This window comes from Anopheles funestus, unplaced genomic scaffold (assembly GCF_943734845.2).
Source record: "Anopheles funestus unplaced genomic scaffold, idAnoFuneDA-416_04 scaffold_13_ctg1, whole genome shotgun sequence".
NCBI lineage: Eukaryota > Metazoa > Arthropoda > Insecta > Diptera > Culicidae > Anopheles > Anopheles funestus.
The window spans coordinates 155,357-227,445 of NW_026045353.1; the positions used below are offsets into that span (position 1 = coordinate 155,357).

Genomic DNA, 72,089 nt, shown 5'->3' on the forward strand with positions numbered 1-72,089 from the left:
CCTTAGCCAAGACACCTTAGCCAAGACACATTAGCCGAGACACATAAGCCAAGACACCTTAGCCAAGACACCTTAGCCAAGACACATTAGCCAAGACACATTAGCCAAGACACATTAGCCAAGACACATTAGCCAAGACACCTTAGCCAAGACACATTAGCCGAGACACATTAGCCAAAACACCTTAGCCAAGACACCTTAGCCAAGACACATTAGCCAAGACACATTAGCCAAGACACTTTAGCCAAGATACCTTAGCCTTACACCTAAGACACCTTAGACAAGACACCTTAGCCAAGACACATTAGCCGAGACACATAAGCCAAGACACCTTAGCCAAGACACCTTAGCCAAGACACATTAGCCAAGACACCTTAGCCAAGACACCTTAGCCAAGACACCTTAGCCAAGATACATTAGCCAAGACACCTTAGCCAAGACACCTTAGCCAAGACACATTAGCCGAGACACATTAGCCAAAACACCTTAGCCAAGACACCTTAGCCAAGACACATTAGCCAAGACACCTTAGCCAAGACACCTTAGCCAAGACACTTTAGCCAAGACACCTTAGCCAAGACACATTAGCCAAGACACATTAGCCGAGACACATAAGCCAAGACACCTTAGCCAAGACACCTTAGCCAAGACACATTAGCCGAGACACATTAGCCAAGACACCTTAGCCAAGACACATTAGCCAAGACACATTAGCCAAGACACCTTAGCCAAGACACATTAGCCTAGACACCTTAGCCAAGACACAATAGCCAAGTTACCTTAGCCAAGACACATTAGCCAAGACACCTTAGCCAAGACACCTTAGCCAAGACACCTTAGCCAAGACACCTTAGCCAAGACACCTTAGCCAAGACACTTTAGCCAAGACACCTTAGTTAAGACACATTAGCCGAGACACATTAGCCAAGACACCTTAGCCAAGACACATTAGCCAAGACACATTAGCCAAGACACCTTAGCCAAGACACATTAGCCTAGACACCTTAGCCAAGACACAATAGCCAAGACACATTAGCCAAGATACATTAGCCTAGACACCTTAGCCAAGACACATTAGCCAAGACACATTAGCCAAGACACATTAGCCAAGACACCTTAGCCAAGACACATTAGCCGAGACACATTAGCCAAAACACCTTAGCCAAGACACCTTAGCCAAGACACATTAGCCAAGACACATTAGCCAAGACACTTTAGCCAAGATACCTTAGCCAAGACACCTTAGACAAGACACCTTAGCCAAGACACATTAGCCGAGACACATAAGCCAAGACACCTTAGCCAAGACACCTTAGCCAAGACACATTAGCCAAGACACATTAGCCAAGACACATTAGCCAAGACACATTAGCCAAGACACCTTAGCCAAGATACATTAGCCAAGACACCTTAGCCAAGACACCTTAGCCAAGACACATTAGCCGAGACACATTAGCCAAAACACCTTAGCCAAGACACCTTAGCCAAGACACATTAGCCAAGACACCTTAGCCAAGACAGCTTAGCCAAGACACTTTAGCCAAGACACCTTAGCCAAGACACATTAGCCAAGACACATTAGCCGAGACACATAAGCCAAGACACCTTAGCCAAGACACCTTAGCCAAGACACATTAGCCGAGACACATTAGCCAAGACACCTTAGCCAAGACACATTAGCCAAGACACATTAGCCAAGACACCTTAGCCAAGACACATTAGCCTAGACACCTTAGCCAAGACACAATAGCCAAGTTACCTTAGCCAAGACACATTAGCCAAGACACCTTAGCCAAGACACCTTAGCCAAGACACCTTAGCCAAGACACCTTAGCCAAGACACCTTAGCCAAGACACTTTAGCCAAGACACCTTAGTTAAGACACATTAGCCGAGACACATTAGCCAAGACACCTTAGCCAAGACACCTTAGCCAAGACACCTTAGCCAAGACACCTTAGCCAAGACACTTTAGCCAAGACACATTAGCCAAGACACCTTAGCCAAGACACATTAGCCAAGACACATTAGCCAAGATACATTAGCCTAGACACCTTAGCCAAGACACATTAGCCAAGACACCTTAGCCAAGACACATTAGCCAAGACACCTTAGCCAAGACACCTTAGCCAAGACACATTAGCCGAGACACATAAGCCAAGACACCTTAGCCAAGACACCTTAGCCAAGACACATTAGCCTAGACACCTTAGCCAAGACACAATAGCCAAGACACCTTAGCCAAGACACTTTAGCCAAGACACATTAGCCAAGACACATTAGCCAAGACACCTTAGCCAAGACACCTTAGCCAAGACACCTTAGCCAAGACACCTTAGCCAAGACACTTTAGCCAAGACACATTAGCCAAGACACATTAGCCAAGACACCTTAGCCAAGACACCTTAGCCAAGACACCTTAGCCAAGACACCTTAGCCAAGACACTTTAGCCAAGACACATTAGCCAAGACACCTTAGCCAAGACACCTTAGCCAAGACACCTTAGCCAAGACACCTTAGCCAAGACACTTTAGCCAAGACACATTAGCCAAGACACCTTAGCCAAGACACCTTAGCCAAGACACCTTAGCCAAGACACCTTAGCCAAGACACTTTAGCCAAGACACATTAGCCAAGACACCTTAGCCAAGACACCTTAGCCAAGACACTTTAGCCAAGACACCTTAGCCAAGACACATTAGCCAAGACACATTAGCCGAGACACATAAGCCAAGACACCTTAGCCAAGACACATTAGCCAAGACACCTTAGCCAAGACACCTTAGCCAAGACACATTAGCCGAGACACATAAGCCAAGACACCTTAGCCAAGACACCTTAGCCAAGACACATTAGCCGAGACACATTAGCCAAAACACCTTAGCCAAGACACCTTAGCCAAGACACCTTAGCCAAGACACTTTAGCCAAGACACCTTAGCCAAGACACATTGGCCGAGACACATAAGCCAAGACACCTTAGCCAAGACACCTTAGCCAAGACACATTAGCCGAGACACATTAGCCAAGACACCTTAGCCAAGACACATTAGCCAAGACACATTAGCCAAGACACCTTAGCCAAGACACATTAGCCAAGACACATTAGCCAAGACACCTTAGCCAAGACACATTAGCCAAGACACCTTAGCCAAGACACCTTAGCCAAGACACATTAGCCGAGACACATAAGCCAAGACACCTTAGCCAAGACACCTTAGCCAAGACACATTAGCCAAGACACATTAGCCAAGACACTTTAGCCAAGACACATTAGCCAAGACACCTTAGCCAAGACACATTAGCCAAGACACATTAGCCAAGATACATTAGCCTAGACACCTTAGCCAAGACACATTAGCCAAGACACCTTAGCCAAGACACATTAGCCAAGACACCTTAGCCAAGACACCTTAGCCAAGACACATTAGCCGAGACACATAAGCCAAGACACCTTAGCCAAGACACCTTAGCCAAGACACATTAGCCTAGACACCTTAGCCAAGACACAATAGCCAAGACACCTTAGCCAAGACACTTTAGCCAAGACACATTAGCCAAGACACATTAGCCAAGACACCTTAGCCAAGACACCTTAGCCAAGACACCTTAGCCAAGACACCTTAGCCAAGACACCTTAGCCAAGACACTTTAGCCAAGACACATTAGCCAAGACACATTAGCCAAGACACCTTAGCCAAGACACCTTAGCCAAGACACCTTAGCCAAGACACCTTAGCCAAGACACTTTAGCCAAGACACATTAGCCAAGACACCTTAGCCAAGACACCTTAGCCAAGACACCTTAGCCAAGACACCTTAGCCAAGACACCTTAGCCAAGACACATTAGCCAAGACACATTAGCCAAGACACATTAGCCAAGACACCTTAGCCAAGACACCTTAGCCAAGACACCTTAGCCAAGACACCTTAGCCAAGACACTTTAGCCAAGACACATTAGCCAAGACACCTTAGCCAAGACACCTTAGCCAAGACACTTTAGCCAAGACACCTTAGCCAAGACACATTAGCCAAGACACATTAGCCAAGATACATTAGCCTAGACACCTTAGCCAAGACACATTAGCCAAGACACCTTAGCCAAGACACATTAGCCAAGACACCTTAGCCAAGACACCTTGACCAAGACACATTAGCCGAGACACATAAGCCAAGACACCTTAACCAAGACACCTTAGCCAAGACACATTAGCCTAGACACCTTAGCCAAGACACAATAGCCAAGACACCTTAGCCAAGACACTTTAGCCAAGACACATTAGCCAAGACACATTAGCCAAGACACCTTAGCCAAGACACCTTAGCCAAGACACCTTAGCCAAGACACCTTAGCCAAGACACCTTAGCCAAGACACTTTAGCCAAGACACATTAGCCAAGACACATTAGCCAAGACACCTTAGCCAAGACACCTTAGCCAAGACACCTTAGCCAAGACACCTTAGCCAAGACACTTTAGCCAAGACACATTAGCCAAGACACCTTAGCCAAGACACCTTAGCCAAGACACCTTAGCCAAGACACCTTAGCCAAGACACCTTAGCCAAGACACTTTAGCCAAGACACATTGGCCGAGACACATAAGCCAAGACACCTTAGCCAAGACACCTTAGCCAAGACACATTAGCCGAGACACATTAGCCAAGACACCTTAGCCAAGACACATTAGCCAAGACACATTAGCCAAGACACCTTAGCCAAGACACTTTAGCCAAGACACATTAGCCAAGACACATTATCCAAGACACCTTAGCCAAGACACTTTAGCCAAGACACATTGGCCGAGACACATAAGCCAAGACACCTTAGCCAAGACACCTTCGCCAAGACACATTAGCCGAGACACATTAGCCAAGACACCTTAGCCAAGACACCTTAGCCAAGACACCTTAGCCAAGACACCTTAGCCAAGACACTTTAGCCAAGACACATTAGCCAAGACACATTAGCCAAGACACCTTAGCCAAGACACCTTAGCCAAGACACCTTAGCCAAGACACCTTAGCCAAGACACTTTAGCCAAGACACATTAGCCAAGACACCTTAGCCAAGACACCTTAGCCAAGACACCTTAGCCAAGACACCTTAGCCAAGACACTTTAGCCAAGACACCTTAGCCAAGACACATTGGCCGAGACACATAAGCCAAGACACCTTAGCCAAGACACCTTAGCCAAGACACATTAGCCGAGACACATTAGCCAAGACACCTTAGCCAAGACACATTAGCCAAGACACATTAGCCAAGACACCTTAGCCAAGACACATTAGCCAAGACACATTAGCCAAGACACCTTAGCCAAGACACATTAGCCAAGACACCTTAGCCAAGACACATTAGCCAAGACACATTAGCCAAGACACCTTAGCCAAGACACATTATCCAAGACACCTTAGCCAAGACACCTTAGCCAAGACACCTTAGCCAAGACACATTAGCCAAGACACATTAGCCAAGACACATTAGCCAAGACACCTTAGCCAAGACACCTTAGCCAAGACACCTTAGCCAAGACACCTTAGCCAAGACACTTTAGCCAAGACACATTAGCCAAGACACCTTAGCCAAGACACCTTAGCCAAGACACTTTAGCCAAGACACCTTAGCCAAGACACATTAGCCAAGACACCTTAGCCAAGACACCTTAGCCAAGACACATTAGCCAAGACACATTAGCCAAGACACCTTAGCCAAGACACCTTAGCCAAGACACCTTAGCCAAGACACCTTAGCCAAGACACTTTAGCCAAGACACCTTAGCCAAGACACATTGGCCGAGACACATAAGCCAAGACACCTTAGCCAAGACACCTTAGCCAAGACACATTAGCCGAGACACATTAGCCAAGACACCTTAGCCAAGACACATTAGCCAAGACACATTAGCCAAGACACCTTAGCCAAGACACATTAGCCAAGACACATTAGCCAAGACACCTTAGCCAAGACACATTAGCCAAGACACCTTAGCCAAGACACATTAGCCAAGACACATTAGCCAAGACACCTTAGCCAAGACACCTTAGCCAAGACACCTTAGCCAAGACACCTTAGCCAAGACACCTTAGCCAAGACACATTAGCCAAGACACATTAGCCAAGACACATTAGCCAAGACACCTTAGCCAAGACACCTTAGCCAAGACACCTTAGCCAAGACACCTTAGCCAAGACACATTAGCCAAGACACCTTAGCCAAGACACCTTAGCCAAGACACATTAGCCGAGACACATAAGCCAAGACACCTTAGCCAAGACACCTTAGCCAAGACACATTAGCCTAGACACCTTAGCCAAGACACAATAGCCAAGACACCTTAGCCAAGACACATTAGCCAAGACACATTAGCCAAGACACATTAGCCAAGACACCTTAGCCAAGACACCTTAGCCAAGACACCTTAGCCAAGACACCTTAGCCAAGACACCTTAGCCAAGACACTTTAGCCAAGACACATTAGCCAAGACACATTAGCCAAGACACCTTAGCCAAGACACCTTAGCCAAGACACCTTAGCCAAGACACCTTAGCCAAGACACTTTAGCCAAGACACATTAGCCAAGACACCTTAGCCAAGACACCTTAGCCAAGACACCTTAGCCAAGACACCTTAGCCAAGACACCTTAGCCAAGACACATTAGCCAAGACACATTAGCCAAGACACATTAGCCAAGACACCTTAGCCAAGACACCTTAGCCAAGACACCTTAGCCAAGACACCTTAGCCAAGACACATTAGCCAAGACACCTTAGCCAAGACACCTTAGCCAAGACACTTTAGCCAAGACACCTTAGCCAAGACACATTAGCCAAGACACATTAGCCGAGACACATAAGCCAAGACACCTTAGCCAAGACACATTAGCCAAGACACCTTAGCCAAGACACATTAGCCAAGACACCTTAGCCAAGACACATTAGCCAAGACACATTAGCCAAGATACATTAGCCTAGACACCTTAGCCAAGACACATTAGCCAAGACACCTTAGCCAAGACACATTAGCCAAGACACCTTAGCCAAGACACCTTGACCAAGACACATTAGCCGAGACACATAAGCCAAGACACCTTAGCCAAGACACCTTAGCCAAGACACATTAGCCTAGACACCTTAGCCAAGACACAATAGCCAAGACACCTTAGCCAAGACACTTTAGCCAAGACACATTAGCCAAGACACATTAGCCAAGACACATTAGCCAAGACACCTTAGCCAAGACACCTTAGCCAAGACACCTTAGCCAAGACACCTTAGCCAAGACACTTTAGCCAAGACACATTAGCCAAGACACATTAGCCAAGACACCTTAGCCAAGACACCTTAGCCAAGACACCTTAGCCAAGACACCTTAGCCAAGACACTTTAGCCAAGACACATTAGCCAAGACACCTTAGCCAAGACACCTTAGCCAAGACACCTTAGCCAAGACACCTTAGCCAAGACACCTTAGCCAAGACACTTTAGCCAAGACACATTGGCCGAGACACATAAGCCAAGACACCTTAGCCAAGACACCTTAGCCAAGACACATTAGCCGAGACACATTAGCCAAGACACCTTAGCCAAGACACATTAGCCAAGACACCTTAGCCAAGACACCTTAGCCAAGACACCTTAGCCAAGACACCTTAGCCAAGACACTTTAGCCAAGACACATTAGCCAAGACACATTAGCCAAGACACCTTAGCCAAGACACCTTAGCCAAGACACCTTAGCCAAGACACCTTAGCCAAGACACTTTAGCCAAGACACATTAGCCAAGACACCTTAGCCAAGACACCTTAGCCAAGACACCTTAGCCAAGACACCTTAGCCAAGACACTTTAGCCAAGACACCTTAGCCAAGACACATTGGCCGAGACACATAAGCCAAGACACCTTAGCCAAGACACCTTAGCCAAGACACATTAGCCGAGACACATTAGCCAAGACACCTTAGCCAAGACACATTAGCCAAGACACATTAGCCAAGACACCTTAGCCAAGACACATTAGCCAAGACACATTAGCCAAGACACCTTAGCCAAGACACATTAGCCAAGACACCTTAGCCAAGACACCTTAGCCAAGACACATTAGCCGAGACACATAAGCCAAGACACCTTAGCCAAGACACCTTAGCCAAGACACATTAGCCAAGACACATTAGCCAAGACACTTTAGCCAAGACACCTTAGCCAAGACACCTTAGCCAAGACACCTTAGCCAAGACACTTTAGCCAAGACACATTAGCCAAGACACCTTAGCCAAGACACCTTAGCCAAGACACAATAGCCAAGACACCTTAGCCAAGACACTTTAGCCAAGACACATTAGCCAAGACACATTAGCCAAGACACCTTAGCCAAGACACCTTAGCCAAGACACCTAAGCCAAGACACCTTAGCCAAGACACCTTAGCCAAGACACTTTAGCCAAGACACATTAGCCAAGACACATTAGCCAAGACACCTTAGCCAAGACACCTTAGCCAAGACACCTTAGCCAAGACACCTTAGCCAAGACACTTTAGCCAAGACACATTAGCCAAGACACCTTAGCCAAGACACCTTAGCCAAGACACCTTAGCCAAGACACCTTAGCCAAGACACTTTAGCCAAGACACATTAGCCAAGACACATTAGCCAAGACACCTTAGCCAAGACACCTTAGCCAAGACACCTTAGCCAAGACACCTTAGCCAAGACACTTTAGCCAAGACACATTAGCCAAGACACCTTAGCCAAGACACCTTAGCCAAGACACTTTAGCCAAGACACCTTAGCCAAGACACATTAGCCAAGACACATTAGCCGAGACACATAAGCCAAGACACCTTAGCCAAGACACATTAGCCAAGACACCTTAGCCAAGACACCTTAACCAAGACACATTAGCCGAGACACATAAGCCAAGACACCTTAGCCAAGACACCTTAGCCAAGACACATTAGCCGAGACACATTAGCCAAAACACCTTAGCCAAGACACCTTAGCCAAGACACCTTAGCCAAGACACTTTAGCCAAGACACCTTAGCCAAGACACATTGGCCGAGACACATAAGCCAAGACACCTTAGCCAAGACACCTTAGCCAAGACACATTGGCCGAGACACATTAGCCAAGACACCTTAGCCAAGACACATTAGCCAAGACACATTAGCCAAGACACCTTAGCCAAGACACATTAGCCAAGACACATTAGCCAAGACACCTTAGCCAAGACACATTAGCCAAGACACCTTAGCCAAGACACCTTAGCCAAGACACATTAGCCGAGACACATAAGCCAAGACACCTTAGCCAAGACACCTTAGCCAAGACACATTAGCCGAGACACATTAGCCAAAACACCTTAGCCAAGACACCTTAGCCAAGACACCTTAGCCAAGACACTTTAGCCAAGACACCTTAGCCAAGACACATTGGCCGAGACACATAAGCCAAGACACCTTAGCCAAGACACCTTAGCCAAGACACATTGGCCGAGACACATTAGCCAAGACACCTTAGCCAAGACACATTAGCCAAGACACATTAGCCAAGACACCTTAGCCAAGACACATTAGCCAAGACACCTTAGCCAAGACACCTTAGCCAAGACACCTTAGCCGAGACACATTAGCCAAGACACCTTAGCCAAGACACCTTAGCCAAGACACATTAGCCAAGACACTTTAGCCAAGACACCTTAGCCAAGACACATTAGCCGAGACACATAAGCCAAGACACCTTAGCCAAGACACCTTAGCCAAGACACATTAGCCGAGACACATTAGCCAAAACACCTTAGCCAAGACACCTTAGCCAAGACACCTTAGCCAAGACACTTTAGCCAAGACACCTTAGCCAAGACACATTGGCCGAGACACATAAGCCAAGACACCTTAGCCAAGACACATTAGCCAAGACACCTTAGCCAAGACACCTTAACCAAGACACATTAGCCGAGACACATAAGCCAAGACACCTTAGCCAAGACACCTTAGCCAAGACACATTAGCCGAGACACATTAGCCAAAACACCTTAGCCAAGACACCTTAGCCAAGACACCTTAGCCAAGACACTTTAGCCAAGACACCTTAGCCAAGACACATTGGCCGAGACACATGAGCCAAGACACCTTAGCCAAGACACATTAGCCAAGACACATTAGCCAAGACACCTTAGCCAAGACACATTAGCCAAGACACATTAGCCAAGACACCTTAGCCAAGACACATTAGCCAAGACACCTTAGCCAAGACACCTTAGCCAAGACACATTAGCCGAGACACATAAGCCAAGACACCTTAGCCAAGACACCTTAGCCAAGACACATTAGCCAAGACACATTAGCCAAGACACTTTAGCCAAGACACCTTAGCCAAGACACCTTAGCCAAGACACCTTAGCCAAGACACTTTAGCCAAGACACATTAGCCAAGACACCTTAGCCAAGACACCTTAGCCAAGACACCTTAGCCAAGACACATTAGCCAAGACACCTTAGCCAAGACACATTAGCCAAGACACATTAGCCAAGACACCTTAGCCAAGACACATTAGCCAAGACACCTTAGCCAAGACACATTAGCCGAGACACATAAGCCAAGACACCTTAGCCAAGACACCTTAGCCAAGACACATTAGCCAAAACACCTTAGCCAAGACACATTAGCCAAGACACCTTAGCCAAGACACCTTAGCCAAGACACATTAGCCAAGACACCTTAGCCAAGACACATTAGCCAAGACACATTAGCCAAGACACCTTTGCGAAGACACATTAGCCAAGACACATTAGCAGAGACACATAAGCCGAGACACATTAGCCAAGACACATTAGCCAAGACACATTAGCCAAGACACATTAGCCAAGACACCTTAGCCAAGACACATTAGCCAAGACACCTTAGCCAAGACACATTAGCCAAGACACCTTAGCCAAGACACATTATCCAAGACACATTAGCCAAGACACATTAGCCAAGATACATTAGCCAAGACACATTAGCCAAGACACATTAGCCAAGACACCTTAGCCAAGACACCTTTACCAAGACAGGTTAGCCAAGACACCTTAGCCAAGACACATTAGCCAAGACACATTAGCCAAGACACCTTAGCCAAGACACATTAGCCAAGACGCATTAGCCAAGACACATTGGCCAAGCCACATTAGCCAAGACACCTTAGCCAAGACACCTTAGCCAAGACACATTAGCCAAGACACCTTTACCAAGACACCTTAGCCAAGACACCTTAGCCAAGACACCTTAGCAAAGACACCTTAGCCAAGACACAATAGCCAAGACACCTTAGCAAAGACACCTTAGCCAAGACACATTAGCCAAGACACATTAGCCAAGACACCTTAGCCAAGACACCTTAGCCAAGACACCTTAGCCAAGACACATTAGCCAAGACACCTTAGCCAAGACACATTAGCCAAGTCGCATTAGCCAAGACACATTAGCCAAGACACATTAGCCAAGACACATTAGCCAAGACACCTTATCGAAGACACATTAGCCAAGACACATTAGCCGAGACACATTTGCCAAGACACATTAGCCAAGACACATTAGCCAAGACACATTAGCCAAGACACATTTGCCAAGACACATTAGCCAAGACACATTAGCCAAGACACATTGGCCAAGACACATTAGCCAAGACACATTAGCCAAGACACCTTAGCAAAGACACCTTAGCCAAGACACATTAGCCAAGACACCTTAGCCAAGACACATTAGCCAAGACACATTAGCCAAGACACCTTAGCAAAGACACCTTAGCCAAGACACATTAGCCAAGACACATTAGCCAAGACTCCTTAGCCAAGACACCTTAGCCAAGACACCTTAGCCAATACACTTTAGCCAAGACACCTTAGCCAAGACACATTAGCCGAGACACATTAGCCAAGACACCTTAGCCAAGACACCTTAGCCAAGACACATTAGCCAAGACACCTTAGCCAAGACACCTTAGCCAAGACACATTAGCCAAGACACATTAGCCAAGACACCGTAGCCAAGACACATTAGCCAAGACACCTTAGCCAAGACACTTTAGCCAAGACACCTTAGCCAAGACACCTTAGCCAAGACACTTTAGCCGAGACACATTAGCCAAGACACCTTAGCCAAGACACTTTAGCCAAAACACATTAGCCAAGACACCTTAGCCAAGACACCTTAGCCGAGACACATTAGCCAAGACACCTTAGCCAAGACACTTTAGCCAAGACACATTAGCCAAGACACCTTAGCCAAGACACCTTAGCCGAGACACATTAGCCAAGACACCTTAGCCAAGACACATTAGCCAAGACACATTAGCCAAGACACCTTAGCCAAGACACCTTAGCCAAGACACATTAGCCGAGACACATAAGCCAAGACACCTTAGCCAAGACACCTTAGCCAAGACACATTAGCCAAGACACATTAGCCAAGACACCTTAGCCAAGACACCTTAGCCAAGACACCTTAGCCAAGACACATTAGCCAAGACACCTTAGCCAAGACACATTAGCCAAGACACCTTAGCCAAGACACATTAGCCAAGACACCTTAGCCAAGACACATTAGCCAAGACACCTTAGCAAAGACACCTTAGCCAAGACACATTAGCCAAGACACATTAGCCAAGACACCTTAGCCAAGACACATTAGCCAAGACACATTAGCCAAGACACATTAGCCGAGACACATTAGCCAAGACACATTAGCCAAGGCACATTAGCCAAGACACCTTAGCAAAGACACCTTAGCCAAGACACATTAGCCAAGACACATTAGCCAAGACACATTAGCCAAGACACATTAGCCAAGACACCTTAGCCAAGACACATTAGCCAAGACACATTAGCCAAGACACCTTATCGAAGACACATTAGCCAAGACACATTAGCCGAGACACATTTGCCAAGACACATTAGCCAAGACACATTAGCCAAGACACATTAGCCAAGACACATTTGCCAAGACACATTAGCCAAGACACATTAGCCAAGACACATTAGCCAAGACACATTAGCCAAGACACATTAGCCAAGACACCTTAGCCAAGACACTTTAGCCAAGACACCTTAGCCAAGACACATTAGCCGAGACACATTAGCCAAGACACCTTAGCCAAGACACCTTAGCCAAGACACCTTAGCCAAGACACCTTAGCCAAGACACCTTAGCCAAGACACATTAGCCAAGACACATTAGCCAAGACACCGTAGCCAAGACACATTAGCCAAGACACCTTAGCCAAGACACTTTAGCCAAGACACCTTAGCCAAGACACCTTAGCCAAGACACTTTAGCCGAGACACATTAGCCAAGACACCTTAGCCAAGACACTTTAGCCAAGACACATTAGCCAAGACACCTTAGCCAAGACACCTTAGCCGAGACACATTAGCCAAGACACCTTAGCCAAGACACTTTAGCCAAGACACATTAGCCAAGACACCTTAGCCAAGACACCTTAGCCGAGACACATTAGCCAAGACACCTTAGCCAAGACACATTAGCCAAGACACATTAGCCAAGACACCTTAGCCAAGACACCTTAGCCAAGACACATTAGCCGAGACACATAAGCCAAGACACCTTAGCCAAGACACCTTAGCCAAGACACATTAGCCAAGACACATTAGCCAAGACACCTTAGCCAAGACACCTTAGCCAAGACACCTTAGCCAAGACACATTAGCCAAGACACCTTAGCCAAGACACATTAGCCAAGACACCTTAGCCAAGACACATTAGCCAAGACACCTTAGCCAAGACACATTAGCCAAGACACCTTAGCAAAGACACCTTAGCCAAGACACATTAGCCAAGACACATTAGCCAAGACACCTTAGCCAAGACACATTAGCCAAGACACATTAGCCAAGACACATTAGCCGAGACACATTAGCCAAGACACATTAGCCAAGGCACATTAGCCAAGACACCTTAGCAAAGACACCTTAGCCAAGACACATTAGCCAAGACACATTAGCCAAGACACATTAGCCAAGACACATTAGCCAAGACACCTTAGCAAAGACACCTTAGCCAAGACACATTAGCCAAGACACATTAGCCAAGACACCTTAGCCAAGACACATTAGCCAAGACACATTAGCCAAGACACATTAGCCGAGACACATTAGCCAAGACACATTAGCCAAGACACCTTAGCCAAGACACCTTAGCCAAGACACCTTAGCCAAGACACCTTAGCCAAGACACATTAGCCAAGACACCTTAGCCAAGACACATTAGCCAAGACACATTAAACAAGACACCTTAGCCAAGACATATTAGCCAAGACACATTAGCCAAGACACCTTAGCCAAGACACATTAGCCAAGACACATTAGCCAAGACACCTTAGCCAAGACACATTAGCCAAGACACATTAGCCAAGACACATTAGCCAAGACACATTAGCCAAGACACCTTAGCAAAGACACCTTAGCCAAGACACCTTAGCCAAGACACTTTAGCCAAGACACCTTAGCCAAGACACCTTAGCCAAGACACATTAGCCAAGACACCTTAGCCAAGACACATTAGCCAAGACACATTAGCCAAGACACCTTAGCCAAGACACATTAGCCAAGACACATTAGCCAAGACACATTAGCCAAGACACCTTAGCAAAGACACCTTAGCCAAGACACATTAGCCAAGACACATTAGCCAAGACACATTAGCCAAGACACATTAGCCAAGACACCTTAGCAAAGACACCTTAGCCAAGACACATTAGCCAAGACACATTAGCCAAGACACCTTAGCCAAGACACCTTATCGAAGACACCTTAGCCAAGACACTTTAGCCAAGACACCTTAGCAAAGACACCTTAGCCAAGACACATTAGCCAAGACACATTAGCCAAGACACCTTAGCCAAGACACCTTATCGAAGACACCTTAGCCAAGACACATTAGCCAAGACACATTAGCCAAGACACATTAGCCAAGACACCTTAGCCAAGACACCTTAGCCAAGACACCTTAGCAAAGACACCTTAGCCAAGACACATTAGCCAAGACACATTAGCCGAGACACATTTGCCAAGACACATTAGCCAAGACACCTTAGCCAAGACACATTAGCCAAGTCGCATTAGCCAAGACACATTAGCCAAGACACATTAGCCAAGACACATTAGCCAAGACACCTTATCGAAGACACATTAGCCAAGACACATTAGCCAAGACACATTAGCCAAGACACATTAGCCGAGACACATTAGCCAAGACACATTAGCCAAGACACCTTAGCCAAGACACCTTAGCCAAGACACCTTAGCCAAGACACCTTAGCCAAGACACATTAGCCAAGACACCTTAGCCAAGACACATTAGCCAAGACACATTAGCCAAGACACCTTAGCCAAGACACATTAGCCAAGACACATTAGCCAAGACACATTAGCCAAGACACCTTAGCAAAGACACCTTAGCCAAGACACATTAGCCAAGACACATTAGCCAAGACACATTAGCTAAGACACATTAGCCAAGACACCTTAGCAAAGACACCTTAGCCAAGACACATTAGCCAAGACACATTAGCCAAGACACCTTAGCCAAGACACCTTAGCCAAGACACCTTAGCCAAGACACATTAGCCAAGACACCTTAGCCAAGACACATTAGCCAAGTCGCATTAGCCAAGACACATTAGCCAAGACACATTAGCCAAGACACATTAGCCAAGACACCTTATCGAAGACACATTAGCCAAGACACATTAGCCGAGACACATTTGCCAAGACACATTAGCCAAGACACATTAGCCAAGACACATTAGCCAAGACACATTTGCCAAGACACATTAGCCAAGACACATTAGCCAAGACACATTAGCCAAGACACATTAGCCAAGACACATTAGCCAAGACACCTTAGCAAAGACACCTTAGCCAAGACACATTAGCCAAGACACATTAGCCAAGACACATTAGCCAAGACACATTAGCCAAGACACCTTAGCAAAGACACCTTAGCCAAGACACATTAGCCAAGACACATTAGCCAAGACACCTTAGCCAAGACACCTTAGCCAAGACACCTTAGCCAAGACACTTTAGCCAAGACACCTTAGCCAAGACACATTCGCCGAGACACATTAGCCAAGACACCTTAGCCAAGACACCTTAGCCAAAACACCTTAGCCAAGACACCTTAGCCAAGACACCTTAGCCAAGACACATTAGCCAAGACACCTTAGCCAAGACACCGTAGCCAAGACACATTAGCCAAGACACCTTAGCCGAGACACATTAGCCAAGACACCTTAGCCAAGACACTTTAGCCAAGACACCTTAGCCAAGACACCTTAGCCAAGACACTTTAGCCGAGACACATTAGCCAAGACACCTTAGCCAAGACACTTTAGCCAAGACACATTAGCCAAGACACCTTAGCCAAGACACCTTAGCCGAGACACATTAGCCAAGACACCTTAGCCAAGACACTTTAGCCAAGACACATTAGCCAAGACACCTTAGCCAAGACACCTTAGCCGAGACACATTAGCCAAGACACCTTAGCCAAGACACATTAGCCAAGACACATTAGCCAAGACACCTTAGCCAAGACACCTTAGCCAAGACACATTAGCCGAGACACATAAGCCAAGACACCTTAGCCAAGACACCTTAGCCAAGACACATTAGCCAAGACACATTAGCCAAGACACCTTAGCCAAGACACCTTAGCCAAGACACCTTAGCCAAGACACCTTAGCCAAGACACATTAGCCAAGACACCTTAGCCAAGACACATTAGCCAAGACACCTTAGCCAAGACACATTAGCAAAGACACCTTAGCCAAGACACATTAGCCAAGACACCTTAGCAAAGACACCTTAGCCAAGACACATTAGCCAAGACACATTAGCCAAGACACCTTAGCCAAGACACATTAGCCAAGACACATTAGCCAAGACACATTAGCCGAGACACATTAGCCAAGACACATTAGCCAAGACACATTAGCCAAGACACCTTAGCAAAGACACCTTAGCCAAGACACATTAGCCAAGACACATTAGCCAAGACACATTAGCCAAGACACATTAGCCAAGACACCTTAGCAAAGACACCTTAGCCAAGACACATTAGCCAAGACACATTAGCCAAGACACCTTAGCCAAGACACATTAGCCAAGACACATTAGCCAAGACACATTAGCCGAGACACATTAGCCAAGACACATTAGCCAAGACACCTTAGCCAAGACACCTTAGCCAAGACACCTTAGCCAAGACACCTTAGCCAAGACACATTAGCCAAGACACCTTAGCCAAGACACATTAGCCAAGACACATTAGCCAAGACACCTTAGCCAAGACACATTAGCCAAGACACATTAGCCAAGACACATTAGCCAAGACACCTTAGCAAAGACACCTTAGCCAAGACACATTAGCCAAGACACATTAGCCAAGACACATTAGCCAAGACACATTAGCCAAGACACCTTAGCAAAGACACCTTAGCCAAGACACATTAGCCAAGACACATTAGCCAAGACACCTTAGCCAAGACACATAAGCCAAGACACCTTAGCCAAGACACCTTAGCCAAGACACATTAGCCAAGACACATTAGCCAAGACACATTAGCCAAGACACCTTAGCCAAGACACATTAGCCAAGACACATTAGCCAAAACACCTTAGCCAAGACACCTTAGCCAAGACACCTTAGCCAAGACACTTTAGCCAAGACACCTTAGCCAAGACACATTAGCCGAGACACATAAGCCAAGACACCTTAGCCAAGACACCTTAGCCAAGACACATTAGCCGAGACACATTACCAAGACACCTTAGCCAAGACACATTAGCCAAGACACATTAGCCAAGACACCTTAGCCAAGACACATTAGCCAAGACACATTAGCCAAGACACCTTAGCCAAGACACATTAGCCAAGACACCTTAGCCAAGACACCTTAGCCAAGACACATTAGCCGAGACACATAAGCCAAGACACCTTAGCCAAGACACCTTAGCCAAGACACATTAGCCAAGACACATTAGCAAAGACACATTAGCCAAGACACATTAGCCAAGACACCTTAGCCAAGACACCTTAGCCAAGACACATTAGCCGAGACACATTAGCCAAGACACATTAGCCAAGACACCTTAGCCAAGACACCTTAGCCAAGACACATTAGCCGAGACACATTAGCCAAGACACATTAGCCAAGACACCTTAGCCAAGACACATTAGCCAAGACACCTTAGCCAAGACACCTTAGCCAAGACACATTAGCCAAGACACATTAGCCAAGACACATTAGCCAAGACACATTAGCCAAGACACCTTAGCAAAGACACCTTAGCCAAGACACATTAGCCAAGACACATTAGCCAAGACACCTTAGCCAAGACACATTAGCCAAGACACATTAGCCAAGACACATTAGCCAAGACACATTAGCCAAGACACCTTAGCAAAGACACCTTAGCCAAGACACATTAGCCAAGACACATTAGCCAAGACACCTTAGCCAAGACACATTAGCCGAGACACATAAGCCAAGACACCTTAGCCAAGACACCTTAGCCAAGACACATTAACCGAGACACATTAGCCAAGACACCTTAGCCAAGACACATTAGCCAAGACACATTAGCCAAGACACCTTAGCCAAGACACCTTAGCCAAGACACCTTAGCCAAGACACATTAGCCAAGACACCTTAGCCAAGACACATTAGCCAAGTCGCATTAGCCAAGACACATTAGCCAAGACACATTAGCCAAGACACATTAGCCAAGACACCTTATCGAAGACACATTAGCCAAGACACATTAGCCGAGACACATTTGCCAAGACACATTAGCCAAGACACATTAGCCAAGACACATTAGCCAAGACACATTTGCCAAGACACATTAGCCAAGACACATTAGCCAAGACACATTAGCCAAGACACATTAGCCAAGACACCTTAGCAAAGACACCTTAGCCAAGACACATTAGCCAAGACACATTAGCCAAGACACATTAGCCAAGACACATTAGCCAAGACACCTTAGCAAAGACACCTTAGTCAAGACACATTAGCCAAGACACATTAGCCAAGACACCTTAGCCAAGACACCTTAGCCAAGACACCTTAGCCAAGACACTTTAGCCAAGACACCTTAGCCAAGACACATTAGCCGAGACACATTAGCCAAGACACCTTAGCCAAGACACCTTAGCCGAGACACATTAGCCAAGACACCTTAGCCAAGACACATTAGCCAAGACACATTAGCCAAGACACCTTAGCCAAGACACATTAGCCAAGACACATTAGCCAAGACACATTAGCCGAGACACATTAGCCAAGACACATTAGCCAAGACACCTTAGCCAAGACACCTTAGCCAAGACACCTTAGCCAAGACACCTTAGCAAAGACACCTTAGCCAAGACACATTAGCCAAGTCGCATTAGCCAAGACACATTAGCCAAGACACATTAGCCAAGACACATTAGCCAAGACACCTTATCGAAGACACATTAGCCAAGACACATTAGCCGAGACACATTTGCCAAGACACATTAGCCAAGACACATTAGCCAAGACACATTAGCCAAGACACATTTGCCAAGACACATTAGCCAAGACACATTAGCCAAGACACATTAGCCAAGACACATTTGCCAAGACACATTAGCCAAGACACCTTAGCAAAGACACCTTAGCCAAGACACATTAGCCAAGACACATTAGCCAAGACACATTAGCCAAGACACATTAGCCAAGACACCTTAGCAAAGACACCTTAGCCAAGACACATTAGCCAAGACACATTAGCCAAGACACCTTAGCCAAGACACATTAGCCGAGACACATAAGCCAAGACACCTTAGCCAAGACACCTTAGCCAAGACACATTAACCGAGACACATTAGCCAAGACACCTTAGCCAAGACACATTAGCCAAGACACATTAGCCAAGACACCTTAGCAAAGACACCTTAGCCAAGACACATTAGCCAAGACACCTTAGCCAAGACACCTTGGACAAGACACCTTAGCCAAGACACCTTAGCCAAGACACATTAGCCGAGACACATTAGCCAAGACACCTTAGCCAAGACACCTTAGCCAAGACACCTTAGCCAAGACACCTTAGCCAAGACACCTTAGCCAAGACACATTAGCCAAGTCGCATTAGCCAAGACACCTTAGCCAAGACACCTTAGCCAAGACACATTAGCCAAGACACATTAGCCAAGACACATTAGCCGAGACACATTAGCCAAGACACATTAGCCAAGACACCTTAGCCAAGACACATTAGCCAAGACACATTAGCCAAGACACATTAGCCGAGACACATTAGCCAAGACACATTAGCCAAGACACCTTAGCCAAGACACATTAGCCGAGACACATAAGCCAAGACACCTTAGCCAAGACACCTTAGCCAAGACACATTAGCCAAGACCCATTAGCCAAGACACCTTAGCCAAGACACCTTAGCCAAGACACATTAGCCAAGACACCTTAGCCAAGACACCTTGGACAAGACACCTTAGCCAAGACACCTTAGCCAAGACACATTAGCCGAGACACATTAGCCAAGACACCTTAGCCAAGACACCTTAGCCAAGACACCTTAGCCAAGACACCTTAGCCAAGACACCTTAGCCAAGACACATTAGCCAAGTCGCATTAGCCAAGACACATTAGCCAAGACACCTTATCGAAGACACCTAAGCCAAGACACATTAGCCGAGACACATTAGCCAAGACACCTTAGCCAAGACACCTTAGCCAAGACACCTTAGCCAAGACACCTTAGCCAAGACACATTAGCCAAGACACATTAGCCAAGACACCTTAGCCAAGACACATTAGCCAAGACACATTAGCCAAGACACATTAGCCAAGACACATTAGCCAAGACACCTTAGCCAAGACACATTAGCCAAGACACATTAGCCAAGACACATTAGCCAAGACACATTAGCCAAGACACCTTAGCCAAGACACATTAGCCAAGACACCTTAGCCAAGACACCTTAGCCAAGACACATTAGCCGAGACACATTAGCCAAGACACATTAGCCAAGACACATTAGCCAAGACACCTTAGCCAAGACACCTTAGCCAAGACACATTAGCCGAGACACATAAGCCAAGACACCTTAGCCAAGACACCTTAGCCAAGACACATTAGCCAAGACACATTAGCCAAGACACCTTAGCCAAGACACCTTAGCCAAGACACCTTAGCCAAGACACCTTAGCCAAGACACATTAGCCAAGACACCTTAGCCAAGACACATTAGCCAAGACACCTTAGCCAAGACACATTAGCCAAGACACCTTAGCCAAGACACATTAGCCAAGACACCTTAGCAAAGACACCTTAGCCAAGACACATTAGCCAAGACACCTTAGCCAAGACACCTTAGCCAAGACACCTTAGCCAAGACACCTTAGCCAAGACACATTAGCCAAGACACCTTAGCCAAGACACATTAGCCAAGACACCTTAGCCAAGACACCTTAGCCAAGACACATTAGCCAAGACACATTAGCCAAGACACCTTAGCCAAGACACCTTAGCCAAGACACCTTAGCCAAGACACCTTAGCCAAGACACATTAGCCAAGACACCTTAGCCAAGACACATTAGCCAAGACACCTTAGCCAAGACACATTAGCCAAGACACCTTAGCCAAGACACATTAGCCAAGACACCTTAGCCAAGACACATTAGCCAAGACACCTTAGCCAAGACACATTAGCCAAGACACATTAGCCAAGACACCTTAGCCAAGACACATTAGCCAAGACACATTAGCCAAGACACCTTAGCCATGACACATTAGCCAAGACACCTTAGCCAAGACACCTTAGCCAAGACACATTAGCCGAGACACATAAGCCAAGACACCTTAGCCAAGACACCTTAGCCAAGACACCTTAGCCAAGACACATTAGCCGAGACACATAAGCCAAGACACCTTAGCCAAGACACCTTAGCCAAGACACATTAGCCGAGACACATTAGCCAAAACACCTTAGCCAAGACACCTTAGCCAAGACACCTTGACCAAGACACTTTAGCCAAGACACCTTAGCCAAGACACTTTAGCCAAGACACCTTAGCCAAGACACATTAGCCAAGACACCTTAGCCAAGACACATTAGCCAAGACACATTAGCCAAGACACCTTAGCCAAGACACATTAGCCAAGACACATTAGCCAAGACACCTTAGCCAAGACACATTAGCCAAGACACCTTAGCCAAGACACCTTAGCCAAGACACATTAGCCGAGACACATAAGCCAAGACACCTTAGCCAAGACACCTTAGCCAAGACACCTTAGCCAAGACACATTAGCCGAGACACATAAGCCAAGACACCTTAGCCAAGACACCTTAGCCAAGACACATTAGCCGAGACACATTAGCCAAAACACCTTAGCCAAGACACCTTAGCCAAGACACCTTGACCAAGACACTTTAGCCAAGACACATTAGCCAAGACACCTTAGCCAAGACACATTAGCCAAGACACCTTAGCCAAGACACATTAGCCAAGACACCTTAGCCAAGACACATTAGCCAAGACACCTTAGCAAAGACACCTTAGCCAAGACACATTAGCCAAGACACATTAGCCAAGACACCTTAGCCAAGACACATTAGCCAAGACACATTAGCCAAGACACATTAGCCGAGACACATTAGCCAAGACACATTAGCCAAGACACATTAGCCAAGACACCTTAGCAAAGACACCTTAGCCAAGACACATTAGCCAAGACACATTAGCCAAGACACATTAGCCAAGACACATTAGCCAAGACACCTTAGCAAAGACACCTTAGCCAAGACACATTAGCCAAGACACATTAGCCAAGACACCTTAGCCAAGACACATTAGCCAAGACACATTAGCCAAGACACATTAGCCGAGACACATTAGCCAAGACACATTAGCCAAGACACCTTAGCCAAGACACCTTAGCCAAGACACCTTAGCCAAGACACCTTAGCCAAGACACATTAGCCAAGACACCTTAGCCAAGACACATTACCCAAGACACATTAGCCAAGACACCTTAGCCAAGACACATTAGCCAAGACACATTAGCCAAGACACATTAGCCAAGACACCTTAGCAAAGACACCTTAGCCAAGACACATTAGCCAAGACACATTAGCCAAGACACATTAGCCAAGACACATTAGCCAAGACACCTTAGCAAAGACACCTTAGCCAAGACACATTAGCCAAGACACATTAGCCAAGACACCTTAGCCAAGACACATAAGCCAAGACACCTTAGCCAAGACACCTTAGCCAAGACACATTAGCCAAGACACATTAGCCAAGACACATTAGCCAAGACACATTAGCCAAGACACCTTAGCCAAGACACATTAGCCGAGACACATTAGCCAAAACACCTTAGCCAAGACACCTTAGCCAAGACACCTTAGCCAAGACACTTTAGCCAAGACACCTTAGCCAAGACACCTTAGCCGAGACACATAAGCCAAGACACCTTAGCCAAGACACCTTAGCCAAGACACATTAGCCGAGAAACATTAGCCAAGACACCTTAGCCAAGACACATTAGCCAAGACACATTAGCCAAGACACCTTAGCCAAGACACATTAGCCAAGACACATTAGCCAAGACACCTTAGCCAAGACACATTAGCCAAGACACCTTAGCCAAGACACCTTAGCCAAGACACATTAGCCGAGACACATAAGCCAAGACACCTTAGCCAAGACACCTTAGCCAAGACACATTAGCCAAGACACATTAGCAAAGACACATTAGCCAAGACACTTTAGCCAAGACACCTTAGCCAAGACACCTTAGCCAAGACACATTAGCCGAGACACATTAGCCAAGACACATTAGCCAAGACACCTTAGCCAAGACACATTAGCCAAGACACCTTAGCCAAGACACCTTAGCCAAGACACATTAGCCGAGACACATAAGCCAAGACACCTTAGCCAAGACACCTTAGCCAAGACACACTAGCCGAGACACATTAGCCAAAACACCTTAGCCAAGACACCTTAGCCAAGACACCTTGACCAAGACACTTTAGCCAACACACCTAAGCCAAGACACATTAGCCGAGACACATTAGCCAAGACACCTTAGCCAAGACACCTTAGCCAAGACACCTTAGCCAAGACACCTTAGCCAAGACACATTAGCCAAGACACATTAGCCAAGACACCTTAGCCAAGACACATTAGGCAAGACACATTAGCCAAGACACATTAGCCAAGACACATTAGCCAAGACACCTTAGCCAAGACACATTAGCCAAGACACCTTAGCCAAGACACCTTAGCCAAGACACATTAGCCGAGACACATAAGCCAAGACACCTTAGCCAAGACACCTTAGCCAAGACACATTAGCCGAGACACATTAGCCAAAACACCTTAGCCAAGACACCTTAGCCAAGACACCTTAGCCAAGACACTTTAGCCAAGACACCTTAGCCAAGACACCTTAGCCAAGACACATTAGCCGAGACACATTAGCCAAGACACCTTAGCCAAGACACATTAGCCAAGACACATTAACCAAGACACCTTAGCCAAGACACATTAGCCAAGACACATTAGCCAAGACACATTAGCCGAGACACATTAGCCAAGACACATTAGCCAAGACACCTTAGCCAAGACACCTTAGCCAAGACACCTTAGCCAAGACACCTTAGCCAAGACACATTAGCCAAGACACCTTAGCCAAGACACCTTGGACAAGACACCTTAGCCAAGACACCTTAGCCAAGACACATTAGCCAAGACACCTTGACCAAGACACATTAGCCAAGACACCTTAGCCAAGACACCTTAGCCAAGACACATTAGCCGAGACACATTAGCCAAGACACCTTAGTCAAGACACATTAGCCAAGACACATTAGCCAAGACACCTTAGCCAAGACACATTAGCCAAGACACCTTAGCCAAGACACATTAGCCAAGACACATTAGCCAAGACACCTTAGCCAAGACACCTTGGACAAGACACCTTAGCCAAGACACATTAGCCAAGACACCTTAGCCAAGACACATTAGCCAAGACACATTAGCCAAGACACATTAGCCGAGACACATTAGCCAAGACACATTAGCCAAGACACCTTAGCCAAGACACCTTAGCCAAGACACCTTAGCCAAGACACCTTAGCCAAGACACATTAGCCAAGACACCTTAGCCAAGACACCTTGGACAAGACACCTTAGCCAAGACACATTAGCCAAGACACCTTAGCCAAGACACATTAGCCAAGACACATTAGCCAAGACACCTTAGCCAAGACACCTTAGCCAAGACACCTTAGCCAAGACACATTAGCCGAGACACATTAGCCAAGACACCTTAGTCAAGACACATTAGCCAAGACACATTAGCCAAGACACCTTAGCCAAGACACCTTAGCCAAGACACATTAGCCAAGACACATTAGCCAAGACACATTAGCCAAGACACCTTAGCCAAGACACCTTAGCCAAGACACATTAGCCAAGACACCTTAGCCAAGACACATTAGCCAAGACACATTAGCCAAGACACCTTAGCCAAGACACCTTAGCCAAGACACATTAGCCGAGACACATTAGCCAAGACACCTTAGCCAAGACACATTAGCCAAGACACATTAGCCAAGACACCTTGGACAAGACACATTAGCCAAGACACATTAGCCAAGACACCTTAGCCAAGACACATTAGCCAAGACACATTAGCCAAGACACCTTAGCCAAGACACATTAGCCGAGACACATTAGCCAAGACACATTAGCCAAGACACATTAGCCAAGACACATTAGCCAAGACACCTTGGACAAGACACCTTAGCCAAGACACATTAGCCAAGACACCTTAGCCAAGACACATTAGCCAAGACACATTAGCCAAGACACCTTAGCCAAGACACCTTAGCCAAGACACATTAGCCGAGACACATTAGCCAAGACACCTTAGTCAAGACACATTAGCCAAGACACATTAGCCAAGACACCTTAGCCAAGACACCTTAGCCAAGACACCTTAGCCAAGACACTTTAGCCAAGACACATTAGCAAAGACACCTTAGCCAAGACACCTTAGCCAAGACACATTAGCCAAGACACCTTAGCCAAGACACATTAGCCAAGACACCTTAGCCAAGACACATTAGCCAAGACACCTTAGCCAAGACACATTAGCCAAGACACATTAGCCAAGACACATTAGCCGAGACACATTAGCCAAGACACATTAGCCAAGACACCTTAGCCAAGACACCTTAGCCAAGACACCTTAGCCAAGACACCTTAGCCAAGACACCTTAGCCAAGACACATTAGCCAAGACACCTTAGCCAAGACACCTTGGACAAGACACCTTAGCCAAGACACATTAGCCAAGACACCTTGACCAAGACACATTAGCCAAGACACCTTAGCCAAGACACCTTAGCCAAGACACATTAGCCGAGACACATTAGCCAAGACACCTTAGTCAAGACACATTAGCCAAGACACATTAGCCAAGACACCTTAGCCAAGACACATTAGCCGAGACACATTAGCCAAGACACCTTAGCCAAGACACATTAGCCGAGACACATTAGCCAAGACACCTTAGTCAAGACACATTAGCCAAGACACATTAGCCAAGACACCTTAGCCAAGACACATTAGCCAAGACACCTTAGCCAAGACACATTAGCCAAGACACCTTAGTCAAGACACATTAGCCAAGACACATTAGCCAAGACACCTTAGCCAAGACACATTAGCCGAGACACATTAGCCAAGACACCTTAGCCAAGACACATTAGCCGAGACACATTAGCCAAGACACCTTAGCCAAGACACCTTAGCCAAGACACATTAGCCGAGACACATTAGCCAAGACACATTAGCCAAGACACATTAGCCAAGACACCTTAGCCAAGACACCTTAGCCAAGACACATTAGCCGAGACACATTAGCCAAGACACCTTAGCCAAGACACCTTAGCCAAGACACCTTAACCAAGACACCTTAGCCGAGACACATTAGACAAGACACCTAAGCCAAGACACTTTAGCCAAGACACATTAGCCAAGACACCTTAGCCAAGACACCTTAGCCAAGACACATTAGCCAAGACACATTAGCCAAGACACCTTAGCCAAGACACCTTAGCCAAGACACATTAGCCGAGACACATAAGCCAAGACACCTTAGCCAAGACACCTTAGTCAAGACACCTTAGCCAAGACACCTTAGCCAAGACACCTTAGCCAAGACACCTTAGCCGAGACACATTAGCCAAGACACTTAAGCCAAGACACTTTAGCCAAGACACATTAGCCAAGAAACCTTAGCCAAGACACCTTAGCCAAGACACATTAGCCAAGACACATTAGCCAAGACACCTTAGCCAAGACACCTTAGCCAAGACACATTAGCCAAGACACCTTAGCCAAGACACATTAGCCAAGACACATTAGCCAAGACACATTAGCCGAGACACATTAGCCAAGACACATTAGCCAAGACACCTTAGCCAAGACACCTTAGCCAAGACACCTTAGCCAAGACACCTTAGCCAAGACACATTAGCCAAGACACCTTAGCCAAGACACCTTGGACAAGACACCTTAGCCAAGACACCTTAGCCAAGACACATTAGCCAAGACACCTTAGCCAAGACACATTAGCCAAGACACCTTAGCCAAGACACCTTAGCCAAGACACATTAGCCGAGACACATTAGCCAAGACACCTTAGCCAAGACACCTTAGCCAAGACACATTAGCCGAGACACATTAGCCAAGACACATTAGCCAAGACACATTAGCCAAGACACCTTAGCCAAGACACCTTAGCCAAGACACATTAGCCAAGACACATTAGCCAAGACACCTTAGCCAAGACACATTAGCCAAGACACCTTAGCCAAGACACATTAGCCAAGACACATTAGCCAAGACACCTTAGCCAAGACACCTTAGCCAAGACACATTAGCCAAGACACATTAGCCAAGACACCTTAGCCAAGACACCTTAGCCAAGACACATTAGCCGAGACACCTTAGCCAAGACACCTTAGCCAAGACACCTTAGCCAAGACACATTAGCCGAGACACATTAGCCAAGACACATTAGCCAAGACACATTAGCCAAGACACCTTAGCCAAGACACCTTAGCCAAGACACCTTAGCCAAGACACATTAGCCAAGACACATTAGCCAAGACACCTTAGCCAAGACACATTAGCCAAGACACCTTAGCCAAGACACATTAGCCAAGAAACCTTAGCCGAGACACATTAGCCAAGACACATTAGCCAAGACACATTAGCCAAGACACATTAGCCAAGACACCTTAGCCAAGACACATTAGCCAAGACACATTAGCCAAGACACCTTAGCCAAGACACCTTAGCCAAGACACATTAGCCAAGACACCTTAGCCAAGACACATTAGCCAAGACACATTAGCCAAGACACATTAGCCGAGACACATTAGCCAAGACACATTAGCCAAGACACCTTAGCCAAGACACATTAGCCAAGACACCTTAGCCAAGACACCTTAGCAAAGAAACATTAGCCAAGACACCTTAGCCAAGACACCTTAGCCAAGACACATTAGCCAAGACACCTTAGCCAAGACACCTTAGCCAAGACACATTAGCCAAGACACCTTAGCCAAGACACCTTAGCCAAGACACATTAGCCGAGACACATTAGCCAAGACACCTTAGTCAAGACACATTAGCCAAGACACATTAGCCAAGACACCTTAGCCAAGACACATTAGCCGAGACACATTAGCCAAGACACCTTAGCCAAGACACATTAGCCGAGACACATTAGCCAAGACACCTTAGTCAAGACACATTAGCCAAGACACATTAGCCAAGACACCTTAGCCAAGACACATTAGCCAAGACACATTAGCCAAGACACCTTAGCCAAGACACCTTAGCCAAGACACATTAGCCAAGACACATTAGCCAAGACACCTTAGCCAAGACACATTAGCCAAGACACCTTAGCCAAGACACCTTAGCCAAGACACATTAGCCGAGACACATTAGCCAAGACACATTAGCCAAGACACCTTAGCCAAGGCACCTTAGAAAAGACACATTAGCCAAGACACATTAGCCAAGACACATTAGCCAAGACACCTTAGCCAAGACACCTTAGCCAAGACACATTAGCCAAGACACATTAGCCAAGACACCTTAGCCAAGACACCTTAGCCAAGACACATTAGCCAAGACACATTAGCCAAGACACCTTAGCCAAGACACATTAGCCAAGACACCTTAGCCAAGACACCTTAGCCAAGACACATTAGCCGAGACACCTTAGCCAAGACACATTAGCCAAGACACCTTAGTCAAGACACATTAGCCAAGACACATTAGCCAAGACACCTTAGCCAAGACACATTAGCCGAGACACATTAGCCAAGACACCTTAGCCAAGACACATTAGCCGAGACACATTAGCCAAGACACCTTAGCCAAGACACCTTAGCCAAGACACATTAGCCGAGACACATTAGCCAAGACACATTAGCCAAGACACATTAGCCAAGACACCTTAGCCAAGACACCTTAGCCAAGACACATTAGCCGAGACACATTAGCCAAGACACCTTAGCCAAGACACCTTAGCCAAGACACCTTAACCAAGACACCTTAGCCGAGACACATTAGACAAGACACCTAAGCCAAGACACTTTAGCCAAGACACATTAGCCAAGACACCTTAGCCAAGACACCTTAGCCAAGACACATTAGCCAAGACACATTAGCCAAGACACCTTAGCCAAGACACCTTAGCCAAGACACATTAGCCGAGACACATAAGCCAAGACACCTTAGCCAAGACACCTTAGTCAAGACACATTAGCCGAGACACATAAGCCAAGACACCTTAGCCAAGACACCTTAGCCAAGACACATTAGCCGAGACACATTAGCCAAGACACCTTAGCCAAGACACCTTAGCCAAGACACCTTAGCCAAGACACCTTAACCAAGACACCTTAGCCGAGACACATTAGACAAGACACCTAAGCCAAGACACTTTAGCCAAGACACATTAGCCAAGACACCTTAGCCAAGACACCTTAGCCAAGACACATTAGCCAAGACACATTAGCCAAGACACCTTAGCCAAGACACCTTAGCCAAGACACATTAGCCGAGACACATTAGCCAAGACACCTTAGCCAAGACACCTTAGTCAAGACACCTTAGCCAAGACACCTTAGCCAAGACACCTTAGCCAAGACACCTTAGCCGAGACACATTAGCCAAGACACTTAAGCCAAGACACTTTAGCCAAGACACATTAGCCAAGACACCTTAGCCAAGACACCTTAGCCAAGACACATTAGCCAAGACACATTAGCCAAGACACCTTAGCCAAGACACCTTAGCCAAGACACATTAGCCAAGACACCTTAGCCAAGACACATTAGGCAAGACACATTAGCCAAGACACCTAAGCCAAGACACTTTAGCCAAGACACATTAGCCAAGACACCTTAGCCAAGACACCTTAGCCAAGACACATTAGCCAAGACACATTAGCCAGGACACCTTAGCCAAGACACCTTAGCCAAGACACATTAGCCGAGACACATAAGCCAAGACACCTTAGCCAAGACACCTTAGTCAAGACACCTTAGCCAAGACACCTTAGCCAAGACACCTTAGCCAAGACACCTTAGCCGAGACACATTAGCCAAGACACTTAAGCCAAGACACTTTAGCCAAGACACATTAGCCAAGAAACCTTAGCCAAGACACCTTAGCCAAGACACATTAGCCAAGACACATTAGCCAAGACACCTTAGCCAAGACACCTTAGCCAAGACACATTAGCCAAGACACCTTAGCCAAGACACATTAGCCAAGACACATTAGCCAAGACACATTAGGCGAGACACATTAGCCAAGACACATTAGCCAAGACACCTTAGCCAAGACACCTTAGCCAAGACACCTTAGCCAAGACACCTTAGCCAAGACACATTAGCCAAGACACCTTAGCCAAGACACCTTGGACAAGACACCTTAGCCAAGACACCTTAGCCAAGACACATTAGCCAAGACACCTTGACCAAGACACATTAGCCAAGACACATTAGCCAAGACACATTAGCCAAGACACATTAGCCAAGACACCTTAGCCAAGACACATTAGCCAAGACACATTAGCCAAGACACCTAAGCCAAGACACTTTAGCCAAGACACATTAGCCAAGACACCTTAGCCAAGACACCTTAGCCAAGACACATTAGCCAAGACACATTAGCCAGGACACCTTAGCCAAGACACCTTAGCCAAGACACATTAGCCGAGACACATAAGCCAAGACACCTTAGCCAAGACACCTTAGTCAAGACACCTTAGCCAAGACACCTTAGCCAAGACACCTTAGCCAAGACACCTTAGCCGAGACACATTAGCCAAGACACTTAAGCCAAGACACTTTAGCCAAGACACATTAGCCAAGAAACCTTAGCCAAGACACCTTAGCCAAGACACATTAGCCAAGACACATTAGCCAAGACACCTTAGCCAAGACACCTTAGCCAAGACACATTAGCCAAGACACCTTAGCCAAGACACATTAGCCAAGACACATTAGCCAAGACACATTAGCCGAGACACATTAGCCAAGACACATTAGCCAAGACACCTTAGCCAAGACACCTTAGCCAAGACACCTTAGCCAAGACACCTTAGCCAAGACACATTAGCCAAGACACCTTAGCCAAGACACCTTAGCCAAGACACATTAGCCAAGACACTTTAGCCAAGACACATTAGCCAAGACACCTTAGCCAAGACACCTTAGCCAAGACACATTAGCCAAGACACATTAGCCAAGACACATTAGCCAAGACACATTAGCCAAGACACCTTAGCCAAGACACCTTAGCCAAGACACCTTAGCCAAGACACCTTAGCCAAGACACCTTAGCCAAGACACCTTAGCCAAGACACATTAGCAAAGACACCTTAGCCAAGACACCTTAGCCAAGACACATTAGCCAAGACACATTAGCCAAGACACCTAAGCCAAGACACTTTAGCCAAGACACATTAGCCAAGACACCTTAGCCAAGACACCTTAGCCAAGACACATTAGCCAAGACACATTAGCCAGGACACCTTAGCCAAGACACCTTAGCCAAGACACATTAGCCGAGACACATAAGCCAAGACACCTTAGCCAAGACACCTTAGTCAAGACACCTTAGCCAAGACACCTTAGCCAAGACACCTTAGCCAAGACACCTTAGCCGAGACACATTAGCCAAGACACTTAAGCCAAGACACTTTAGCCAAGACACATTAGCCAAGAAACCTTAGCCAAGACACCTTAGCCAAGACACATTAGCCAAGACACATTAGCCAAGACACCTTAGCCAAGACACCTTAGCCAAGACACATTAGCCAAGACACCTTAGCCAAGACACATTAGCCAAGACACCTTAGCCAAGACACCTTAGCCAAGACACATTAGCCAAGACACATTAGCCAAGACACCTTAGCCAAGACACCTTAGCCAAGACACATTAGCCAAGACACCTTAGCCAAGACACATTAGCCAAGACACATTAGCCAAGACACCTTAGCCAAGACACCTTAGCCAAGACACATTAGCCGAGACACATTAGCCAAGACACCTTAGTCAAGACACATTAGCCAAGACACATTAGCCAAGACACCTTAGCCAAGACACATTAGCCAAGACACCTTAGCCAAGACACCTTAGCCAAGACACATTAGCCAAGACACATTAGCCAAGACACCTTAGCCAAAACACCTTAGCCAAGACACATTAGCCGAGACACATAAGCCAAGACACCTTAGCCAAGACACCTTAGCCAAGACACATTAGCCAAGACACATTAGCCAAGACACCTTAGCCAAGACACCTTAGCCAAGACACATTAGCCGAGACACATTAGCCAAGACACCTTAGCCAAGACACCTTAGCCAAGACACCTTAACCAAGACACCTTAGCCGAGACACATTAGCCAAGACACCTTAGCCAAGACACCTTAGCCAAGACACCTTAGCCAAGACACCTTAGCCGAGACACATTAGCCAAGACACTTAAGCCAAGACACTTTAGCCAAGACACATTAGCCAAGAAACCTTAGCCAAGACACCTTAGCCAAGACACATTAGCCAAGACACATTAGCCAAGACACCTTAGCCAAGACACCTTAGCCAAGACACCTTAGCCAAGACACCTTAGCCAAGACACATTAGCCAAGACACATTAGCCAAGACACATTAGCCAAGACACCTTAGCCAAGACACTTTAGCCAAGACACATTAGCCGAGACACATTAGCCAAGACACCTTAGCCAAGACACCTTAGCCAAGACACCTTAACCAAGACACCTTAGCCGAGACACATTAGACAAGACACCTAAGCCAAGACACTTTAGCCAAGACACATTAGCCAAGACACATTAGCCAAGACACCTTAGCCAAGACACCTTAGCCAAGACACATTAGCCAAAAAACCTTAGCCAAGACACCTTAGCCAAGACACATTAGCCAAGACACATTAGCCAAGACACCTTAGCCAAGACACCTTAGCCAAGACACATTAGCCAAGACACATTACCCAAGACACCTTAGCCAAGACACCTTAGCCAAGACACATTAGCCGAGACACCTTAGCCGAGACACATTAGACAAGACACCTAAGCCAAGACACATTAGCCGAGACACATTAGCCAAGACACCTTAGCCAAGACACCTTAGCCAAGACACCTTAACCAAGACACCTTAGCCGAGACACATTAGACAAGACACCTAAGCCAAGACACTTTAGCCAAGACACATTAGCCAAGACACCTTAGCCAAGACACCTTAGCCAAGACACATTAGCCAAGACACATTAGCCAAGACACCTTAGCCAAGACACCTTAGCCAAGACACATTAGCCGAGACACATAAGCCAAGACACCTTAGCCAAGACACCTTAGTCAAGACACCTTAGCCAAGACACCTTAGCCAAGACACCTTAGCCAAGACACCTTAGCCGAGACACATTAGCCAAGACACTTAAGCCAAGACACTTTAGCCAAGACACATTAGCCAAGAAACCTTAGCCAAGACACCTTAGCCAAGACACATTAGCCAAGACACATTAGCCAAGACACCTTAGCCAAGACACCTTAGCCAAGACACATTAGCCAAGACACCTTAGCCAAGACACATTAGCCAAGACACATTAGCCAAGACACATTAGCCGAGACACATTAGCCAAGACACATTAGCCAAGACACCTTAGCCAAGACACCTTAGCCAAGACACCTTAGCCAAGACACCTTAGCCAAGACACCTTAGCCAAGACACATTAGCCAAGACACCTTAGCCAAGACACCTTGGACAAGACACCTTAGCCAAGACACCTTAGCCAAGACACATTAGCCAAGACACCTTGACCAAGACACATTAGCCAAGACACGTTAGCCAAGACACCTTAGCCAAGACACATTAGCCGAGACACATTAGCCAAGACACCTTAGTCAAGACACATTAGCCAAGACACATTAGCCAAGACACCTTAGCCAAGACACATTAGCCGAGACACATTAGCCAAGACACCTTAGCCAAGACACATTAGCCGAGACACATTAGCCAAGACACCTTAGTCAAGACACATTAGCCAAGACACATTAGCCAAGACACCTTAGCCAAGACACATTAGCCAAGACACCTTAGCCAAGACACATTAGCCAAGACACCTTAGTCAAGACACATTAGCCAAGACACATTAGCCAAGACACCTTAGCCAAGACACATTAGCCGAGACACATTAGCCAAGACACCTTAGCCAAGACACATTAGCCGAGACACATTAGCCAAGACACCTTAGCCAAGACACTTTAGCCAAGACACCTTAGCCGAGACACATTAGCCAAGACACATTAGCCAAGACACATTAGCCAAGACACCTTAGCCAAGACACCTTAGCCAAGACACATTAGCCGAGACACATTAGCCAAGACACCTTAGCCAAGACACCTTAGCCAAGACACCTTAACCAAGACACCTTAGCCGAGACACATTAGACAAGACACCTAAGCCAAGACACTTTAGCCAAGACACATTAGCCAAGACACCTTAGCCAAGACACCTTAGCCAAGACACATTAGCCAAGACACCTTAGCCAAGACACCTTAGCCAAGACACATTAGCCGAGACACATAAGCCAAGACACCTTAGCCAAGACACCTTAGTCAAGACACCTTAGCCAAGACACCTTAGCCAAGACACCTTAGCCAAGACACCTTAGCCGAGACACATTAGCCAAGACACTTAAGCCAAGACACTTTAGCCAAGACACATTAGCCAAGAAACCTTAGCCAAGACACCTTAGCCAAGACACATTAGCCAAGACACATTAGCCAAGACACCTTAGCCAAGACACCTTAGCCAAGACACCTTAGCCAAGACACTTTAACCAAGACACCTTAGCCGAGACACATTAGCCAAGACACCTTAGCCAAGACACATTAGCCAAGACACATTAGCCAAGACACCTTAGCCAAGACACCTTAGCCAAGACACCTTAGCCAAGACACCTTAGAAAAGACACCTTAGCCAAGACACCTTAGCCAAGACACCTTAGCCAAGACACCTTAGCCAAGACACTTTAGCCAAGACACATTAGCCAAGACACCTTAGCCGAGACACATTAGCCAAGACACCTAAGCCAAGACACATTAGCCAAGACACATTAGCCAAGACACCTTAGCCAAGACACCTTAGCCAAGACACCTTAGCCAAGACACATTAGCCGAGACACCCTAGCCAAGACACCTTAGCCCAGACACCTTAGCCAAGACACCTTAGCCAAGACACCTTAGCCAAGACACCTTAGCCAAGACACATTAGCCGAGACACATTAGCCAAGACACCTTAGCCAAGACACCTTAGCCAAGACACCTTAGCCAAGACACCTTAGCCAAGACACCTTAGCCGAGACACATTAGCCAAGACACTTAAGCCAAGACACTTTAGCCAAGACACATTAGCCAAGACACCTTAGCCAAGACACTTTAGCCAAGACACATTAGCCGAGACACATTAGCCAAAACACCTTAGCCAAGACACCTTAGCCAAGACACCTTAGCCAAGACACTTTAACCAAGACACCTTAGCCGAGACACATTAGCCAAGACACCTTAGCCAAGACACATTAGCCAAGACACATTAGCCAAGACACCTTAGCCAAGACACCTTAGCCAAGACACCTTAGCCAAGACACCTTAGAAAAGACACCTTAGCCAAGACACCTTAGCCAAGACACCTTAGCCAAGACACCTTAGCCAAGACACTTTAGCCAAGACACATTAGCCAAGACACCTTAGCCGAGACACATTAGCCAAGACACCTAAGCCAAGACACATTAGCCAAGACACATTAGCCAAGACACCTTAGCCAAGACACCTTAGCCAAGACACCTTAGCCAAGACACATTAGCCGAGACACCCTAGCCAAGACACCTTAGCCCAGACACCTTAGCCAAGACACCTTAGCCAAGACACCTTAGCCAAGACACCTTAGCCAAGACACATTAGCCGAGACACATTAGCCAAGACACCTTAGCCAAGACACCTTAGCCAAGACACCTTAGCCAAGACACATTAGCCAAGACACCTTAGCCAAGACACCATAGCCAAGACACCTTAGCCAAGACACCTTAGCCAAGACACATTAGCCAAGACACCTTAGCCGAGACACCGTAGCCGAGACACATTAGCCAAGACACCTTAGCCAAGACACCTTATCCAAGACACCTTAGCCAAGACACTTTAGCCGTGACACATTAGCCAAGACACCATAGCCAAGACACCTTAGCTAAGACACCTTAGCCAAGACACCTTAGCCAAGACACCTTAGCCGAGACACATTAGCCAAGACACCTTAGCCAAGACACCTTAGCCAAGACACCTTAGCCAAGACACCTTAGCCAAGACACATTTGCCAAGACATATTAGCCAAGACACCTTAGCCAAGACACCTTAGCCAAGACACCTTAGCCAAGACACATTAGCCAAGACACCTTAGCCAAAACACATTAGCCAAGACACCTTAGCTAAGACACCTTAGCCAAGACACATTAGCCAAGACACCTTAGCCAAGACACATTAGCCAAGACACCTAAGCCAAGACACCTTAGCCAAGACACTTTAGCCAAGACAGATAAGGCGAGACACATTAGCCAAGACACCTTAGCGAAGACACCTTAGCCAAGACACATTAGCCAAGACACTTTAGCCAAGGCGCATTAGCCAAGACACCTTAGCCAAGACACTTTAGCCAAGACACCTTAGCCAAGACACATAAGCCGAGACACCTTAGCCAAGACACATTAGCCAAGACACCTTAGCCAAGACACATTAGCCAAGACACCTTAGCCAAGACACCTTAGCCAAGACACTTTAGCCAAGACACATTAGCCAAGACACATTAGCCGAGACACCTTAGCCAAGACACCTTAGCCAAGACACCTTAGCCAAGACACCTTAGCCAAAACACCTTAGCCAAGACACTTAAGCCGAGACACATTAGCCAAGACACATTAGCCAAGACACCTTAGCCAAGACTCCTTAGCCAAGACACATTAGCCGAGACACATTAGCCAAGACACATTAGCCAAGACACCTTAGCCAAGACACCTTAGCCGAGACACATTACCCAAGACACCTTAGCCAAGACACTTTAGCCAAGACACATTAGCCAAGACACCTTAGCCAAGACACCTTAGCCGAGACACATTAGCCAAGACACCTTAGAGAAGACACATTAGCCAAGACACCTTAGCCAAGACACCTTAGCCAAGACACCTTAGCCAAGACACATTAGCCAAGACACATTAGCCGAGACACATTAGCCAAGACACCTTAGCCAAGACACCTTAGCCAAGACACCTTAGCCAAGACACCTTAGCCAAGACACATTAGCCAAGACACCTTAGCCAAGACACTTTAGCCGAGACACATTAGCCAAGACACATTAGCCAAGACACCTTAGCCAAGATACCTTAGCCAAGACACATTAGCCGAGACACATTAGCCAAGACACCTTAGCCAAGACACCTTAGCCAAGACACCTTAGCCGAGACACATTAGCCAAGACACCTTAGAGAAGACACATTAGCCAAGACGCCTTAGCCAAGACACATTAGCCAAGACACCTTAGCCAAGACACCTTAGCCAAGACACATTAGCCAAGACACCTTAGCCAAGACACCTTAGCCAAGACACCTTAGCCAAGACACCTTAGCCAAGACACCTTAGCCAAGACACCTTAGCCAAGACACCTTAGCGAAGACACATTAGCCGAGACACCTAAGCCAAGACACCTTAGCCAAGACACCTTAGCCAAGACACCTTAGCCAAGACACCTTAGCCAAGACTCCTTAGCCAAAACACATTAGCCAAGACACCTTAGCTAAGACACCTTAGCCAAGACACATTAGCCGAGACACCTAAGCCAAGACACCTTAGCCAAGACACCTTAGCCGAGACACATTAGCCAAGACACCTTAGAGAAGACAAATTAGCCAAGACACCTTAGCCAAGACACCTTAGCCAAGACACCTTAGCCAAGACACCTTAGCCAAGACACCTTAGCCGAGACACATTAGCCAAGACACTTAAGCCAAGACACTTTAGCCAAGACACATTAGCCAAGACACCTTAGCCAAGACACTTTAGCCAAGACACATTAGCCGAGACACATTAGCCAAAACACCTTAGCCAAGACACCTTAGCCAAGACACCTTAGCCAAGACACTTTAACCAAGACACCTTAGCCGAGACACATTAGCCAAGACACCTTAGCCAAGACACATTAGCCAAGACACATTAGCCAAGACACCTTAGCCAAGACACCTTAGCCAAGACACCTTAGCCAAGACACCTTAGAAAAGACACCTTAGCCAAGACACCTTAGCCAAGACACCTTAGCCAAGACACCTTAGCCAAGACACTTTAGCCAAGACACATTAGCCAAGACACCTTAGCCGAGACACATTAGCCAAGACACCTAAGCCAAGACACATTAGCCAAGACACATTAGCCAAGACACCTTAGCCAAGACACCTTAGCCAAGACACCTTAGCCAAGACACATTAGCCGAGACACCCTAGCCAAGACACCTTAGCCCAGACACCTTAGCCAAGACACCTTAGCCAAGACACCTTAGCCAAGACACCTTAGCCAAGACACATTAGCCGAGACACATTAGCCAAGACACCTTAGCCAAGACACCTTAGCCAAGACACCTTAGCCAAGACACATTAGCCAAGACACCTTAGCCAAGACACCATAGCCAAGACACCTTAGCCAAGACACCTTAGCCAAGACACATTAGCCAAGACACCTTAGCCGAGACACCGTAGCCGAGACACATTAGCCAAGACACCTTAGCCAAGACACCTTATCCAAGACACCTTAGCCAAGACACTTTAGCCGTGACACATTAGCCAAGACACCATAGCCAAGACACCTTAGCTAAGACACCTTAGCCAAGACACCTTAGCCAAGACACCTTAGCCGAGACACATTAGCCAAGACACCTTAGCCAAGACACCTTAGCCAAGACACCTTAGCCAAGACACCTTAGCCAAGACACATTTGCCAAGACATATTAGCCAAGACACCTTAGCCAAGACACCTTAGCCAAGACACCTTAGCCAAGACACATTAGCCAAGACACCTTAGCCAAAACACATTAGCCAAGACACCTTAGCTAAGACACCTTAGCCAAGACACATTAGCCAAGACACCTTAGCCAAGACACATTAGCCAAGACACCTAAGCCAAGACACCTTAGCCAAGACACTTTAGCCAAGACAGATAAGGCGAGACACATTAGCCAAGACACCTTAGCGAAGACACCTTAGCCAAGACACATTAGCCAAGACACTTTAGCCAAGGCGCATTAGCCAAGACACCTTAGCCAAGACACTTTAGCCAAGACACCTTAGCCAAGACACATAAGCCGAGACACCTTAGCCAAGACACATTAGCCAAGACACCTTAGCCAAGACACATTAGCCAAGACACCTTAGCCAAGACACCTTAGCCAAGACACTTTAGCCAAGACACATTAGCCAAGACACATTAGCCGAGACACCTTAGCCAAGACACCTTAGCCAAGACACCTTAGCCAAGACACCTTAGCCAAGACACCTTAGCCAAAACACCTTAGCCAAGACACTTAAGCCGAGACACATTAGCCAAGACACATTAGCCAAGACACCTTAGCCAAGACTCCTTAGCCAAGACACATTAGCCGAGACACATTAGCCAAGACACATTAGCCAAGACACCTTAGCCAAGACACCTTAGCCGAGACACATTACCCAAGACACCTTAGCCAAGACACTTTAGCCAAGACACATTAGCCAAGACACCTTAGCCAAGACACCTTAGCCGAGACACATTAGCCAAGACACCTTAGAGAAGACACATTAGCCAAGACACCTTAGCCAAGACACCTTAGCCAAGACACCTTAGCCAAGACACATTAGCCAAGACACATTAGCCGAGACACATTAGCCAAGACACCTTAGCCAAGACACCTTAGCCAAGACACCTTAGCCAAGACACCTTAGCCAAGACACCTTAGCCAAGACACCTTAGCCAAGACACTTTAGCCGAGACACATTAGCCAAGACACATTAGCCAAGACACCTTAGCCAAGATACCTTAGCCAAGACACATTAGCCGAGACACATTAGCCAAGACACCTTAGCCAAGACACCTTAGCCAAGACACCTTAGCCGAGACACATTAGCCAAGACACCTTAGAGAAGACACATTAGCCAAGACGCCTTAGCCAAGACACATTAGCCAAGACACCTTAGCCAAGACACCTTAGCCAAGACACATTAGCCAAGACACCTTAGCCAAGACACCTTAGCCAAGACACCTTAGCCAAGACACCTTAGCCAAGACACCTTAGCCAAGACACCTTAGCCAAGACACCTTAGCGAAGACACATTAGCCGAGACACCTAAGCCAAGACACCTTAGCCAAGACACCTTAGCCAAGACACCTTAGCCAAGACACCTTAGCCAAGACTCCTTAGCCAAAACACATTAGCCAAGACACCTTAGCTAAGACACCTTAGCCAAGACACATTAGCCGAGACACCTAAGCCAAGACACCTTAGCCAAGACACCTTAGCCGAGACACATTAGCCAAGACACCTTAGAGAAGACAAATTAGCCAAGACACCTTAGCCAAGACACCTTAGCCAAGACACCTTAGCCAAGACACATTAGCCAAGACACATTAGCCAAAACACATTAGCCAAGACACATTAGCCGAGACACATTAGCCAAGACACCTTAGCCAAGACACCTTAGCCAAGACACCTTAGCCGAGACACATTAGCCAAGACACATTAGCCAAGACACCTTAGCCAAGACACCTTAGCCAAGACAAATTAGCCAAGACACTTTAGCCGAGACACCTTAGCCAAGACACCTTAGCCAAGACACCTTAGCCAAGACACCTTAGCCAAGACACATTAGCCAAGACACCTTAGCCAAGACACCTTAGCCGAGACACATTAGCCAAGACACCTTAGCCAAGACACCTTAGCCAAGACACCTTAGAGAAGACAAATTAGCCAAGACACCTTAGCCAAGACACATTAGCCGAGACACATTAGCCAAGACACCTTAGCCAAGACACCTTAGCCAAGACACCTTAGCCAAGACACCTTAGCCAAGACACATTAGCCAAGACACCTTAGCCAAGACACCTTAGCCAAGACACCTTAGAGAAGACAAATTAGCCAAGACACCTTAGCCAAGACACCTTAGCCAAGACACCTTAGCCAAGACACATTAGCCAAGACACATTAGCCAAAACACATTAGCCAAGACACATTAGCCGAGACACATTAGCCAAGACACCTTAGCCAAGACACCTTAGCCAAGACACCTTAGCCGAGACACATTAGCCAAGACACATTAGCCAAGACACCTTAGCCAAGACACCTTAGCCAAGACAAATTAGCCAAGACACTTTAGCCGAGACACCTTAGCCAAGACACCTTAGCCAAGACACCTTAGCCAAGACACCTTAGCCAAGACACATTAGCCAAGACACCTTAGCCAAGACACCTTAGCCGAGACACATTAGCCAAGACACCTTAGCCAAGACACATTAGCCAAGACACCTTAGAGAAGACAAATTAGCCAAGACACCTTAGCCAAGACACATTAGCCGAGACACATTAGCCAAGACACCTTAGCCAAGACACCTTAGCCAAGACACCTTAGCCAAGACACCTTAGCCAAGACACATTAGCCAAGACACCTTAGCCAAGACACCTTAGCCAAGACAAATTAGCCAAGACACTTTAGCCGAGACACCTTAGCCAAGACACCTTAGCCAAGACACCTTAGCCAAGACACCTTAGCCAAGACACATTAGCCAAGACACCTTAGCCAAGACACCTTAGCCGAGACACATTAGCCAAGACACCTTAGCCAAGACACTTTAGCCAAGACACATTAGCCAAGACACCTTAGCCAAGACACCTTAGCCGAGACACATTAGCCAAGACACCTTAGAGAAGACACATTAGCCAAGACACTTTAGCCAAGACACATTAGCCAAGACACCTTAGCGAAGACACATTAGCCGAGACACCTAAGCCAAGACACCTTAGCCAAGACACCTTAGCCAAGACACGTTAGCCAAGACACCTTAGCCAAGACACCTTAGCCAAAACACATTAGCCAAGACACCTTAGCTAAGACACCTTAGCCAAGACACATTAGCCGAGACACCTAAGCCAAGACACCTTAGGGAAGACACCTTAGCCGAGACACATTAGCCAAGACACCATAGCCAAGACACTTTAGCCAAGACACATTAGCCAAGACACCTTAGCCAAGACACCTTAGCCGAGACACATTAGCCAACACACCTTAGCCAAGACACATTAGCCAAGACACCTTAGCCAAGACACCTTAGCCAAGACACCTTAGCCAAGACACCTTAGCCAAGACACATTAGCCGAGACACATTAGCCAAGACACCTTAGCCAAGACACATTAGCCAAGACACATTAGCCAAGACACCTTAGCCAAGACACATTAGCCGAGACACATTAGCCAAGGCACCTTAGCCAAGACACCTTAGCCAATACACCTTAGCCAAGACACCTTAGCCGAGACACATTAGCCAAGACACCTTAGCCAAGACACCTTAGCCAAGACACCTTAGCCAAGACACCTTAGCCAAGACACCTTAGCCGAGACACATTAGCCAAGACACTTTAGCCAAGACACCTTAGCCGAGACACATTAGCCAAGACACCTTAGCCAAGACACCTTAGCCAAGACACCTTAGCCAAGACACCTTAGCCAAGACACATTAGCCAAGACACCTTAGCCAAGACACCTTAGCCAAGACACCTTAGCCAAGACACATTAGCCAAGACACCTTAGCCAAGACACCATAGCCAAGACACCTTAGCCAAGACACCTTAGCCAAGACACATTAGCCAAGACACCTTAGCCGAGACACCGTAGCCGAGACACATTAGCCAAGACACCTTAGCCAAGACACCTTATCCAAGACACCTTAGCCAAGACACTTTAGCCGTGACACATTAGCCAAGACACCTTAGCCAAGACACCTTAGCTAAGACACCTTAGCCAAGACACCTTAGCCAAGACACCTTAGCCGAGACACATTAGCCAAGACACCTTAGCCAAGACACCTTAGCCGAGACACATTAGCCAAGACACCTTAGCCAAGACACATTAGCCGAGACACATTAGCCAAGGCACCTTAGCCAAGACACCTTAGCCAAGACACCTTAGCCAAGACACCTTAGCCAAGACACCTTAGCCAAGACACCTTAGCCAAGACACCTTAGCCAAGACACCTTAGAAAAGACACCTTAGCCAAGACACCTTAGCCAAGACACCTTAGCCAAGACACATTAGCCAAGACACCTTAGCCGAGACACCGTAGCCGAGACACATTAGCCAAGACACCTTAGCCAAGACACCTTATCCAAGACACCTTAGCCAAGTCACTTTAGCCGTGACACATTAGCCAAGACACATTAGCCGAGACACATTAGCCAAAACACCTTAGCCAAGACACCTTAGCCAAGACACCTTAGCCAAGACACTTTAGCCAAGACACCTTAGCCGAGACACATTAGCCAAGACACCTTAGCCAAGACACATTAGCCAAGACACATTAGCCAAGACACCTTAGCCAAGACACCTTAGCCAAGACACCTTAGCCAAGACACCTTAGAAAAGACACCTTAGCCAAGACACCTTAGCCAAGACACCTTAGCCAAGACACCTTAGCCAAGACACTTTAGCCAAGACACATTAGCCAAGACACCTTAGCCGAGACACATTAGCCAAGACACCTTAGCCAAGACACATTAGCCAAGACACATTAGCCAAGACACCTTAGCCAAGACACCTTAGCCAAGACACCTTAGCCAAGACACATTAGCCGAGACACATTAGCCAAGACACCTTAGCCCAGACACCTTAGCCAAGACACCTTAGCCAAGACACCTTAGCCAAGACACCTTAGCCAAGACACATTAGCCGAGACACATTAGCCAAGACACCTTAGCCAAGACACCTTAGCCAAGACACCTTAGCCAAGACACATTAGCCAAGACACCTTAGCCAAGACACCATAGCCAAGACACCTTAGCCAAGACACCTTAGCCAAGACACATTAGCCAAGACACCTTAGCCGAGACACCGTAGCCGAGACACATTAGCCAAGACACCTTAGCCAAGACACCTTATCCAAGACACCTTAGCCAAGACACTTTAGCCGTGACACATTAGCCAAGACACCTTAGCCAAGAAAAATTAGCTAAGACACCTTAGCCAAGACACCTTAGCCAAGACACCTTAGCCGAGACACATTAGCCAAGACACCTTAGCCAAGACACCTTAGCCAAGACACCTTAGCCAAGACACCTTAGCCAAGACACATTAGCCAAGACACATTAGCCAAGACACCTTAGCCAAGACACCTTAGCCAAGACACCTTAGCCAAGACACATTAGCCAAGACACCTTAGCCAAAACACATTAGCCAAGACACCTTAGCGAAGACACCTTAGCCAAGACACATTAGCCAAGACACTTTAGCCAAGGCACATTAGCCGAGACACCTTAGCCAAGACACTTTAGCCAAGACACCTTAGCCAAGACACATAAGCCGACACACATTAGCCAAGACACATTAGCCAAGACACCTTAGCCAAGACACATTAGCCAAGACACCTTAGCCAAGACACCTTAGCCAAGACACTTTAGCCAAGACACATTAGCCAAGACACATTAGCCGAGACACCTTAGCCAAGACACCTTAGCCAAGACACCTTAGCCAAGACACCTTAGCCAAGACACCTTAGCCAAGACACCTTAGCCAAAACACCTTAGCCAAGACACTTAAGCCGAGACACATTAGCCAAGACACATTAGCCAAGACACCTTAGCCAAGACTCCTTAGCCAAGACACATTAGCCGAGACACATTAGCCAAGACACATTAGCCAAGACACCTTAGCCAAGACACCTTAGCCGAGACACATTACCCAAGACACCTTAGCCAAGACACTTTAGCCAAGACACATTAGCCAAGACACCTTAGCCAAGACACCTTAGCCGAGACACATTAGCCAAGACACCTTAGAGAAGACACATTAGCCAAGACACCTTAGCCAAGACACCTTAGCCAAGACACCTTAGCCAAGACACATTAGCCAAGACACATTAGATAAAACACCTTAGCCAAGACACCTTAGCCAAGACACCTTAGCCAAGACACCTTAGCCAAGACACCTTAGCCAAGACACCTTAGCCAAGACACTTTAGCCGAGACACATTAGCCAAGACACATTAGCCAAGACACCTTAGCCAAGACACCTTAGCCAAGACACATTAGCCGAGACACATTAGCCAAGACACATTAGCCAAGACACCTTAGCCAAGACACCTTAGCCGAGACACATTAGCCAAGACACCTTAGCCAAGACACTTTAGCCAAGACACATTAGCCAAGACACCTTAGCCAAGACACCTTAGCCGAGACACATTAGCCAAGACACCTTAGAGAAGACACATTAGCCAAGACGCCTTAGCCAAGACACATTAGCCAAGACACCTTAGCCAAGACACCTTAGCCAAGACACATTAGCCAAGACACCTTAGCCAAGACACCTTAGCCAAGACACCTTAGCCAAGACACCTTAGCCAAGACACCTTAGCCAAGACACCTTAGCCAAGACACCTTAGCGAAGACACATTAGCCGAGACACCTAAGCCAAGACACCTTAGCCAAGACACCTTAGCCAAGACACCTTAGCCAAGACACCTTAGCCAAGACTCCTTAGCCAAAACACATTAGCCAAGACACCTTAGCTAAGACACCTTAGCCAAGACACATTAGCCGAGACACCTAAGCCAAGACACCTTAGCCAAGACACCTTAGCCGAGACACATTAGCCAAGACACCTTAGAGAAGACAAATTAGCCAAGACACCTTAGCCAAGACACCTTAGCCAAGACACCTTAGCCAAGACACATTAGCCAAGACACATTAGCCAAAACACCTTAGCCAAGACACCTTAGCCAAGACACCTTAGCCAAGACACCTTAGCCAAGACACATTAGCCAAGACACCTTAGCCAAGACACCTTAGCCAAGACACCTTAGCCAAGACACTTTAGCCGAGACACCTTAGCCAAGACACCTTAGCCAAGACACATTAGCCGAGACACATTAGCCAAGACACATTAGGAAAGACACCTTAGCCAAGACACCTTAGCCGAGACACATTAGCCAAGACACCTTAGCCAAGACACTTTAGCCAAGACACATTAGCCAAGACACCTTAGCCAAGACACCTTAGCCGAGACACATTAGACAAGACACCTTAGAGAAGACACATTAGCCATGACACTTTAGCCAAGACACATTAGCCAAGACACCTTAGCGAAGACACATTAGCCGAGACACCTAAGCCAAGACACCTTAGCCAAGACACCTTAGCCAAGACACCTTAGCCAAGACACCTTAGCCAAGACACCTTAGCCAAAACACATTAGCCAAGACACCTTAGCTAAGACACCTTAGCCAAGACACATTAGCCGAGACACCTAAGCCAAGACACCTTAGCCAAGACACCTTAGCCGAGACACTTTAGCCAAGACACCTTAGCCGAGACACATTAGCCAAGACACCTTAGCCAAGACACCTTAGCCAAGACACCTTAGCCAAGACACCTTAGCCAAGACACCTTAGCCAAGACACTTTAGCCGAGACACATTAGCCAAGACACCTTAGCCAAGACACTTTAGCCAAGACACATTAGCAAAGACACCTTAGCCAAGACACCTTAGCCAAGACACCTTAGCCAAGACACATTAGCCAAGACACCATAGCCAAGACACTTTAGCCAAGACACATTAGCCAAGACACCTTAGCCAAGACACCTTAGCCGAGACACATTAGCCAAGACACCTTAGCCAAGACACCTTAGCCAAGACACCTTAGCCAAGACACCTTAGCCAAAACACATTAGCCAAGACACCTTAGCTAAGACACCTTAGCCAAGACACATTAGCCGAGACACCTAAGCCAAGACACCTTAGCCAAGACACCTTAGCCGAGACACTTCAGCCAAGACACCTTAGCCGAGACACATTAGCCAAGACACCTTAGCCAAGACACCTTAGCCAAGACACCTTAGCCAAGACACCTTAGCCAAGACACCTTAGCCAAGACACTTTAGCCGAGACACATTAGCCAAGACACCTTAGCCAAGACACTTTAGCCAAGACACATTAGCCAAGACACCTTAGCCAAGACACATTAGCCAAGACACCTTAGCCAAGACACATTAGCCAAGACACCATAGCCAAGACACTTTAGCCAAGACACATTAGCCAAGACACCTTAGCCAAGACACCTTAGCCGAGACACATTAGCCAAGACACCTTAGCCAAGACACATTAGCCAAGACACCTTAGCCAAGACACCTTAGCCAAGACACCTTAGCCAAGACACCTTAGCCAAGACACATTAGCCGAGACACATTAGCCAAGACACCTTAGCCAAGACACATTAGCCAAGACACATTAGCCAAGACACCTTAGCCAAGACACATTAGCCGAGACACATTAGCCAAGGCACCTTAGCCAAGACACCTTAGCCAAGACACCTTAGCCAAGACACCTTAGCCGAGACACATTAGCCAAGACACCTTAGCCAAGACACCTTAGCCAAGACACCTTAGCCAAGACACCTTAGCCAAGACACCTTAGCCAAGACACATTAGCCAAGACACCTTAGCCGAGACACATTAGCCAAGACACTTTAGCCAAGACACCTTAGCCGAGACACATTAGCCAAGACACCTTAGCCAAGACACCTTAGCCAAGACACCTTAGCCAAGACACCTTAGCCAAGACACCTTAGCCAAGACACTTTAGCCGAGACACATTAGCCAAGACACCTTAGCCAAGACACTTTAGCCAAGACACATTAGCAAAGACACCTTAGCCAAGACACCTTAGCCAAGACACCTTAGCCAAGACACCTTAGCCGAGACACATTAGCCAAGACACCTAAGCCAAGACACATTAGCCAAGACACCTTAGCCAAGACACCTTAGCCAAGACACCTTAGCCAAGACACATTAGCCGAGACACATTAGCCAAGACACATTAGCAAAGACACCTTAGCCAAGACACCTTAGCCAAGACACCTTAGCCAAGACACCTTAGCCAAGACACCTTAGCCAAGACACATTAGCCAAGACACATTAGCCAAGACACATTAGCCAAGACACCTTAGCAAAGACACCTTAACCAAGACACCTTAGCCAAGACACAATAGCCAAGTTACCTTAGCCGAGACACCTTAGCCAAGACACCTTAGCCAAGACACCTTAGCCAAGACACATTAGAAAAGAAACCTTAGCCAAGACACTTTAGCCGAGACACCTTAGCCAAGACACCTTAGCCAAGACACCTTAGCCAAGACACATTAGCCAAGACACATTAGCCAAGACACCTTAGCCAAGACACATTAGCCAAGACACCTTAGCCGAGACACATTAGGCAAGACACCTTTGCCAAGACACCTAAGCCAAGACACCTTAGCCAAGACACTTTAGCCGAGACACATTAGCCAAGACACCTTAGCCAAGACACCTTAGCCAAGACACCTTAGCCAAGACACATTAGCCAAGACACAATAGCCAAGACACCTTAGCCGAGACACATTAGCCAAGACACCTTAGCCAAGACACCTTAGCCAAGACACCTTAGCCAAGACACCTTAGCCAAGACACCTTAGCCAAGACACATTAGCCAAGACACCTTAGCCGAGACACCTTAGCCAGGACACATTAGCCAAGACACCTTAGCCGAGACACATTAGCCAAGACACCTTAGCCAAGACACCTTAGCCAAGACACCTTAGCCAAGACACATTAGCCTAGACACCTTAGCCGAGACACATTAGGCAAGACACCTTAGCCAAGACACCTTAGCCAAGACACCTTAGCCAAGACACCTTAGCCAAGACACCTTAGCCAAGACACATTAGCCAAGACACCTTAGCCGAGACACATTAGGCAAGACACCTTAGCCAAGACACCTTAGCCAAGACACCTTAGCCAAGACACCTTAGCCAAGACACCTTAGCCAAGACACTTTAGCCAAGACACCTTAGCCAAGACACCTTAGCCAAGACACTTTAGCCGAGACACATAAGCCAAGACACCTTAGCCAAGACACCTTAGCCAAGACACCTTAGCCAGGACACCTTAGCCAAGACACCTTAGCCAAGACACATTAGCCAAGACACATTAGCCAAGACACCTAAGCCAAGACACATTAGCCAAGACACCTTAGCCGAGACACATTAGGCAAGACACCTTAGCCAAGACACCTTAGCAAAGACACCTTAGCCAAGACACCTTAGCCAAGACACCTTAGCCAAGACACTTTAGCCAAGACACCTTAGCCAAGACACCTTAGCCAAGACACTTTAGCCGAGACACCTTAGCCAAGACACCTTAGCCAAGACACCTTAGCCAAGACACCTTAGCCAAGACACCTTAGCCAAGACACCTTAGCCAAGACACAATAGCCAAGACACCTTAGCCGAGACACATTATCCAAGACACATTAGCCAAGACACCTTAGCCAAGACACCTTAGCCAAGACACCTTAGCCAAGACACATTAGCCAAGACACATTAGCAAAGACACCTTAGCCAAGACACCTAAGTCAAGACACCTTAGCCAAGACACCTTAGCCAAGACACCTTAGCCAAGACACATTAGCCAAGACACATTAGCCAAGACACATTAGCCAAGACACCTTAGCAAAGACACCTTAACCAAGACACCTTAGCCAAGACACAATAGCCAAGTTACCTTAGCCGAGACACCTTAGCCAAGACACCTTAGCCAAGACACCTTAGCCAAGACACCTTAGCCAAGAAACCTTAGCCAAGACACTTTAGCCGAGACACCTTAGCCAAGACACCTTAGCCAAGACACCTTAGCCAAGACACCTTAGCCAAGACACATTAGCCAAGACACCTTAGCCGAGACACATTAGGCAAGACACCTTAGCCAAGACACCTTAGCCAAGACACCTTAGCCAAGACACCTTAGCCAAGACACCTTAGCCAAGACACTTTAGCCAAGACACCTTAGCCAAGACACCTTAGCCAAGACACTTTAGCCGAGACACATTAGCCAAGACACCTTAGCCAAGACACCTTAGCCAAGACACCTTAGCCAAGACACCTTAGCCAAGACACCTTAGCCAAGACACCTTAGCCGAGACACATTAGCCAAGACACCTTAGCCAAGACACCTTAGCCAAGACACCTTAGCCAAGACACCTTAGCCAAGACACCTTAGCCAAGACACCTTAGCCAAGACACATTAGCCAAGACACCTTAGCCGAGACACATTAGCCAAGACACCTTAGCCAAGAAACCTTAGCCAAGACACTTTAGCCGAGACACCTTAGCCAAGACACCTTAGCCAAGACACCTTAGCCAAGACACATTAGCCAAGACACATTAGCCAAGACACCTTAGCCAAGACACATTAGCCAAGACACCTTAGCCGAGACACATTAGGCAAGACACCTTAGCCAAGACACCTTAGCCAAGACACCTTAGCCAAGACACCTTAGCCAAGACACTTTAGCCAAGACACTTTAGCCAAGACACCTTAGCCAAGACACCTTAGCCAAGACACTTTAGCCGAGACACATTAGCCAAGACACCTTAGCCGAGACACATTAGCCAAGACACCTTAGCCAAGAAACCTTAGCCAAGACACTTTAGCCGAGACACCTTAGCCAAGACACCTTAGCCAAGACACCTTAGCCAAGACACATTAGCCAAGACACATTAGCCAAGACACCTTAGCCAAGACACATTAGCCAAGACACCTTAGCCGAGACACATTAGGCAAGACACCTTAGCCAAGACACCTTAGCCAAGACACCTTAGCCAAGACACCTTAGCCAAGACACCTTAGCCAAGACACCTTAGCCAAGACACCTTAGCCAAGACACAATAGCCAAGTTACCTTAGCCGAGACACCTTAGAAAAGACACCTTAGCCAAGACACCTTAGCCAAGACACCTTAGCCAAGAAACCTTAGCCAAGACACTTTAGCCGAGACACCTTAGCCAAGACACCTTAGCCAAGACACCTTAGCCAAGACACATTAGCCAAGACACATTAGCCAAGACACCTTAGCCAAGACACATTAGCCAAGACACCTTAGCCGAGACACATTAGGCAAGACACCTTAGCCAAGACACCTTAGCCAAGACACCTTAGCCAAGACACCTTAGCCAAGACACCTTAGCCAAGACACTTTAGCCAAGACACCTTAGCCAAGACACATTAGCCAAGACACTTTAGCCGAGACACATTAGCCAAGACACCTTAGCCAAGACACCTTAGCCAAGACACCTTAGCCAAGACACCTTAGCCAAGACACCTTAGCCAAGACACAATAGCCAAGACACCTTAGCCGAGACACATTAGCCAAGACACCTTAGCCAAGACACCTTAGCCAAGACACCTTAGCCAAGACACCTTAGCCAAGACACCTTAGCCAAGACACATTAGCCAAGACACCTTAGCCAAGACACCTTAGCCAAGACACATTAGCCAAGACACCTTAGCCGAGACACATTAGCCAAGACACCTTAGCCAAGAAACCTTAGCCAAGACACTTTAGCCGAGACACCTTAGCCAAGACACCTTAGCCAAGACACCTTAGCCAAGACACATTAGCCAAGACACATTAGCCAAGACACCTTAGCCAAGACACATTAGCCAAGACACCTTAGCCAAGACACTTTAGCCAAGACACCTTAGCCAAGACACCTTAGCCAAGACACCTTAGCCAAGACACCTTAGCCAAGACACCTTAGCCAAGACACTTTAGCCAAGACACCTTAGCCAAGACACCTTAGCCAAGACACTTTAGCCGAGACACATTAGCCAAGACACCTTAGTAAAGACACCTTAGCCAAGACACCTTAGCCAAGACACCTTAGCCAAGACACCTTAGCCAAGACACAATAGCCAAGACACCTTAGCCGAGACACATTAGCCAAGACACCTTAGCCAAGACACCTTAGCCAAGACACCTTAGCCAAGACACCTTAGCCAAGACACCTTAGCCAAGACACCTTAGCCAAGACACCTTAGCCAAGACACCTTAGCCAAGACACCATAGCCAAGACACCTTAGCCAAGACACCTTAGCCAAGACACCTTAGCCAAGACACCTTAGCCAAGACACATTAGCCAAGACACCTTAGCCGAGACACATCAGCCAAGACACCTTAGCCAAGACACCTTAGCCGAGACACATTAGCCAAGACACCTTAGCCAAGACACCTTAGCCAAGACACCTTAGCCAAGACACCTTAGCCAAGACACATTAGCCAAGACACATTAGCCAAGACACATTAGCCAAGACACTTTAGCCAAGACACATTAGCCGAGACACATTAGCCAAGACACCTTAGCCAAGACACCTTAGCCAAGACACCTTAGCCAAGACACATTAGCCAAGACACCTTAGCCAAGACACATTAGCCAAGACACATTAGCCAAGACACCTTAGCCAAGACACCTTAGCCAAGACACATTAGCCAAGACACATTAGCCAAGACACCTTAGCCAAGACACCTTAGCCAAGACACATTAGCCGAGACACATTAGCCAAGACACCTTAGCCAAGACACCTTAGCCAAGACACCTTAGCCGAGACACATTAGCCAAGACACCTAAGCCAAGACACATTAGCCAAGACACCTTAGCCAAGACACCTTAGCCAAGACACCTTAGCCAAGACACATTAGCCAAGACACATTAGCCAAGACACATTAGCAAAGACACCTTAGCCAAGACACCTTAGCCAAGACACCTTAGCCAAGACACCTTAGCCAAGACACCTTAGCCAAGACACCTTAGCCAAGACACATTAGCCAAGACACATTAGCCAAGACACATTAGCCAAGACACCTTAGCAAAGACACCTTAGCCAAGACACCTTAGCCAAGACACAATAGCCAAGTTACCTTAGCCGAGACACCTTAGCCAAGACACCTTAGCCAAGACACCTTAGCCGAGACACCTTAGCCAAGAAACCTTAGCCAAGACACTTTAGCCGAGACACCTTAGCCAAGACACCTTAGCCAAGACACCTTAGCCAAGACACATTAGCCAAGACACATTAGCCAAGACACCTTAGCCAAGACACATTAGCAAAGACACCTTAGCCAAGACACCTTAGCCAAGACACAATAGCCAAGTTACCTTAGCCGAGACACCTTAGCCAAGACACCTTAGCCAAGACACTTTAGCCGAGACACCTTAGCCAAGAAACCTTAGCCAAGACACTTTAGCCGAGACACCTTAGCCAAGACACCTTAGCCAAGACACCTTAGCCAAGACACATTAGCCAAGACACATTAGCCAAGACACCTTAGCCAAGACACATTAGCCAAGACACCTTAGCCGAGACACATTAGGCAAGACACCTTAGCCAAGACACCTTAGCCAAGACACCTTAGCCAAGACACCTTAGCCAAGACACCTTAGCCAAGACACATTAGCCAAGACACATTAGCCAAGACACATTAGCCAAGACACTTTAGCCAAGACACATTAGCCGAGACACATTAGCCAAGACACCTTAGCCAAGACACCTTAGCCAAGACACCTTAGCCAAGACACATTAGCCAAGACACCTTAGCCAAGACACATTAGCCAAGACACATTAGCCAAGACACCTTAGCCAAGACACCTTAGCCAAGACACATTAGCCAAGACACATTAGCCAAGACACCTTAGCCAAGACACCTTAGCCAAGACACATTAGCCGAGACACATTAGCCAAGACACCTTAGCCAAGACACCTTAGCCAAGACACCTTAGCCGAGACACATTAGCCAAGACACCTAAGCCAAGACACATTAGCCAAGACACCTTAGCCAAGACACCTTAGCCAAGACACCTTAGCCAAGACACATTAGCCAAGACACATTAGCCAAGACACATTAGCAAAGACACCTTAGCCAAGACACCTTAGCCAAGACACCTTAGCCAAGACACCTTAGCCAAGACACCTTAGCCAAGACACCTTAGCCAAGACACATTAGCCAAGACACATTAGCCAAGACACATTAGCCAAGACACCTTAGCAAAGACACCTTAGCCAAGACACCTTAGCCAAGACACAATAGCCAAGTTACCTTAGCCGAGACACCTTAGCCAAGACACCTTAGCCAAGACACCTTAGCCGAGACACCTTAGCCAAGAAACCTTAGCCAAGACACTTTAGCCGAGACACCTTAGCCAAGACACCTTAGCCAAGACACCTTAGCCAAGACACATTAGCCAAGACACATTAGCCAAGACACCTTAGCCAAGACACATTAGCAAAGACACCTTAGCCAAGACACCTTAGCCAAGACACAATAGCCAAGTTACCTTAGCCGAGACACCTTAGCCAAGACACCTTAGCCAAGACACCTTAGCCGAGACACCTTAGCCAAGAAACCTTAGCCAAGACACATTAGCCAAGACACATTAGCCAAGACACCTTAGCCAAGACACATTAGCCAAGACACCTTAGCCGAGACACATTAGGCAAGACACCTTAGCCAAGACACCTTAGCCAAGACACCTTAGCCAAGACACCTTAGCCAAGACACCTTAGCCAAGACACTTTAGCCAAGACACCTTAGCCAAGACACCTTAGCCAAGACACTTTAGCCGAGACACATTAGCCAAGACACCTTAACCAAGACACCTTAGCCAAGACACCTTAGCCAAGACACCTTAGCCAAGACACCTTAGCCAAGACACAATAGCCAAGACACCTTAGCCGAGACACATTAGCCAAGACACCTTAGCCAAGACACCTTAGCCAAGACACCTTAGCCAAGACACCTTAGCCAAGACACCTTAGCCAAGACACATTAGCCAAGACACCTTAGCCAAGACACCTTAGCCAAGACACATTAGCCAAGACACCTTAGCCGAGACACATTAGCCAAGACACCTTAGCCAAGAAACCTTAGCCAAGACACTTTAGCCGAGACACCTTAGCCAAGACACCTTAGCCAAGACACCTTAGCCAAGACACATTAGCCAAGACACATTAGCCAAGACACCTTAGCCAAGACACATTAGCCAAGACACCTTAGCCGAGACACATTAGGCAAGACACCTTAGCCAAGACACCTTAGCCAAGACACCTTAGCCAAGACACCTTAGCCAAGACACCTTAGCCAAGACACTTTAGCCAAGACACCTTAGCCAAGACACCTTAGCCAAGACACTTTAGCCGAGACACATTAGCCAAGACACCTTAGCCAAGACACCTTAGCCAAGACACCTTAGCCAAGACACCTTAGCCAAGACACCTTAGCCAAGACACAATAGCCAAGACACAATAGCCAAGACACCTTAGCCAAGACACCTTAGCCAAGACACCTTAGCCAAGAAACCTTAGCCAAGACACTTTAGCCGAGACACCTTAGCCAAGACACCTTAGCCAAGACACCTTAGCCAAGACACATTAGCCAAGACACATTAGCCAAGACACCTTAGCCAAGACACATTAGCCAAGACACCTTAGCCGAGACACATTAGGCAAGACACATTAGCCAAGACACCTTAGCCAAGACACCTTAGCCAAGACACCTTAGCCAAGACACTTTAGCCAAGACACCTTAGCCAAGACACCTTAGCCGAGACAAATTAGCCACGCCACCTTAGCCAAGACACCTTAGCCAAGACACCTTAGCCAAGACACCTTAGCCAGGACACCTTAGCCAAGACACCTTAGCCAAGACACAATAGCCAAGACACCTTAGCCGAGACACATTAGCCAAGACACCTTAGCCAAGACACCTTAGCCAAGACACCTTAGCCAAGACACATTAGCCAAGACACCTTAGCCAAGACACCTTAGCCAAGACACATTAGCCAAGACACCTTAGCCGAGACACATTAGCCAAGACACCTTAGCCAAGAAACCTTAGCCAAGACACTTTAGCCGAGACACCTTAGCCAAGACACCTTAGCCAAGACACCTTAGCCAAGACACATTAGACAAAACACATTAGCCAAGACACCTTAGCCAAGGCACATTAGCCAAGACACCTTAGCCGAGACACATTAGGCAAGACACCTTAGCCAAGACACCTTAGCCAAGACACCTTAGCCAAGACACCTTAGCCAAGACACCTTAGCCAAGACACTTTAGCCAAGACACCTTAGCCAAGACACCTTAGCCAAGACACTTTAGCCGAGACACATTAGCCAAGACACCTTAGCCAAGACACCTTAGCCAAGACACCTTAGCCAAGACACCTTAGCCAAGACACAATAGCCAAGACACCTTAGCCGAGACACATTAGCCAAGACACCTTAGCCAAGACACCTTAGCCAAGACACCTTAGCCAAGACACCTTATCCAAGACACCTTAGCCAAGACACATTAGCCAAGACACCTTAGCCAAGACACCTTAGCCAAGACACATTAGCCAAGACACCTTAGCCAAGACACCTTAGCCAAGACACCTTAGCCGAGACACATCAGCCAAGACACCTTAGCCAAGACACCTTAGCCGAGACACATTAGCCAAGACACCTTAGCCAAGACACCTTAGCCAAGACACCTTAGCCAAGACACCTTAGCCAAGACACATTAGCCAAGACACATTAGCCAAGACACATTAGCCAAGACACTTTAGCCAAGACACATTAGCCAAGACACATTAGCCAAGACACCTTAGCCAAGACACCTTAGCCAAGACACCTTAGCCAAGACACATTAGCCAAGACACCTTAACCAAGACACCTTAGTCAAGACACCTTAGCCAAGACACCTTAACCAAGACACCTTAGCCAAGACACCTTAGCCAAGACACTTTAGCCAAGACACTTTAGCCAAGACACATTAGCCAAGACACCTTAGCCGAGACACATTAGCCAAGACACCTTAGCCAAGACACATTAGCCAAGACACATTAGCCAAGACACCTTAGCCAAGACACCTTAGCCAAGACACCTTAGCCAAGACACATTAGCCAAGACACATTAGCCAAGACACATTAGCCAAGACACATTAGCCAAGACACCTTAGCCAAGACACCTTAGCCAAGACACCTTAGCCAAGACACCTTAGCCAAGACACCTTAGCAAAGATACCTTAGCCAAGACACATTAGCCGAGACACATTAGCCAAGACACCTTAGCCAAGACACATTAGCCAAGACACCTTAGCCAAGACACCTTAGCCAAGACACCGTAGCCAAGACACCTTAGCCAAGACACATTAGCCAAGACACCTTAGCCAAGACACCTTAGCCAAGACACCTTAGCCAAGACACCTTTGCCGAGACACATTAGCCAAGACACCTTAGCCAAGACACATTAGCCAAGACACCTTAGCCAAGACACCTTAGCCAAGACACCTTAGCCAAGACACATTAGCCAAGACACCTTAGCCAAGACACCTTAGCCAAGACACTTTAGCCAAGACACATTAGCCAAGACACCTTAGCCGAGACACATTAGCCAAGACACCTTAGCCAAGACACATTAGCCAAGACACATTAGCCAAGACACATTAGCCAAGACACCTTAGCCAAGACACCTTAGCCAAGACACCTTAGCCAAGCATCTTAGCCAAGACACCTTAGCCGAGACACCTTAGCCAAGACACCTTAGCCAAGACACATTAGCCAAGACACCTTAGCCGAGACACCTTAGCCGAGACACATTAGCCAAGACACCTTAGCCAAGACACCTTAGCCAAGACACCTTAGCCAAGACACCTTAGCGAAGACACTTTAGCCGAGACACATTAGCCAAGACACCTTAGCCAAGACACCTTAGCCGAGACACCTTAGCCAAGACACCTTAGCCGAGAGACATTAGCCAAGACACCTTAGCCAAGACACCTTAGCCAAGACACCTTAGCCAAGACACCTTAGCCAAGACACCTTAGCGAAGACACTTTAGCCGAGACACATTAGCCAAGACACCTTAGCCAAGACACCTTAGCCGAGACACCTTAGCCAAGACACCTTAGCCGAGAGACATTAGCCAAGACACCTTAGCCAAGACACCTTAGCCAAGACACCTTAGCCAAGACACCTTAGCCAAGACACCTTAGCCAAGACACATTAGCCAAGCCACCTTAGCCAAGACACCTTAGCCAAGACACCTTAGCCAAGATACATTAGCCAAGACACCTAAGCCGAGACACATTAGCCGAGACACATTAGCCAAGACACCTTAGCCAAGACACTTTAGCCAAGACACTTTAGCCAAGACACATTAGCCAAGACACCTTAGCCGAGACACATTAGCCAAGACACCTTAGCCAAGACACATTAGCCAAGACACATTAGCCAAGACACCTTAGCCAAGACACCTTAGCCAAGACACCTTAGCCAAGACACATTAGCCAAGACACATTAGCCAAGACACATTAGCCAAGACACATTAGCCAAGACACCTTAGCCAAGACACCTTAGCCAAGACACCTTAGCCAAGACACCTTAGCCAAGACACCTTAGCAAAGACACCTTAGCCAAGACACATTAGCCGAGACACATTAGCCAAGACACCTTAGCCAAGACACATTAGCCAAGACACCTTAGCCAAGACACCTTAGCCAAGACACCGTAGCCAAGACACCTTAGCCAAGACACATTAGCCAAGACACCTTAGCCAAGACACCTTAGCCAAGACACATTAGCCAAGACACCTAAGCCGAGACACATTAGCCGAGACACATTAGCCAAGACACCTTAGCCAAGACACTTTAGCCAAGACACTTTAGCCAAGACACATTAGCCAAGACACCTTAGCCGAGACACATTAGCCAAGACACCTTAGCCAAGACACATTAGCCAAGACACATTAGCCAAGACACCTTAGCCAAGACACCTTAGCCAAGACACCTTAGCCAAGACACATTAGCCAAGACACATTAGCCAAGACACATTAGCCAAGACACCTTAGCCAAGACACCTTAGCCAAGACACCTTAGCCAAGACACCTTAGCCAAGACACCTTAGCAAAGACACCTTAGCCAAGACACATTAGCCAAGACACATTAGCCAAGACACCTTAGCCAAGACACATTAGCCAAGACACCTTAGCCAAGACACCTTAGCCAAGACACCGTAGCCAAGACACCTTAGCCAAGACACATTAGCCAAGACACCTTAGCCAAGACACCTTAGCCAAGACACCTTAGCCAAGACACCTTTGCCGAGACACATTAGCCAAGACACCTTAGCCAAGACACATTAGCCAAGACACCTTAGCCAAGACACCTTAGCCAAGACACCTTAGCCAAGACACATTAGCCAAGACACCTTAGCCAAGACACCTTAGCCAAGACACTTTAGCCAAGACACATTAGCCAAGACACCTTAGCCGAGACACATTAGCCAAGACACCTTAGCCAAGACACATTAGCCAAGACACATTAGCCAAGACACATTAGCCAAGACACCTTAGCCAAGACACCTTAGCCAAGACACCTTAGCCAAGCATCTTAGCCAAGACACCTTAGCCGAGACACCTTAGCCAAGACACCTTAGCCAAGACACATTAGCCAAGACACCTTAGCCGAGACACCTTAGCCGAGACACATTAGCCAAGACACCTTAGCCAAGACACCTTAGCCAAGACACCTTAGCCAAGACACCTTAGCGAAGACACTTTAGCCGAGACACATTAGCCAAGACACCTTAGCCGAGAGACATTAGCCAAGACACCTTAGCCAAGACACCTTAGCCAAGACACCTTAGCCAAGACACCTTAGCCAAGACACATTAGCCAAGACACCTTAGCCAAGACACCTTAGCCAAGACACCTTAGCCAAGACACCTTAGCCAAGACACCTTAGCCAAGACACCTTAGCCAAGACACAATAGCCAAGACACCTTAGCCGAGACACATTATCCAAGACACATTAGCCAAGACACCTTAGCCAAGACACCTTAGCCAAGACACCTTAGCCAAGACACATTAGCCAAGACACATTAGCAAAGACACCTTAGCCGAGACACATTAGCCAAGACACCTTAGCCAAGACACCTTAGCCAAGACACCTTAGCCAAGACACATTAGCCAAGACACCTTAGCCGAGAGACATTAGCCAAGACACCTTAGCCAAGACACCTTAGCCAAGACACCTTAGCCAAGATACATTAGCCAAGACACCTTAGCCGAGAGACATTAGCCAAGACACCTTAGCCAAGACACCTTAGCCAAGACACCTTAGCCAAGACACCTTAGCCAAGACACATTAGCCAAGACACATTAGCAAAGACACCTTAGCCGAGACACCTTAGCCAAGACACCTTAGCCAAGACACCTTAGCCAAGACACCTCAGCCGAGACACCTTAGCCAAGACACCTTAGCCGAGAGACATTAGCCAAGACACCTTAGCCAAGACACCTTAGCCAAGACACCTTAGCCAAGACACCTTAGCCAAGACACATTAGCCAAGCCACCTTAGCCAAGACACCTTAGCCAAGACACCTTAGCCAAGATACATTAGCCAAGACACCTTAGCCAAAACACATTAGCCAAGACACCTTAGCTAAGACACCTTAGCCAAGACACATTAGCCAAGACACCTTAGCCAAGACACATTAGCCAAGACACCTTAGCCAAGACACCTTAGCCAAGACACTTTAGCCAAGACACATTAGCCGAGACACATTAGCCAAGACACCTTAGCGAAGACACCTTAGCCAAGACACATTAGCCAAGACACCTTAGCCAAGACACATTAGCCAAGACACCTTAGCCAAGACACTTTAGCCAAGACACCTTAGCCAAGACACTTTTGCCGAGACACATTAGCCAAGACACATTAGCCAAGACACATTAGCCAAGACACCTTAGCCAAGACACATTAGCCAAGACACCTTAGCCAAGACACCTTAGCCAAGACACTTAAGCCGAGACACATTAGCCAAGACACCTTAGCCAAGACACCTTAGCCAAGACACCTTAGCCAAGACACCTTAGCCAAGACACCTTAGCCAAGACACTTTAGCCAAGACACCTTAGCCAAGACACCTTAGCCGAGACACATTAGCCAAGACACCTTAGCCAAGACACATTAGCCAAGACACATTAGCCAAGACACATTAGCCAAGATACTTTAGCCAAGACACCTTAGCCGAGACACCTTAGCCGAGACACATTAGCCAAGACACCTTAGCCAAGACACCTTAGTCAAGACACCTTAGCCAAGACACCTTAGCCAAGACACTTAAGCCGAGACACATTAGCCAAGACACCTTAGCCAAGACACCTTAGCCAAGACACCTTAGCCCAGACACCTTAGCCAAGACACCTTAGCCAAGACACCTTAGCCAAGACACCTTAGCCAAGACACTTTAGCCAAGACACCTTAGCCAAGACACCTTAGCCGAGACACATTAGCCAAGACACCTTAGCCAAGACACCTTAGCCAAGACACCTTAGCCAAGACACCTTAGCCAAGACACCTTAGCCAAGACACCTTAGCCAAGACACATTAGCCAAGACACCTTAGCCAAGACACCTTAGCCAAGACACCTTAGCCAAGACACCTTAGCCAAGACACTTTAGCCAAGACACCTTAGCCAAGACACCTTAGCCGAGACACATTAGCCAAGACACCTTAGCCGAGACACATCAGCCAAGACACCTTAGCCAAGACACCTTAGCCGAGACACCTTAGCCAAGACACCTTAGCCAAGACACCTTAGCCAAGACACCTTAGCCAAGACACCTTAGCCAAGACACCATAGCCAAGACACCTTAGCCAAGACACATTAGCCAAGACACCTTAGCCAAGACACCTTAGCCAAGACACCTTAGCCAAGACACCTTAGCCAAGACACCTTAGCCAAGACACCTTAGCCAAGACACAATAGCCAAGACACCTTAGCCGAGACACATTATCCAAGACACATTAGCCAAGACACCTTAGCCAAGACACCTTAGCCAAGACACCTTAGCCAAGACACATTAGCCAAGACACATTAGCAAAGACACCTTAGCCGAGACACATTAGCCAAGACACCTTAGCCAAGACACCTTAGCCAAGACACCTTAGCCAAGACACATTAGCAAAGACACCTTAGCCAAGACACCTTAGTCAAGACACCTTAGCCAAGACACCTTAGCCAAGACACCTTAGCCAAGACACATTAGCCAAGACACATTAGCCAAGACACATTAGCCAAGACACCTTAGCAAAGACACCTTAACCAAGACACCTTAGCCAAGACACAATAGCCAAGTTACCTTAGCCGAGACACCTTAGCCAAGACACCTTAGCCAAGACACCTTAGCCAAGACACCTTAGCCGAGACACATTATCCAAGACACATTAGCCAAGACACCTTAGCCAAGACACCTTAGCCAAGACACCTTAGCCAAGACACATTAGCCAAGACACATTAGCAAAGACACCTTAGCCAAGACACCTTAGTCAAGACACCTTAGCCAAGACACCTTAGCCAAGACACCTTAGCCAAGACACATTAGCCAAGACACATTAGCCAAGACACATTAGCCAAGACACCTTAGCAAAGACACCTTAACCAAGACACCTTAGCCAAGACACAATAGCCAAGTTACCTTAGCCGAGACACCTTAGCCAAGACACCTTAGCCAAGACACCTTAGCCAAGACACCTTAGCCAAGAAACCTTAGCCAAGACACTTTAGCCGAGACACCTTAGCCAAGACACCTTAGCCAAAACACCTTAGCCAAGACACCTTAGCCAAGACACATTAGCCAAGACACCTTAGCCGAGACACATTAGGCAAGACACCTTAGCCAAGACACCTTAGCCAAGACACCTTAGCCAAGACACCTTAGCCAAGACACCTTAACCAAGACACTTTAGCCAAGACACCTTAGCCAAGACACCTTAGCCAAGACACTTTAGCCGAGACACATTAGCCAAGACACCTTAGCCAAGACACCTTAGCCAAGACACCTTAGCCGAGACACCTTAGCCAAGACACCTTAGCCAAGACACAATAGCCAAGACACCTTAGCCGAGACACATTAGCCAAGACACCTTAGCCAAGACACATTAGCCAAGACACATTAGCCAAGACACATTAGCCAAGACACCTTAGCCGAGACACATTAGCCAAGACACATTAGCCAAGACACATTAGCCAAGACACATTAGCCAAGACACTTTAGCCAAGACACCTTAGCCAAGACACCTTAGCCAAGACACATTAGCCAAGACACATTAGCCAAAACACCTTAGCCAAGACACCTTAGCCAAGACACCATAGCCAAGACACATTAGCCAAGACACATTAGCCAAGACACATTAGCCAAGACACCTTAGCCAAGACACCTTAGCCAAGACACATTAGCCAAGACACATTAGCCAAGACACATTAGCCAAGACACCTTAGGCAAGACACACTAGCCAAGACACATTTGCCAAGACACTTTAGCCAAGACACATTAGCCAAGACACATTAGCCAAGACACTTTAGCCAAGACACCTTAGCCAAGACACCTTAGCCAAGACACCATAGCCAAGACACATTAGCCAAGACACATTAGCCGAGACACATTAGCCAAGACACATTAGCCAAGACACATTAGCCAAGACACCTTAGCCAAGACACTTTAGCCAAGACACATTAGCCAAGACACATTAGCCGAGACACATTAGCCAAGACACATTAGCCAAGACACATTAGCCAAGACACATTAGCCAAGACACATTAGCAAAGACACCTTAGCCAAGACACATTAGCCAAGACACATTAGCCAAGACACCTTAGCCAAGACACCTTAGCCAAGACACATTAGCCAAGACACATTAGCCAAGACACATTAGCCAAGACACCTTAGCCAAGACACCTTAGCCAAGACACATTAGCCAAGACACATTAGCCAAGACACATTAGCCAAGACACATTAGCCAAGACACCTTAGCCGAGACACATTAGCCAAGACACATTAGCCAAGACACATTAGCCAAGACACATTAGCCAAGACACATTAGCCAAGACACATTAGCCAAGACACCTTAGCCAAGACACATTAGCCAAGACACTCTAGCCAAGACACATTGGCCAAGACACTGTAGTCGAGACACATAAGCCAAGACACCTTAGCCAAGACACATTAGCCAAGACACATTAGCCAAGACACCTTAGCCAAGACACATTAGCCAAGACACATTAGCCAAGACACATTAGCAAAGACACCTTAGCCAAGACACATTAGCCAAGACACATTATCCAAGACACCTTAGCCAAGACACCTTAGCCAAGACACATCAGCAGAGACACATTAGTCAAGACACATCAGCCAAGACACCTGAGCCAAGACACATTAGCCAAGACACATTAGCCAAGACACATAAGCTTAGACACCTTAGCCAAGACACATTAGCCAAGACACTCTAGCCAAGACACATTGGCCAAGACACTTTAGTCGAGACACATAAGCCAAGACACCTTAGCCAAGACACATTAGCCAAGACACATTAGCCAAGACACATTAGCCAAGACACATTAGCAAAGACACCTTAGCCAAGACACATTAGCCAAGACACATTATCCAAGACACATAAGCCAAGACACCTTAGCCAAGACACATTAGCCGAGACACCTTAGCCAAGACACATTAGCCAAGACACCTTAGCCAAGACACATTAGCCAAGACCCCTTAGCCAAGACACTTTAGCCAAGACACATTAGCCAAGACACCATAGCCAAGACACATTAGCCAAGACCCCTTAGCCAAGACACATTAGCCGAGACACATTAGCCAAGACACATTAGCCAAGACACATTAGCCAAGACACATTAGCCAAGACACATTAGCCAAGACACATTAGCCAAGACACATTAGCCAAGACACATTAGCCAAGACCCCTTAGCCAAGACACATAAGCCGAGACACATTATCCAAGACACATAAGCCAAGACACCTTAGCCAAGACACATTAGCCAAGACACATTAGCCAAGACACATTAGCCAAGACACATTAGCCAAGAAACATTAGCAAAGACACCTTAGCCAAGACACATTAGCCAAGACACATTAGCCAAGACACATTAGCCAAGACACATTAGCCAAAACACCTTAGCCAAGACACCTTAGCCAAGACACATTAGCCAAGACACATTAGCCAAGACACATTAGCCAAGACACATTAGCCAAGACACCTTAGCCAAGACACATTAGAAAAGACACCTTAGCCAAGACACATTAGCCAAGACACATTAGCCGAGACACATTAGCCAAGACACATTAGCCAAGACACATTAGCCAAGACACATTAGCCAAGACACATTAGCCAAGACACCTTAGCCAAGACACCTTAGCCAAGACACATTAGCCAACACACCTTAGCCAAGACACATTAGCCAAGACAGATTAGCCAAGACACATTAGCCAAGACACATTAGCCGAGACACATTAGCCAAGACACATTAGCCAAGACACATTAGCCAAGACACATTAGCCAAGACACATTAGCCAAGACACATTAGCCAAGACACCTTAGCCAAGACACATTAGCCAAGACACATTAGCCAAGACACATTAGCCAAGACACATTAGTCAAGACACATTAGCCAAGACACATTAGCAAAGACACCTTAGCCAAGACACATTAGCCAAGACACATTAGCCAAGACACCTTAGCCAAGACACCTTAGCCAAGACACATTAGCCAAGACACATTAGCCAAGACACATTAGCCAAGACACCTTAGCCAAGACACCTTAGCCAAGACACATTAGCCAAGACACATTAGCCAAGACACATTAGCCAAGACACATTAGCCAAGACACCTTAGCCGAGACACATTAGCCAAGACACATTAGCCAAGACACATTAGCCAAGACACATTAGCCAAGACACATTAGCCAAGACACATTAGCCAAGACACCTTAGCCAAGACACATTAGCCAAGACACTCTAGCCAAGACACATTGGCCAAGACACTTTAGTCGAGACACATAAGCCAAGACACCTTAGCCAAGACACATTAGCCAAGACACATTAGCCAAGACACCTTAGCCAAGACACATTAGCCAAGACACATTAGCCAAGACACATTAGCAAAGACACCTTAGCCAAGACACATTAGCCAAGACACATTATCCAAGACACATTAGCCAAGACACCTTAGCCAAGACACATTAGCCAAGACACATTAGCCAAGACACATTAGCCAAGACACAATAGCCAAGACACCATAGCCAAGACACATTAGCCAAGACACATTAGCCAAGACACATTAGCCAAGACACCTTAGCCGAGACACATTAGCCAAGACACATTAGCCAAGACACATTAGCCAAGACACATTAGCCAAGACACATTAGCCGAGACACATTAGCCAAGACACATTAGCCAAGACACCTTAGCCAAGACACCTTAGCCAAGACACATTAGCCAACACACCTTAGCCAAGACACATTAGCCAAGACAGATTAGCCAAGACACAATAGCCAAGACACATTAGCCAAGACACATTAGCCAAGACACATTAGCAAAGACACATTAGCCAAGACACATTATCCAAGACACATTAGCCAAGACACATTAGCCAAGACACATTAGCCAAGACACATTAGCCGAGACACATTAGCCAAGACACATTAGCCAAGACACCTTAGCCAAGACACCTTAGCCAAGACACATTAGCCAACACACCTTAGCCAAGACACATTAGCCAAGACAGATTAGCCAAGACACAATAGCCAAGACACATTAGCCAAGACACATTAGCCAAGACACATTAGCAAAGACACATTAGCCAAGACACATTAGCCAAGACACATTAGCCAAGACACATTAGCCAAGACACCTTAGCCAAGACACATTAGCCGAGACACATTAGCCAAGACACATTAGCCAAGACACATTAGTCAAGACACATTAGCCAAGACACATTAGCAAAGACACCTTAGCCAAGACACATTAGCCAAGACACATTAGCCAAGACACCTTAGCCAAGACACCTTAGCCAAGACACATTAGCCAAGACACATTAGCCAAGACACCTTAGCCAAGACACCTTAGCCAAGACACCTTAGCCAAGACACCTTAGCCAAGACACATTAGCCGAGACACATTAGCCAAGACACATTAGCCAAGACACATTAGTCAAGACACATTAGCCAAGACACCTTAGCCAAGACACATTAGCCAAGACACCTTAGCCAAGACACATTAGCCAAGACACATTAGCCAAGACACATTAGCCAAGACACATTAGCCAAGACACCATAGCCAAGACTCATTAGCCAAGACACATTAGCCAAGACACATTAGCCAAGACACATTTGCCAAGACACATTAGCCAAGACACATTAGCCAAAACACCTTAGCCAAGACACCTTAGCCAAGACACATTAGCCAAGACACATTAGCCAAGACACATTAGCCAAGACACATTAGCCAAGACACATTAGCCAAGACACATTAGCCGAGACACATTAGCCAAGACACATTAGCCAAGACACCTTAGCCAAGACACCTTAGCCAAGACACATTAGCCAACACACATTAGCCAAGACACCTTAGCCAAGACACATTAGCCAAGACACATTATCCAAGACACCTTAGCCAAGACACCTTAGCCAAGACACATTATCCAAGACACATTAGCCAAGACACCTTAGCCAAGACACATTAGCCAAGACACATTAGCCAAGACACATTAGCCAAGACACAATAGCCAAGACACCATAGCCAAGACACATTAGCCAAGACACATTAGCCAAGACACATTAGCCAAGACACCTTAGCCGAGACACATTAGCCAAGACACATTAGCCAAGACACATTGGCCAAGACACTTTAGTCGAGACACATAAGCCAAGACACCTTAGCCAAGACACATTAGCCAAGACACATTAGCCAAGACACCTTAGCCAAGACACATTAGCCAAGACACATTAGCCAAGACACATTAGCAAAGACACCTTAGCCAAGACACATTAGCCAAGACACATTATCCAAGACACATTAGCCAAGACACCTTAGCCAAGACACATTAGCCAAGACACATTAGCCAAGACACATTAGCCAAGACACAATAGCCAAGACACCATAGCCAAGACACATTAGCCAAGACACATTAGCCAAGACACATTAGCCAAGACACCTTAGCCGAGACACATTAGCCAAGACACATTAGCCAAGACACATTAGCCAAGACACATTAGCCAAGACACATTAGCCGAGACACATTAGCCAAGACACATTAGCCAAGACACCTTAGCCAAGACACCTTAGCCAAGACACATTAGCCAACACACCTTAGCCAAGACACATTAGCCAAGACAGATTAGCCAAGACACAATAGCCAAGACACATTAGCCAAGACACATTAGCCAAGACACATTAGCAAAGACACATTAGCCAAGACACATTAGCCAAGACACATTAGCCAAGACACATTAGCCAAGACACATTAGCCAAGACACATTAGCCGAGACACATTAGCCAAGACACATTAGCCAAGACACATTAGTCAAGACACATTAGCCAAGACACATTAGCAAAGACACCTTAGCCAAGACACATTAGCCAAGACACATTAGCCAAGACACCTTAGCCAAGACACCTTAGCCAAGACACATTAGCCAAGACACATTAGCCAAGACACCTTAGCCAAGACACCTTAGCCAAGACACCTTAGCCAAGACACATTAGCCAAGACACATTAGCCAAGACACATTAGCCAAGACACATTAGCCAAGACACCTTAGCCGAGACACATTAGCCAAGACACATTAGCCAAGACACATTAGCCAAGACACATTAGCCAAGACACATTAGCCAAGACACATTAGCCAAGACACCTTAGCCAAGACACATTAGCCAAGACACTCTAGCCAAGACACATTGGCCAAGACACTTTAGTCGAGACACATAAGCCAAGACACCTTAGCCAAGACACATTAGCCAAGACACATTAGCCAAGACACCTTAGCCAAGACACATTAGCCAAGACACCTTAGCCAAGACACATTAGCAAAGACACCTTAGCCAAGACACATTAGCCAAGACACATTATCCAAGACACCTTAGCCAAGACACCTTAGCCAAGACACATAAGCAGAGACACATTAGTCAAGACACATCAGCCAAGACACCTGAGCCAAGACACATTAGCCAAGACACATTAGCCAAGACACATAAGCCAAGACACATTAGCCAAGACACATTAGCCAAGACACCTTAGCCAAGACACATTAGCCAAGACACATTAGCCAAGACACATTAGCCAAGACACAATAGCCAAGACACCATAGCCAAGACACATTAGCCAAGACACATTAGCCAAGACACATTAGCCAAGACACATTAGCCAAGACACATTAGCCAAGACACAATAGCCAAGACACATTAGCCAAGACACCTTAGCCAAGACACATTAGCCAAGACACCTTAGCCAAGACACATTAGCCAAGACACCTTAGCCAAGACACATTAGCCAAGACACATTAGCCAAGACACATTAGCCAAGACACATTAGCCAAGACACCATAGCCAAGACTCATTAGCCAAGACACATTAGCCAAGACACATTAGCCAAGACACATTTGCCAAGACACATTAGCCAAGACACATTAGCCAAAACACCTTAGCCAAGACACCTTAGCCAAGACACATTAGCCAAGACACATTAGCCAAGACCCCTTAGCCAAGACACATAAGCCGAGACACATTATCCAAGACACATAAGCCAAGACACCTTAGCCAAGACACATTAGCCAAGACACATTAGCCAAGACACATTAGCCAAGACACATTAGCCAAGACACATTAGCAAAGACACCTTAGCCAAGACACATTAGCCAAGACACATTTGCCAAGACACATTAGCCAAGACACATTAGCCAAAACACCTTAGCCAAGACACCTTAGCCAAGACACATTAGCCAAGACACATTAGCCAAGACACATTAGCCAAGACACATTAGCCAAGACACCTTAGCCAAGACACATTAGAAAAGACACCTTAGCCAAGACACATTAGCCAAGACACATTAGCCGAGACACATTAGCCAAGACACATTAGCCAAGACACATTAGCCAAGACACATTAGCCAAGACACATTAGCCAAGACACCTTAGCCAAGACACCTTAGCCAAGACACATTAGCCAACACACCTTAGCCAAGACACATTAGCCAAGACAGATTAGCCAAGACACAATAGCCAAGACACATTAGCCAAGACACATTAGCCAAGACACATTAGCCAAGACACATTAGCCAAGACACATTAGCCAAGACACATTAGCCGAGACACATTAGCCAAGACACCTTAGCCAAGACACATTAGCCAAGACACATTAGCCAAGACACATTAGCCAAGACACATTAGCCAAGACACATTAGCCAAGACACATTAGCCAAGACACAATAGCCAAGACACATTAGCCAAGACACAATAGCCAAGACACATTAGCCAAGACACATTAGCCAAGACACATTAGCCAAGACACATTAGCCAAGACACAATAGCCAAGACACCATAGCCAAGACACATTAGCCAAGACACATTAGCCAAGACACATTAGCCAAGACACATTAGCCAAGACACATTAGCCAAGACACCTTAGCCAAGACACATTAGCCAAGACACATTAGCCAAGACACATTAGCCAAGACACAATAGCCAAGACACCATAGCCAAGACACATTAGCCAAGACACATTAGCCAAGACACATTAGCCAAGACACATTAGCCAAGACACATTAGCCAAGACACATTAGCCAAGACACAATAGCCAAGACACATTAGCCAAGACACCTTAGCCAAGACACCTTAGCCAAGACACCTTAGCCAAGACACATTAGCCAAGACACCTTAGCCAAGACACATTAGCCAAGACACATTAGCCAAGACACATTAGCCAAGACACATTAGCCAAGACACCATAGCCAAGACACATTAGCCAAGACACATTAGCCAAGACACATTAGCCAAGACACTTTAGCCAAGACACATTAGCCAAGACACATTAGCCAAGACACTTTAGCCAAGACACATTAGCCAAGACACCTTTGCCAAGACACATTAGCCGAGACACATTAGCCAAGACACATTAGCCAAGACACCTTAGCCAAGACACATTAGCCAAGACACATTAGCCAAGACACATTAGCCAAAACACCTTAGCCAAGACACATTTGGCAAGACAGACTAGCCAAGACACATAAGCCAAGACACCTTAGCCAAGACACCTTAGCCAAGACACCATAGCCAAAACACATTAGCCAAGACACATTAGCCAAGACACATTAGCCAAGACACATTAGCCAAGACACATTAGCCAAGACACCTTAGCCAAGACACATTAGCCAAGA

At 46.8% G+C, this 72,089-nt stretch overlaps 3 long non-coding RNA genes across 6 annotated transcripts in view; all 3 read right to left on the reverse strand.

Moving 5' to 3' along the window:
- Positions 1 to 407: 407 nt before the first annotated feature.
- On the reverse strand, positions 408 to 8,587 carry LOC125774502 (uncharacterized). Of its 2 annotated transcripts, none has more exons than XR_007420980.1 (3): positions 6,268 to 8,587; positions 3,272 to 4,181; positions 408 to 2,781 (listed from the first exon to the last, which is right to left on the reverse strand). It is a non-coding gene; the product is annotated as an uncharacterized LOC125774502 (long non-coding RNA). The 2 variants fall into 2 exon arrangements; XR_007420981.1 differs by lacking the exon at positions 408 to 2,781 and having other exon boundaries at positions 2,790 to 4,181; positions 6,268 to 7,163; positions 7,276 to 8,587.
- Positions 8,588 to 20,181: 11,594 nt separating this feature from the next.
- On the reverse strand, positions 20,182 to 35,531 carry LOC125774506 (uncharacterized). Its single transcript, XR_007420984.1, has 4 exons — positions 33,413 to 35,531; positions 28,723 to 30,010; positions 26,413 to 26,832; positions 20,182 to 20,560 (listed from the first exon to the last, which is right to left on the reverse strand). It is a non-coding gene; the product is annotated as an uncharacterized LOC125774506 (long non-coding RNA).
- A 10,424-nt stretch (positions 35,532 to 45,955) lies between these two features.
- Positions 45,956 to 72,089, reverse strand: part of LOC125774496 (uncharacterized) — a 29,016-nt gene continuing 2,882 nt past the window's right edge. The window contains exons 2-4 of one of the 3 annotated variants that reach the window (XR_007420973.1): positions 65,947 to 68,872; positions 63,931 to 64,952; positions 45,956 to 46,656 (exon numbers count right to left, since the gene is read on the reverse strand). This is a non-coding gene — a long non-coding RNA (uncharacterized LOC125774496). Of the gene's footprint in view, positions 46,657 to 63,690; positions 64,953 to 65,946; positions 68,873 to 72,089 lie in introns of those variants that run through there. The other 2 variants (XR_007420972.1, XR_007420971.1) reach the window with 2 other exon arrangements.